We start from the raw sequence: 72,089 nt of genomic DNA on the forward strand, positions 1-72,089 counted from the left end.
GATAAGCTACAAGGATTGACCTACTTCAGTAGGATTGACCTAAAAAGTGGCTATCATCAGATAAGGATAGTTGATCAAGATATTGTAAAGACCGCATTTCGCACCACATTTGGTCTTTACGAATACATTGTCATGCCTTTTGGCTTGACCAATGCACCAGTCACATTCAACCGCTTGATGGAGAAGCTGTTCCGGCCTCATCGAACCTTCACTAGAGTGTTCTTTGATGATATTATCATATACTCTAATTCATTAGACGAACACAAGCAACACCTCCAGGTAATATTTCAAGTTTTGAGAGAGAATAAACTTTATGTTAATCGAAAGAAAAGTGAATTTTTCTTGCAAGGCATTCAGTATTTAGGTCACATTACTCTTGATAGAGTCAAACCAAGTATTTCCTCTACGTATTTATGTTTTTTGGGTCGTTGACATGAAATGAAGCCCTCATTGGTACATAACAATTTCCATAAAGAATAAATCTTTGTTTGAATTTGTTTCGGGTTGTGAGGGGAAGCTACTTCCATTTGAAATTTTGATTGTTGGGTTTCAGGCTCTATGGCCGGATATGGTCGGGTGCGCGCCTGCCCACTTATTTTTTGTTATGGTTATAATGACAATAAAGAGAGTGAGTCTATTCTCTCACAAGCTCTACCCAAAACATGCTCTCCATCCCCTTTCCTTCTCTACTTCCCTCTCTGTACCCCCCCCCCCCCCCCCCCCCCCCTCTACCCGCGTGTGTAATGACCCGAGGAAAGGAAAGCTTGCCAAGCTCTATAGAATCAGACAAGGAAATGAGAGCTTGGAATTGCATCTTGTAAAGGAGTTGAAGAGCAAGGAAGCCGAGCTGCTGTAGCAAGTCAAGGGGAAGCAAGGAGAATCGGGAATCGAAGGCAGGTGAGTCCGGAGCAAATCGAAGCGCGGGCTTGGGCATGGGAAGCAAAGCAAGTGTCAAGCAAAGAAAAGCTAATGCAAGCATTGCAACAGGCTGAAATTGGGGGAGCACCGAGCAGGTTGACAAAGTGAAGCCGAGAAATTCAAGGCATCCTGAGCAAGCAACGAGGGCACATGGCGAGCAAATGTAGGTCCGTGAGCAAGGGTCGACTGTGAACAATACACGAGCCCTGTCTATATCTCACGCGGGCAGCTGGAGATGGGATCGACGCAGCAGGTTGCTGGAGCGTGCTGGACCGTTCGATGCCATGGCCAGCTTGCCTGCCAAATCAAATGAAAAACACTGCGCTGCGCATTAAATTCAGCGCCATTTACAGCCGCTGTCTAGCGCGCAGAGGCGGAAAGCCTTTTCCAGAGTTTGCTCCCTCGTCTTTAGCTCACGCTGCCCATACGCCGAGTTTACTTTTTAGCAGAGGCTTGCATTGCATCTCTCAAACCTTCATGAAAGCTATGGCGGCCATTTCTGCCTGCTCTCAGCCCTTCTCGACCTTGCCTTCCTTCTTGTGAGCCCTCAATGCAAAAGCGGCTTGCCCTCCTGCTCTCATCCTTTCTCGGCCATGGCGACCTTGCCATCGCCCTCAATGCAAAATATTGGCCCATTTTCCTACTCTGAGCCTCAACAACGCTATTCACAATAGCCCAAGCCTCCATTCTATTGCAAGGCCCGATTCCTATGCATAAGCCCTCAATGCTGCTCGATGCTTGACTTTGTGGAGAAAAGCTTGAATATTAAGCTTCAACTACCTCGTTCCTTAGCTCTGATGATGGACATTGCTTATAGCACATTCAGGCATCCGGTTCTCCAAGTGAGCAATCAACGCAATTGGCAAATTGGGTGAAAGAATCAATTTTTGAGGCGGAGTTTGGGCAAAAAAAATCAATTTCGGAGGCGGAGATTGGGCAAAGCATCAAAATCAACACAAGAGGCTTGGGCAAAGTGTGGGTCTAAATAGAGGTTGGTACTTTATGGTGATTTTTTTCGCATCAGTGAAGATTTTGAATACGTTTTATTTTGTTTGTGATTAAGTGAAGTAATATTGTGGAGTGTAAGATGCATTAACACACTGTAAAATCAAGTATATAATCAATTACAGTTAGAATTTTGTGTCTTTAGAATGGGGCTTTTTACATTGAAAAGACTAGAGAACATGACAACATGACAGTGCGATATTGTCGCGCATCGGAAGATTGTCCCAATAAGAATAGAGCTTTTCAAAAAAGGATCGATATGATGCGCCATTTAGAGAGTTGTCATCAAATTTTCATCACCATTCCAAAGCTACCATGTGGTCGACCTAAGGAGAGAGAGAGATGATTCAAAAGCCCACATCATCTAGAGCAATTCGGCAAACCAAGAAGCGCTTCACTAACTTAGAGTTCAAGATTAAGAATGCTAGAAACAAGCATCTACTAGATATAAAAAAGAGGGCACCGATCGTATGGGAACGTCGACAACATCGACCACGTAAAAAGAAAACCGATGAAACATATGATGAATGGTTAGATTCATATGTGAAAGAAAAGATGGAGCAATGGGAGAATGGGATGCCACATCGTGTGCAACTGATTGAACGACATATCAAAATCGGCTATGATGACGTGGTATGTAGCTACTAAATTCATTTGTTTTTTTAATAGATAGTGTAAGCCAGTCATTGAGTGAAACATAACTCTTAAATATTTTGACTATACATCAACAATAGAGAAGGAAAAAAAAACGCAAGAAGGAGATGGAGGAGCAAGCTAATGAGAGTGATGAGAAGGCACAGGAGGATAATGTCCTCGAGCAAAACCATGGGGAGCCCACTTCTGTAAGCCACTCACCTCATCCAACTCCAAATATCCACATTGTATTGTTGTCCAATACCATGTTTTAAAACGTTTAGTGTTAATTTTATTGATATAGATGTCACTTGCAGTTGAGAATACACAATCGCCCATGGCTCCGCGAAAGTTTTGTAGAAGATCAATTTCAAACTCACTTTCTTTGATTGCTGGTACACGACAGGTAGGGCTTTATATCGAAGTAAGATGAAAATTTGATTTTCATTAGTGCTTTCACTTATGGTTCTAATTTTGTTATGTTCTCCATATTCTTCCTCGTAGCCAAATTTGTATGCTAAACCAAAAACTCCAACTACACCTATAGAGATAAACTCCCCTATCGGGAGTAGTGGGACTAGAGATATCTATGGCACCATTTCTCAAGGTGTTTTTGATTGGAAAATTCCACCTACATCATCTAAGGCTTCCAAGTTGGAAAGGTGACTCCTCTCTCCTTGACCTTTCGCTTTGTTTTCTGTTGCATGCACAATTAGTGATTGGATTGATGTATTTTGCTATGGGATTGTGGTCTTTATAGTGACATGGTCTTCCATTTGAGATCCTCACGTTATGGCATAGCAATGGATTGCGATATAAACCTTATCAGTGACATTGTATCTAGTGAAGCCAATACTCAGTCAATGAATATGTTTGCCTTGTAAGTCTATTACTTTCTTCATTAGTTATTGGTTTTTTGATTGATTGAGTGCTAATAAGTAATAAACCACGCGTGGATTGTAGATGGATAGAGCACATTTTTCCTAGTGACATTATTGAGCATGTTTGGTTCGTGGATAGTTTGTGGTTTTCATATATGCTCACAAATATAAGTCAACCTACTGTGGAGAATTTCTTTGGAAAGGTGGACTTAGCATCCCAAACATTTACATTCTTTCCAATTATCAGTAGGTATGAGGAAATTTGTCTGCCCTAAGATCGCTAGAGTTCGTCTTAAAGTTTAATTAATAATAGAATTTGTATCACTTTAGATCACATTGGACTCTCATGGTATTTTATAATGGCCATCTTCGCCGCTTGTCTGGGTTGCCATTTGGGCAAAGTTCGCTCTTGTTTTTCGACTCCTTATCCATGTGCTCAATAATTGACTACTTGCCACACATAGAGAGGTACTAGTCAAAATTTATTTGTTGTATGTATATATCCATAATTATTAACAAGTACTTACGTGAAACGAGTGTGGTTTTCTTAGGGCACTCGCACATTTCTCCAACTACTGCTCACATGAGGTTATTAAGGAGGATCTTTTGAAACCTCGACAATATTGTCACATTGACTCAATAGAGGTTTGATAAGTACTTTTGTAGGTTTACTATAACTGTCATTGATCCTTGGTTGAGATCTTTCTTAATTGATGCTTTTTGTAATAGACACCTATGCAGCCAAATGGGTTTGATTGTGGCTATTATGTCATGACAATTATGAGATTTCTCATAATGGGAGGTATACAACACAAAAGATCAAGGCAATGGGTATATTCTTGGGCTTTGTTTCAAACTAAAAATTATGTAGTTACTGTGTGTTTAAGATGAAGAACTTGTGTATGCTAAAATTTCTTGTTTTTTTTTGTAGCTATCAAAAAAAATGTTCAACCATGAGGATGTGGAGGAGACAAAGAAAAGCTTGCATAGTTGGACCCAAAAGCTCTTGGTTGATCATTAGGGACTTTATATTATGGGCCATGGCATGTCACCTTTTATGGAGTTCCATTTTACTCTCTTATGGCGATCATGACTTTTTGCATTCGCCAATTTTGTAATGGAAACTTATTGAGAACAAAAAAAGATTTTGTTTTGGCCAATGCCTTGCTATTTTCAAATGAATCCTTTTGTAATAGTTCTTTTCAATGAGAGACAATGAGCATGTGAAAGGGATTTTAGTTGGATTGATAAGGTATTGCAATAGAGTTTTTACGGCACATTTTTTGTAATGGTGTATCAAATTTATGCTTCATGGTGGTCTTGAGAATTTCCAACTTAGGGCAATAGAGTTTTTATGACACATTTTTTGCATTGATGGTTGATTATGTTCTTTGGAATAAGAGCCAATTTGCAGAAAGTTGAGATGTACTTACAAGGTAGTGAAATGGACAGGATATGCCACAATTATTTCTTTTTTGCTTTGGTCTTCTAATTTACTTACAAATGTACACAAAGTATCTTCCAAGGGTGCACGCTAAGCTTGGGTAAGACGCTGGAAAAAAGTAAACTCGGGTACCCGAGTTTACTTTTTTCCAGAGAGGTGAAAACCAAATATGATCCATAATAAGAGATGTGGCAACAAAGAAATGTCATGGCGAGGTGAAATAGTTTAAATCACTCTCCTAATCTTTGACAATTGAAAGAAATTGAGATCTACAACCACCAAGAAAAGGGAAAATAAAACTTCAGATAAAATCTATTTGAATTGGAATGTGTTCTCTATACACAAGGAGAATCCTCATAATGGAGGCAAGGACCCTAATCTTGTTACAACCATTATCAAGGCTCAATGTGTAGATTCTCTCTTCATTTTCAGAATCGGGATACTCACATGCCACTATTTGACAATAAAAACTATTAGAGTCATCACAAAACTGAGCACCTTGCCCCACGATGCTCGTCTCAGCACCATCAGAGCAATGTTTTTTTGCTAAAGGCAATAATGCATGACATGTATGACACGAAAATGTACTAGCAGGATCTACAATCAATGTCTTAGTACAACAATGAGGGCACCAAACTCGTGCCCTTCCTTCAAAACGCACTCGATGTCGACCTCGTTTATGCTTTCTCCTTAGTACACCTGTGTGATGAGGTGGCTTTGGGTGTTGGTTAGTAGATATGCTCACATGATTGGGTTTAGGGTTATCTTCTTTGGATCTTTCATGATGACCATGACCTAAACGAGTTTGGGTCACATGCTCCTGAATTTGACACACACTACCACCAGTTGGCATGTCTATAAGAGATGGGGACACCAATGATCTCAAGGCATCTCTTGCCATCATCAATTGGTGCATGATTATCTCTTTCTCTTTGACACTCTTTGATGGTAGTCCTTCTTGTATAGCTAAAAGGGTTGCCTGGACTTCTTTGAAGGTAGTGAGCACCTCTTCCTCTTGCAGGTTTTCACTAGCATCAATGTCGTTAGAGTCACCACACATCATCTCGTGTGCATTGTCCACTATGGGAAAAATGGTATTCAAGTGGGGAAGGAATTGCATGACTATAAGACGAATTCCATATAAGTGTTTACATTCTGAACCCCAATCTAGACAGTCACAGTAGTTGCTTTGTAAGCTCACATAGTACCATATATTTGGAGTAGTCATGCTCCGTATATGAAATTGCAACAACATCTCATCCACAACTTGCAAGCTTGTTGGGTCCTCTTTGTATCTTTGCAAGAGCTTCTCCCCTTCTTTTAGCCGATGTGTGTGCCTTTTAGATGATCCACTTTGCCCAAATCGCTTTGAATCGGCTATCACCAATACATATTTATTAGGATAGTTTCTAATTAACAAGCAAGAGAAAGTCACAAGACCATACCTATTTCTTGCTTTTGTTTTAAGAATCTCAACAAGGTTCCCCCCATGCGATTGCCAGTCTTAGAGTCTACCACAAGGGCATGTAATAACTCTACAATTGATCGATTCATACGTGCTTCCAAAAGGGTATACTTTATGTACTGCCACAATCGCTCTACTAAATTTGTAGTGTCCACATTGCCGGGGTTAAAAAGCCTTCCAAACTTTGGCCATCGTTTTCTCCACATGCAAGAACCCCCACACCAACCATTTGTGATGTATCGAACTATATTCTGGTAGGATGCATATCTTTGAAGCAATAGTTGGTATCTTCCCACAAAGTCTTCCTCTGTTGCACTATGCATGAGATTTGACATCTCCACGTATACATCTCCGCGCATCTCCATGGGAACCTTCCACAGGAGGAATGTACTATCACAAAAAATTCCCGCTATTCACAAAACATGCTATAAGAAAAAGAAATACCTGTGGAATAAGATTTTCAACCCAAGCCTTCTTGGTGTGGAACCAACAAAGCAATACATGGCAAGAAATTTGGGATCGATCACCATTTGCCTCATGCATCCAACAATGCGGATCTTCCTCCACTACATTGAGTAAGGCTTCAAGTTCTTGTTGTGATTTATCAATAACAAGAGCACTAGGACGGATGTGTCCCATTTTTGAGAACACTTTACGAAGTGTTAGCTCTAAAGCTATAACCTCATGGCGACCACCAACATCTGAGGTGCACAACATGAACCATATAGGAATACCCACACCAAGTTGATTGGGAAGCATAGCCGCAAACAATGGTAGACCAAATGCATTTGTTTTGAAGGTACCATCAATTGCCCACGAGTTATTTTGAGAAAAACGCATAGCTATCTCGAGCATCCATTCATCTTGCAATATTAGGATGAATGGTCTATCTTTTGGATCCATGGCATTGGGATTATATGGTTGGATGTACAATGCCTACATGTAACAACTTATCAAGACATAGTAGTTATGGTAAAAATAATCTCATTGGTTTGGATCTTACCTTATGTAGTTTTTGCAAGGCTAAAGCTTCCATATACATTGTTGTCCAATCATCATTACTTACTCTATTTGTAAAAACCATACACACATGCCATTAACTTTCACATTCTACTACACTCACTAAAGATTCTAATCATACGTAGTTGTTTAGAAGTACCTTGAATGCGCGCTCGATATGACAACATTTGGATCTCCCCTGGGATCATAAAGAATCTGTAGATTGTGCGCTCCAGTATGGAAGCCCTTTCCATTTGGATCTTTTCTTTGGACAAGGACAATTGTGCAACATGGCGAGAGCTTCCAACATCAAATAAGTCATCCAAGCAACATTTTATGACATGTGAGATGCTTGTCCACATCCTCTCTGTTTGTGTTGATGATGGACATTGCTGGCTTATTGAGATCAAAATCATTGCATCGAGTATTTGACATGTGAGGATTCTTTTTAACAATGCATCCACATGAGTTTACAAATGCCTTGATGTAAGCTATCGGTATTCCATGGCGATGAATATCAATAGACCATTTTACCTTGAGAACTTCGAGAGTTGAAGTGACTCCTCGGTGTTGTTCACCACCTTCATTGCAATGAGCATGCCTAACAATGCTTTCCCAATCTTCAATGCAAGCAATCCGTAGCTTGGGTTCCACTTTCAAGCAAAGTCCAAGCAAACCATCTTCATCCTGTAGCAAACAAAGGCTCTCTTGTATTCTTCGCCACTTCTTAAGATCTAGCATTCCCCTAGTGTCATGCTTTTTCAAAATATCCAAGGGTATGGACATTCCTTCATGTAGAACCATTATCATTAAGTTGTAAGTTCCTCTATCAAAAGAGAAAAATGTTGGTGACAAATATTGGAGAGGATCAACCACAACCACATCGAATGGTTCAATGTCTGAAGTATTGCATGACTCATCAGAGCTTGTGCTATCATCAAAGTGATTTTCAAGGTCATCACTTGTGAAAAGCCAATCCATGGTAATCAAGAGTACCAAATATGCTTAATATATAGGGAAAAGTGTGAATAGTAGAGTAGTGGAGGTTATGTAAACAACAATGCTTGAAAACTAAGAGGAGTGGTGTGTGTGTGCAAGGAGAGAAAGCAATGGCATGTGCTTGGAAATAGTACTTCACTTTCACAAGCCCCCTTCCCCGGATTCTGGAAAAAAGTAAACTTGGGTACCCGAGTTTACTAAAATACCCGAGTTTACAAACTGACATAAGTATCTTGGATTATAGCACTATCATCATAATATGCAGAGGGTACAATCATGAAAGCTAGAGGAAATCTTTATAATTCTCCACCATAAAAGCACCTTACATACTGTGCATCCAAATTTAAAAGTAATCCGAAATCCCCTCCGTGGTCCCCACCAAAAGTAAACTAGGGTACCCAAGTTTACTTTTGTACCCGAGTTTACTTTTTTGGCGCCGACAAAATCAACGGATCTCCTTTGTAGATGTGACTTTTGGCCCATTTCCACCCTTGATCCCATCTCCCATGCCCGTGTTAGATATAGCTAAGGGTACACGAGCTTGGAATTGGGGAGCTTGTATGGCGTTCGACATTCTGCAGCTCATCAGTCGGGATGCAGGTCTTCGTCAGCTGCAATGAATCAATTTTTTATTTTATTTTTTTAACCACACACACTCATGTGTGCAAAGGTCCACTCCCACGGAGCCCTTTGACACCAACCCCTTCTACCTAAACCCCCGATCACCTAACCTCGACTCCTCTCAACCATCCGATCGAGCTGCAAAAGAGAGAGAGAGAGAGAGAGAGAGAGAGAGAGAGAGAGAGAGAGAGAGAGAGAGAGAGAGAGAGAGAGAGAGAGAGAGAGAGAGAGAGAGAGAGAGAGAATGTGATTGAGAGCTTGAGAGAAAGCTAAGAGTGTGAGAGCGAGTGAGAGAGAGCAAATAGGTTTTTGGCCATCAACACTGGATTTCTCAACGTCAATTCTCCGACATTGACACGAGAGAGAGAGAGAGAGAGAGAGAGAGAGAGAGCTCCGGCTCCAACACCGACACCTCATCGGCGACGTCCAATGATCCTCGGCCTCAGCTAGAGGAAGAGAGAGCGGGAGAGAGAGATTTGAAATTTCTTCGGTTTGGGATCTTTGAGATTGGTTTTAGGCTTCCCGCTCTGGCACTTTCCTCTACGACTCAACATCGACACCGCTTTTGGTGACACTCTTTGCACGGAGGATTTTTGACATCCGACCCTGACGTCAGTGTTCTCGCGGACGACCATCTTCCCGCAGACGAGTGTGCTTGCCACTTGCATGGGTGAGGTGCTTCTACCACAGAGGAGTGACACTCGGCATCAACACCGATCGCACCGATCACGCTCTACGATACCGTTTTGACTCCGAGCACCTTTGCCTTTGAAAATCGGCACATACCAACACGGACACGTAGGTTACATGTTACAGGGGGCTTTTAAGCCCGTTTATAGACATATTCTCTAAGTTTCCAAATACTTATAGACACATCACTTTTTCATGCAATTTTAGCAGTCGTTTTGATATTAATTTCTCTACAGATAGATGCATTTTTTGTGTGAGCACACCTAGTGCTACTGAACTCTTTTGAGAGCAGGTATCTCCACAGGGATCACTAGTTTTACTGCATGCAGTAGTTCTTGGTGCCTATTTGAGCGCGGTTCACTCATGTACGTTGAGTCACGGACATTGCCTATTGTACGTGTAGAGCCATTTTTTGCTATTTTGGCAGTTTTTCTAGGCCGTTTTTGAGACTCGGACCAGAAGAGCCCTTTTTGAGATTGTGGCTAGTCCTTTTGTGTCTCCATTAGCCTTTGGAGGATCGATAGCATGAGGTTTTTTTTAATTGGGATATATTCTCGAATGTTGAGGTACCTTCAATGATACAGGTAGCTGGAGTTCCCCATTACGGTACCCTTGCCATAGGACATGTATTTGGATGGGTTTTTGTGCTTTTGACGCCAAGTTGGCAGTCACAGAAGAGTGGTTTTGTGTAGTGTATGCCCAATGGTTCTTTTGAGCAGTTAATGCACTTTTTGAGTTGAGTTTTGACTCTTCATACAAAGGAGACCTTGTCGAATTTATCTTGTGAGTCCGTTTTATGTGTTCTTGGCATTTCTAGTTGTTTTTACACCGTGATTTTACTACATTTTGGTTTGAGTTTTCGCTCTTGTTCTAGGGGAAACTCTGTCGAAATTATCCCAGGCAATTCGCCATAAAGATTTTGGCTACATTCTCTTAATCATGGTTGTGAGTAGTGCTTCCAAAAGAGAAGAGTACTACATCAAAAAGTTTGATAGCTCAAATTTTGCCATTTGGTGGCAGCGTATGCAAGATGTTTTGATCAATAAAGGTTTGATAGCACCCTTGCGTGCAAGAAGAGAGAATGTGTGCACTAATGATGAGTGGGATGACTTGAATGAGCGTGCTATGGCGACAATTTGCCTGCACCTTGGTGAATCTATTTACTTTACCATAACGGATCATGCCAATTCCAAAGATTTGTGAGATGCTCTATATCATGCTTGGGATGGCAACAACGCCTCAAACAAGGTTTTCTTGATGAAGAAATTGATGCCCACGAACATGAAAGAACGTCCCACTCGAACGAGTTCAACAACGTGTTTTCACAGCTTACTTCAAAAGGTCTCAATTTTGATGATGAAATGAAGGCCATTTTCTTGCTATGTTTGCTACCATCGTCATGGGATACTTTCAACACAATCATAAGCAATTCTGCACCCAATGGAAGGCTAGATTTTAGTAGTGTTGCTGGTGCATTGCTCACTGAGGAGATTTGACGTCAATCTCTTGATGCAAGTGGGCATGGTGATGCATATGTGGCTAGTGGCAATCATGACAAGCAAAAGCAGCATGGTCATAGCTCCGGTCATTCACAAGATCACAAACAAGGTCGTAGCAAGAGTCGCGGCAAAGACATGCGAAATGTAGAGTGTTACTATTGCCATAAAAAGGGACGCTTAAAGAAAGATTGCCGCACAATGCAGCGTGATAAGGGCAAAGAGAAAGCAAATTCTGACAAGCCTAAAAGTAGAGTGATAATTGAAGAGCTTAATGTGGTTGAGTCTCTAGAGATTAAAAATTTTCTCAAATGTCAAATGATGTGTTGATTCTCACATCGAATTTGAGTCATGATGCATTGTTAGCTCATGACGAGTGTTATGCACAGAATTGGATTGTGGACTCAGGTGCTAGCTTTCACAGAATTGGATTGTGGACTCAGGCACAATGCAGCTAGGAAATTCTTAAGAGCTTGATAAATGTGGTGTGGGTAGCATCAAGTTTTCTATGCGTAATGGCACTAAGTTTATGCTGCATAATGTTAGACATGTACCCAAATTGACAAAGAGTTTAATGTCAATTGGACAGTTGGATGATTTGGGTTACACTACCATATTTGCTCATGGTTCTTGGATCATCAAGAAGGGAAATCTGGTCATGCTTAAAGGCCAGAAATCTAGCTCATTGTACTCACTTTATGTCTCTTCTATGAAAGAGAATTCTATTTTTGTAGCCGAGCTGCCGTCTATAGAGTTGTGGCATAGCTGGCTAGGACATATGAGTCAAAAGGGAATGAAATTCTTGTAGCATTTTGGTTGTATCCTTGTGCTAGATTACTCTAACTTCTCTTTATGTGAGCATTGTATCTATGGCAAACAGACTAGGTTGACATCAGCACCTTTGGACAAGGAGTTAGGGAGTCCTCTAGATCTCATTCATAGAACTCGTGCGTACCTATGCCAATCAAGTCTCTAGGGGGAGCGTTATACTTCCTAACATTCATAGATGACTCTACTAGAAAGGTATGGGGTTATCCCTTGAAGCAAAAGAGAGATGTCTTTAGTGTCTTTTAGAAGTTCTTAGCATTGGTCGAGAACCAATTGGGTAGAAAGCTTAAAGATTTGCGCAGTGACAATGAAGACGAGTACATCTTTTCCGAGTTCAAGGACTTTTGTAGTAAAAGAGGCATTAGAAGACAATTTACCATGCCTTACATACCCACCCAAAACAGTGTGACTGAGAGAATGAATAGCACCATTCAAGAACGGGTCACTTCTATGTTGTCTACGACCAACTTACCTCAAGAATTTTAGGGAGAAGCTATTACGACGGTTGCTTACTTGATCAATCAGTCCCCTAGTACAACACTAAAGTACAAGGTTCCGCAGGATATGTAGATTGGCAAAGAGTCCAATTATGATAGATTACGTGTATTTGGGTGTGAGGCATTCTCACATATGCCAAAAGCACTTAGACAAAAGTTGGACCCCAAATCACACAAGTGCATCTTCATTGGATATGGTGTAGACGAAGAAATGGGATATCATCTCTAGCGCTCGAAATCAAAGAAGGCCATACGCAACTCATGTTGGGGTATAAAGCCCAATGTGGTCGCCCAGGTAAGTGGGCGGGCCGCCAGGTATGTACACATATTCTTTTGTAAAAACCTAATAAGAACTCACTATGCTCTACACATTACAGTAGAGCGAGTTCACCATATCGTCGTGCTCTTCTTCTCACACTCTCTCTCGTGTCGCACTTCCGCTCGTACTCCTTCAACTGGTATCAGAGCTCAGATCGAGGCTCGCGGCAGCACTGCAGGAGGCTAGAGTCACCAGCTCAGATTGGAGTGAAATTCGACAGGCGAAGACACGGCCCCAAATCCTGTGGGAGAGCCCGAAGGACTTGGTGTTCTCAGAATTTCATTCTGAGGTCATCTCGGTCACCGTTCGGCTTCGACAAAGTTCTGCGCAGGCCATTTTCGACTACGTGGTCTCGGTGGGTGCAGATCCGACTCTGCAAATTTGGGGTTTTCGGCCTACGACTGCAGGTGCTGAGGATATCGACACTCCCAGAGTGTTGATTTGTGGCTGTCTACACATCGAAGGACGGCTCACAGTTCTTGGAGGCGTGTCACATACGACACGGGCGCATCTACACACAGACTGTAGGCGACATCCACTAGTTCATCAGGTAGCTTGTGTTTGCTGCTTGATATTCTAGATTTCATCCTGACATTGCAGGTACTTCCACATGGGATGTATTGTCAGAGATGATGTATGTCTGTTGAGGGTTTGCTGGCTGTGAGTCACGCAGCAAACAACCGCTGCAACGGTTACAGCATACAGTGGGAAATTTGTGGATGTATGAATTTGTGGGAAGTCTATGTACTGTCAGATTTACTGCAGCCTTTGTTGAGGGTCGAGTGAGGTTTTATTGAGTTGGGGGATTCTCGAATGTTGAGATCCTTTCGGTGATACAGGTCTTGGAGCGATCCCTCGAGCACCCTTAGATAGGCAGCTAGGATGTATTGACTGTGAGTTAGACAATTGGGATTGCATCTTTGCTTTACTGCCGTTGAGGCATTGTCGCAGTCTATGCTTACAGGATAGTGACAGGACAGTCAGAGACAGTACAGGTGCAGGACAGGTTTACCCACAGCTTACAGTGTTAGAGAGACAGTGGTTTTTTGAGCTGTTTTTTGGTCTGTTTTTAGTACACCAGAGCCATTTTACAAAGGAGACTTTGCCAAAATTTATGCAGAATCTGAAGCTTTCTTGGTTCATTTGACAGGTTGATATTGGTTCAGAGGTCAGTTTACAGGGGAAACTCTGCCGACCTTTTCCCAGGAAAGTAAACCACTGTGAAGCATAGCTATGGCTGGATCACAGGACACTGCTCTTTACAATATCAAGAAGCTGGATGGAACCAATTTCCCATTGTGGAAGATGCAGATTTGGCACGTGTTGGTACAAAAGAAGCAGATAAAACCTATAAAGCTCAAGGGGATAAAACCAGAAGATATGGACGAAGATGAATGGAGCGAAATGGATGAATTGGCACTTTCTACCATTATGCTGACTTTGGCAGAAAGCGTTTACTTCAATGTAGCAGACGAGATGTCGGCTTATCAAGCATGGTTAAAGCTGAGTGATCTTTATGAGAAGCAGAGTGCAGCTTCACAGGTATACTGGCTTAAGAAGCTTGTTGACTTGAAGATGAAAGAAGGGACACCTATGTCCAATCATCTGAATGAATTCAACACAATCTATAGTCAGTTGTCAGCTCAAGGTGTCAAGTTTGATGAACCTGTTAGAGCTATGTTCCTGTTGATCACATTGCCGGAAAGTTGGGACACTTTTCGCACAGCTTTGAGTAATTCTGCACCTCCAGATGGTTTGAACATAGCAAGTGTAGAAGGAAGTCTGCTTACTGAAGAAACCAATAGAAAGACAATGGACAAAGGCAAAGGAACAGCCTTAGTTGTCAAGGGAAGGACCAAAGAAAAGTACAAAGGTGGAAAGAGGAATCAGTCTCGTAGCAAGTCCCGCAGTGCTAAAGGCAAGAGTGACATAGAATGCTACCATTGTGGCAAGAAGGGTCACATGAAAAGAGACTGCAGAGAATGGAAAGCAGAAAAAGGCAAAGAGAAAGCTGAAGACCATGGTGAGAAGAACAAGTCCTCAGTGAAGATTCAAGAAATAAATGTGACAAACACTATTGCAGAGGATGACAGTCTAGTGTCAAGAGACATCTACTTCTTGAAGAATACAATGGACTCAGCTCTTCTTACAGCATCTGATGGAAATGCACTGAGTGACTGGATTATAGACTCAGGGGCATCACTTCATGTGTCTCCAAACAAGGAGTGGTTTACCTCTTATGTGACCACTAAAGATCATGTTCGGCTAGGCAATGGGCAGACATGTGAGATCTTAGGTGTTGGAGATGTTCAATTGAAGTTTCAGAATGGCTCTTCTTTCACGCTGAAGAATGTGAGACATGTTCCCGCAATTACAAAGAGCTTGATCAACACAGGTTTACTTGATGATGCTGGCTATGTCACCACTTTTGGACAGAACATGTGGAAGATATCCAAGGGTTCTATGACAGTAGCACATGGAGTAAAGTCTGGAGGACTTTACATGATTTATGTATCAAATGTCTCTAAAAATGTAATCATTGTAACTGAGCAGCCGAACGTTTCTTTGTGGCATAGCCGGTTAGGACATATGTCCAAGAAGGGAATGGAAATCTTGTCTCGTTCTGGTTATTTGCCTGGCTTTTCATTTAATGATTTTTAATTATGTGAACATTGTCTGTATGGTAAGCAAACACGGAAGCCACATAAGCATAGAAGCAATAGAAGAGATACACAGTTGGCACTTGTTCATAGTGATTTGTGTGGACCTATGCCTAACATATCTCTAGGGGGAGCTTCTTACTTTATGACATTTATAGATGATTACTCGAGGAAAGTATGGGTTTACTTTCTCAAGCACAAGGATGAAGCGTTTAGTGTTTTCAAAACGTTTGTGACACTTGTGGAGAATCAGAGTGGCAAGAAGCTTAAATGCTTACGCACTGACAATGGTGGAGAGTATGTTTCAAAGGCCTGTCAGGACTTTTGTGAGTCAAAAGGTATAAAACGTGAACTTAGTGCTCCTTACAATCCTCCTCAAAATGGTGTTGCTGAGAGGATGAATAGGACCATACAAGAGTAGGTCAGAAGTATGTTGTCTAATGCACAGCTGCCAAATGGGTTTTGGGCTGAAGCTGTATCAACAGCTGTTCATCTTGTAAATAGATCTCCTAGCAAGGTTTTGCAGAAGGATTCAGTGGCAAAGATGGTATGGTCAGGCAAAATGCCCTCATACAAGCATCTCAGAGTCTTTAGTTGTGAGGCATATACTCAGGTTCCAAAGAAATTTAGGAACAAACTTGAGCCAAAGAGTAGAAAGTGCATCTTTTTAGGCTATGGTAATTCTGGTGAGATGGGGTACAGACTTTGGGATCCCGAATCCAGAAAGGTTATCCGCAACAATGATGTTCACTTTAATGAAGCCAAATATTATTCTAAACCAGAGAGGGTTGAGGAGATTAGAAGAGTTGTCTTCCAAGAAGATGGACCTGCACGTGCAAGACAAAATGTCAGGGCTCAAGAGGAGCAAGGACAGGATAGAGTGGAACCACGGGTTGTGGCTGAGCCTGAGCCACCTATTGTGCGTAGATCTGGACGTATCACGCGACCTCCTGATAGGTTTGTTCCATCTATGAACTATGTCATGTTGACTGATTGCAATGAGCCTTCATGTTACAAGGAAGCAGTGCAAATGAAGGACTCCGGGAATTGGAAATTGGCCATGCAGTCAGAGATGACAGCTCTGCATAAAAACCAGACATGGAAGCTAGTTAAATTACCACAGGGAAAAAAGGCTCTACCTTGTAAATGGGTTTACAGGTATAAGATCATCACTCATGATAGTCAGCCAAAGTACAAAGCAAGGCTTGTTGCCAAGGGCTTTAAGCAAGAACAAGGCATTGACTTTGATGAAGTCTTCTCTCCGGTGGTCAAGATGACTACATTGAGATGCTTTCTTGCATTGGTTGCCATATTAGATTTGGTGTTGCACCAAATGGATGTCAAGACAGCGTTCTTGCATGGTGATTTAGATGTGGAAATTTACATGCAGCAGCCAGAAGGGTTTGTTGAGAAAGGCAAGGAAGATTGGGTATGCCAGTTGTTAAAGAGTCTTTATGGCTTAAAACAATCACCGAGGGCATGGTACCATAAATTCCACAAGTTTATGCTTTCTCAAGGCTACAAACGTAGTGAGTTCGATCACTGTCTATATACAAAGAAGGCTAAGGATGGTAGTTGGCTGATCCTTATTTTGTATGTGGATGACATGTTGATTGTTGGCAAGCACTTGGAAGAAATTTCAGCTTTGAAGTCAAAGATGGCAAAATCGTTTGACATGAAAGACATGGGTGAGGCAAGTCATATACTTGGTATGCGCATTGAGAGACACAGATCAAAGAATTTGATTTGGTTATCTCAAACAGAGTATATTGACAAGGTTTTGCAACGTTTCAATATGGAGAAGGGAAAGGCATTGAGTGTTCCATTGCCACCATATGTGAAACTTAGCAAACAAGATTGTCCTGTGTCTGAGGAAGAACAGACTGAAATGGATAAGATTCCATATGCTTCTGCAGTGGGTAGTTTGATGTATGCAATGATTGCTACTCGCCCAGACATTGCATTTGCAGTGGGAGTAGTAAGTCGATACATGTCAAACCCAGGCAAGAAACATTGGGAGGCAGTGAAAGGAATATTGAGATACCTGAAAGCTACAAAGAGTATGCGCATATGCTATGGGAGTCAGGAGCTAAGTGTAAAGGGTTTTACAGAATCAGATTATGTAGGTGACTTAGACAACCGAAGGTCTACATCAGGGTATGTCTTTACATTGGCTGGTGGAGCAGTATCATGGCATTCTAGATTACAAGATTGTGTTACTCAGTCTACTACAGAGGCTGAATATGTTGCAGCATCAGAGGCATGCAAAGAATCAATTTGGCTTAATCGACTAGTAATAGATTTGGGAATCAAAGAAGATATGACTGTGTTGTATTGTGATAGTCAAAGTGCTATACAATTGGCTCGCAATCCAGTTTATCACTCAAAGACAAAGCATGTGGATGTGAAGTATCATTTCATCAGGGAAATGCTCAAGGATAAGCAACTTCAGCTTGTCAAAGTTCACACCACAGAAAATCCTGTCGATCTACTTACCAAAGGACTTCCCTCAGAGAGCTTTGCGCATTTTCGCAAGCAGTTAGGTGTAGGGTAGTACATCACTTCTCTACATCTCTTGTATATTAGCTTGTATAGTAGCTTCTCTCACACTTAAAGTACCACATTGGACTTTAAGTGGGAGGTTGTTGGGGTATAAAGCCCAATGTGGTCGCCCAGGTAAGTGGGCGGGCCGCCAGGTATGTACACATATTCTTTTGTTAAAACCTAATAAGAACTCACTATGCTCTACACATTACAGTAAAGCGAGTTCACCATATCGTCGTGCTCTTCTTCTCGCACGCTCTCTCGCATCACACTTCCGCTCGTACTCCTTCAGGTTAGATATTAGATTTTATGATATTATCTCTTTCTTGAAATCATAGTCATCCTCGACTATGAGGTAGAAGAGATAAAGTCTTAGTCATTAGTCTACATCTCTTAGCGGGTGAGGATTCCTTTTCACCCTGCGACATCATTCCGGAATGGATGATTAGTCCATTTGGTGCTTGGGAGACGTAGCTGCTGCAAGAATGTCTGCTCTTAGTCCATATCATACTCCCAAAGTAGAGTGACAAATTCTACTTGGTGTTTGAGTGACGTCGTCATCACAAACATGATTCTAAGCATGCATACTATTTAAAGTTGTGCACAAAAGAGGATTAGTCTTATAAGACAAAACCATTGTTCATTTAGAAAGCATTTACGTTTGCTTACTCTAGTGCTGCATTGTAAGCATTGACAAGGTTCATACTATCCTTAAGTTGTATTCCTTGTAGTGGATAATTTTTGAACTTAATAAGATACCGTCGGATAATCTATCCATGCCGTAGTACCTTGTCTTCATGCCGAAGGATAGCTTCGGGTTGTAGTACCTCTTGTTGGTCTTTGATTTCTGGAGGGTCTTCAATATTTGGTTCTATTGGTGGCTCTCCTTTGTAGGGCTTAACTAGGCTCACATGAAAAGCAATGTGTATGAGCTAATGGTTGGGCAATTTGAGTTGATAAGCCATGTCATCGATTGGCTTCAAGATTTGAAAAGGATCATAGTATCTTTTTGCTAATTTAGCTTAATACTTTTGATGGCCCGTAGGATTTTTGCCTGTAGTTTGCCTCAATCGAGCCTTGGGAAACTTAAGTAAGACCCAAATTATTTTCTTTGAACGTTAAGGCCCTTCTGTGCTTGTCAGCAACAACTTTTTGCCTTTGTTGAGAGATGGATATAGCCTCCTTAACCTTTTGAAAAGATTCTTGTAGGTCACGGCTATACTCATCAGCAACAAAGATCTCCCCATGTACTTTAAGTAGCAAGGGACTTTTAGGTCTCCCTCTATGATCTCAAAAGGCGCTTTTCCTGTAGTAGTATGAACAGTACTATTGTACACATACTCTACAAGGGGTAAGTACTTCTCCCATTGTGATCGTTGATCTGCTTCTGTAACATAAGTCTTTAGTAGATCGAGTATCGTAAGATTGGCTATCTCACTCTAGCCATCCGTTTGTGGGTGGTAGGTCGAAGAGAAAATCAATCTTCTACCTAGATTTTCAAAGAGACCTTTCCAGAAATTACTGGTCATTATAGAATCTCTATCTGACATGATGGATGTTGGTAATCCACGGTGTTTGAAAATCTGAGATATGAAGATGGTTGCCATTTGGTGTGCCTTAATAGTCTTTTTGACAGGAATAAAGGGTGCTTGCTTGCTAAACCTGTCGACTATTGTCCATATTTCCGTATTCCCATGGATAGACTTGGGTGATCCAAAGATAAAATCCATGGATATACTCTCCCATGATGAATTAGGGATTGGCAATGGTTGGAGTAATCCAGGTTTCTTCCCTCTATCATACTTAGTCTTTTGGCATACCACATTTTGAAACATGCTCTTGTATGTCCACTTTCATGGTGGGCCAATAGAAGTATGTCTCTACTCCTCAAAGAGTAGGTTGAATGCCTCTATGCCCTGCATAGGGAGGAGCATGGGATTCATACATGACTTTCTCACAAAGGGAGTGGGTAACACATAGCCTATTGCCATGGAGAAGATAACCATCCTACAAGGTGAATGGTTCCTTTTTCTTCCCCAAAGCAAGGGCTGACATTACATCTTTGAAGTCAGGGTCAATAGCATACTCATCTATCATGGAAGATAAATCATTGTGAGTTGCTATAGACACCGCATTGACTTTTGGTCGTCGTGAAAGTGCATTGGCCACTTGATTGTGCTTACCAACAATGTGAGCAATATGAAAATAAAATTACGAAAGAAAATTTGCCCACCTCATTTGTTTGTCGGAAAGCTTGGTTTGCATCATGAAGTACTTGAGACTTTGGTGGTTTGTTCGTAAAATGAATGGAGTCCCCAATAAATAGTGCTTCCATGTGTCTAGGGCATGTAGAACAGCTAAAAGCTCTATCTCATAAATGCCCAAGACCTGTTCATCCGTATTGAGCCTTCGGCTCTCATATGCTATGGCATGCCCTTCTTGAAGCAAGACTGCTCCAAGGCAATCACCACAAGCATCACATTGGACCTCAAATGGCTTTGAGAGATCCGAAAGCATGAGGACTGGTTGAGAGGTAAGCTTCTCTTTGAGCGTGTCAAGAGCTTTTTGCTCCTTAGCAGTCCATGAATACTTAACGTTCTTCTTCGTTAAGTCATGTAATGATCATGCTATTTTGAGAAAATTTTGCTATGAAGCGTCTATAGTATGCACACATACCAATGAAGCTTCTTAGCTCATGTAGATTCCTTGGATTAGGCTATGCTTTTATTACCTCTAACTTCGATGGATCCATACGGATACCATCTTGAGAGATAATATGACCTAAGTATTGAATCTCTTGAAGGAAAAATTCGCTTTTCTTTTGGTTGAGAAAAAGCTTGTTCTCCCTCAATGCTTGAAAAATCACTTGGATATGTTGCTTGTGTTCCTCCAAGGACTTGGAGTAGATGATGATATCATTAGCGAACACTCCAATGAACTTGCGGTAGGGTCTAAATATTTTCTCCATCAAACAATTGAATGTGGCTAGTGCATTGGTCAAGCCAAACGGCATGACTAGATATTCATAAAGACCAAACGTTGTACGAAACGTGGATATCTTCATCCACTATCTTTATTTGATGATAGCCACTTTTAAGGTCAATCCTACTGAAGTAGGTAGGGCCTTGTAGCTTATCAAATAGACCTTCTATCCGAAACATAGGAAATATGTTTTTGATAGTGATATGGTTTAGTGCTCGATAGTCCACACACATACGATATGTACCATCTTTCGTTTGCACTAAAAGGACTGGAGAACAAAGGGAGTGGAGCTAGGCCTCACCATCCATTGGTCTACCAATTCTTGTACTTGTCTCATGATCTCCTCTTGTTGAGCGTGGGAAACTCGATAAGGAGGCTTGTTAGGCGGTGAGCTTCCCGATAGGAGCTCAATTCAATGGTCATCATCCCCTCATTTTGGAGGTAAGTCCATAGGGATATCATCAATGAAAACATCTTGGAATCCATTTAGAAAAGTAGACAAGTTTAACTCTTCTTGATTCCTAACATTTTTATTTGATAAACCATTAGCGTCATTAGTGGATTCTTGGACGAAAGTCATGTACATAGAAATCGAGCTTTTCATTGACTTATCAAAAGTTGGTGAATTTACAAGTGGTATAGTACGAACAAACTCATTATCATCTATATACATGTTCTTTCCCCTATAGGTGAAGTAGATTCTCCTTTCAGGGAACTTCATGTTGGTAGCCATGCGATCAAACCATGGCACCCCTAGAATAACATCCTCATGTTGGAGAGGAGGGACGAAAAAGTCTTCGTTGTCGACATAGCTTTGGACATGAAGCCTCAACTTCCCAATCAAGGGAGTAACGGAGGCTTGCTATCCCTTGAAAGTTGTGTCAGTCGTTACAATATCTCCCATCTCAAAAGCTTGAATACCCAACTTGGTGGCCAACTCCGTTGATATGAAGTTGTGAGTAGAGCCAGGGTCAACAAACAAGATGAAGGCATCATGCTCCCTTACCTTTCCCCAAGCATAGGAGAGAGATGATCCTTTGCAATGAGCATCCTCTTTTGGAGCTTCGATGGTGGAAGCTCTAGGAGTCTCATTGCGAGCATTTTTCTTGGGGCAAGAACGATAGCCATGTCCTTGCTCCCCACACTTTAAACACTTATGGTCCTTGCGAAAATTTTCAAGCTCTTCATGAGAGAATTTGTTTTTACCTTTGTAAACTCCCTTTTCTTTGGACCTATTGTTGTTGTTGTAGGAAGTACCTTGGGAAGAATTTTGGGCATTGGTTTTCCCCTTTGCATCCTTTTTGTCTTTGTTTTCCATGGGTTTGACATTCCGTCTAGCCTCTTGTTGGAAATTGATGCGAGAAGTAACCATGGTGTGGTGGATTACTTCGGTGATAGAACCAGGCCGTCGGGAGTCGACATACTCGGCCATTTCTTTAGGTAATCCCGCACAAAATTGTTGCTTTTTCTCGGCAAAGTCTATCTTTTGGAAGAAGTAGCCTTGAGATGTAAATCCCAAAACTTGTCCACATATTAATGAATAGACTCATGTGAGAGAAGCTTCAAACTTTGCCATTCAGTAAGTACTTTGTCGTTTGCATCGCTTGCAAGGAATTGCTTCATGATGGAAACTTGTAGAGTTTTTCATGTCTTTGGGGCTTCACCATTGCCACGAAGGCTAGCCCACCATTGATGAGCTGATTTTTGGAAGTGCATAGCTACATGGCGTAGCTTGAAGGACTCCGTGAAGCCCTCATCTCCAAAGGCCGTATCAAGTTGTTGGATGAAGGCCAATACTTTGTTGGTGGCACCAAGCCATCATAGGTGAGAAAAGAGATACTCTTTCCTCCCTCTTTGAACTTCTTGAGCTTTTGTGATCTTCGCCATGCAGGGTATGATTTGTGATGTCCTCCCCTCTTGTATTCTCTATGAGAATAGCCATAGCTTTCGTCGAAAGAGGAGGAAGGTGAAGAAGAAGGAGAAGAGGGTGATCTCTTTCTTGACCTTTTCTTCCTTTGTTTCCTCTCTTCCCTTTCGAAGCGACGAGGAGAAGGACTGTGTGTTAAAAATTTCCTCATAGGGAGAGTTGGCGATCGTCTAGACCGTCGTCTTCGTGGAGCCACATCTTCAGAGGAACTTAGGGATTCATTATTTTCTTGTTCTTTGGACTCCTCCTCTCGTATGGGAGAGAGTCTTATTTGGGGGTTCTCATTAAGAGGCATCCTAAGCTCTCTCTCCTCTTGGAGAGGAAGGGAAATCCCATAAGCACGAAGTTGTTGAGTAACTTCGGCTTGCAAGGTAGGGTTGCCCATAGCTTGATGCAACCTAGTAACAAGATAATTGATAAACATGGGGGCATCATCATTAGCACCTTCATGTGTAAAATCAAAGTTATCAATGTTCTCTACTCTCTTGGTTATTGCCAGCCATGCTAATTATACTTATGTGTTTACTTAGTGTATTCTTTGGCAACTCAAAACCTTAGTCGCTACTCCTCTTAGCCTTTGAATATAAGCACTTAAGTATCTACACCCACGGCTCGAATTGGTTAATTATAGAGAGTAGTGGAGTGGGTCTAACATAGCAGAATTGCCGCTCAATAATGGTAAAGCCGTAGGCAAGTCTAAAAAGACCCCATTATTAAAACCAAAGCTCTCGAGGTGTGCACCATATCCCACATAGTGGGATCAACAAAATCGATAATAGATCCCAGTCCCACTTACCCTAACGTAATTAACAAAATCAAGCATTAATAGGCTACTTAAGGACCTCTCTTCTTAAGCTAGAAAAGACAAACCAAATGCTCTGATACCAATGTAATGGAAATGGCCTATGAACTTTGAGAATAGTGGAATTAAGAGAATTAGAGTAAGCATTTTTTTGAGATTACTTTGAGAACATAGAGGGCGAACATAATTGATGGAAGCAACATGAACATAGTACTTAATTAACTTGACAAGAACAATAATTTTGCAAGAGAGAGTATTAGAGAACATGACAATAGTTGAGGACCGGATTTACTTGGAGCCGGTCCCCCCTCCAAAAGGCGTTTGTATTATAGATTCTCCCATCAAGAGAGACTTGTTACAATACAATCATCTTTGTGTTCCTTGTGACCTTGGTGATGCTATGAAGATGGAAAGCTTCATGCATCACGAGCTTAACTAAACTTTGCAAAAAGCGTTAACTATCCCAAGCCTCATTCCCAAGGCCTCAAACACTTTCGAAGGTGGAGAGAGCTAGCTGGGAATGAGGGTAGGGAAGAGGAAGAAGAATCATCCATAGGAGAAAGAAATAGTTCCTCACTTATTATCACTGTTCTTGCTTAGCATAGCATAATAGCATAGTAATGAAGGTGAAGGAGATGTCAAGATTAAGCATTGAAGCATGGCTCTTGGTTGGATTTGCATTCCATAGCCAAGAGTGTTGGTGTAGGCTCTCCACTTCTCAACAAGCTTGGAGAAGGAGATGGAGCTCTTGCACTTTGCACTCCACACAATGAGAGAATGTGTGTGTGTGTGGGGGGAGAGAGTATACCCCCCCTCTCATGGTTGGTCCACACCTCTCTCTCTCGTATTATTTCATTATTTCATTATTTCATTTGGACATGTGTCCTCTTTTTCCTCTTTGAGAGAAATAACTTAATATTTATTTTTATGTATCTAAATTCTCATTGGACCCCTTTAAAACATATCCAATAGCATTCAAACACATCACGAGGGCCACATGTGGAGGATCATTTGAACATGTGGTTTTTATGCTTATTAAATCATTTGGTTGAATTGAATACTTGAAGGACTTAGTCAATCAAGCATGGAAACGTTGATGCCTCTTGAGAGTTATCTTTGAATTGAATACTTCAAGAACTTTAATCATTTAAGCATGTGAGAAATACCTCAAGCTTTTGGGTAAGGTTCCCACTAGCATTTAGCAAGCCAACAAGCATCTCATGCTTGGATAGGATTCCGACCTCAGGGTCAGCCCTAGCTTGCCTAAGGTCAAAGGACTTTTGAACACTAACTTTTGGAGGTCTTTAATGAAGCTAACCCTACAGTCTTTAAGCTCCATTAGGTAACATTGCTCTTTAACATACCATCTCTCATTTGGACCCCTTTTTGACCTTGGCCGCGTATTGAGACAGATCCATAAACACATGTCTATATTCTAACTTTTGTTCCCGTTTATTCTTCCACATTAAATGATCAGTTTAATATGAGAAAATCATTTGGGTTGGTTAGATATTAGATTTTATGACAACCTTAATATTATGAAGGGTTTTTAGGAATGGACATGGCTGCAAGTAAAGCTTGTGCTACTAGAGCATTTGTCAAAAAGTTATCCGTGCATTTAGCATCTTGATCTCAATGTTTGCGTTGGGCTTTCTAACCACCATCTTTGCCTCATGTTAAGGTCAAGTCAATTTGCCAATGTAAGAACCTTGCTATTATACCATATATATGCATCATATATACTTTCCGTCTAGCTAGGGCAAACTCATTCAAGTGGTGTTACATTTAAGGATACAGGTTAGAAAGGAGCACATTCTTGCAAGTTAGAATGTGAACATTTACCACATTTTCTTAATTCATGATAAAGAGTTGGAAAGATGCACACGGATGGATTTGTTATTGTGGAATTCAAGGTGGTTCGATTGTGATAGCTTAAGGATGTGGTCATGCAAGCACTAGTAAAATAAGCTGGATGCAATTGGGGCAACTATACCAAAATCAACATAGTTGCAAGAAGACTTGCATAGTTGCGTATGAGACAAATGAAAGGTGCACATGTGCTCGTGCATGAGGCACAATTGTCTTGAAAAGTAACTGATAATTGTGAGGCATAGTAGTAGTTGCAAATGAAAAGTGACTGATAAGTGTGCTTCGCATGACCCCTGCCTAAGTCCTCACTCTCTGGAAATTCTAGCAAGTAAAAAATGTGATGCAATGGCCCTCACAAGATAGAATTAAGTTAGTAAAAAACATCCTCTCTGGCATCAGAGCAAGATTGCTCGCGGTGAGATTGTCGAGGGGAAGGCTCGGCAGCCATGGCTTCGTTGTAAGTACTCGTCGTTTACAGGCATTGGCAGTGAGCTCAAACGAGAGAGAGAGAGAGATTGTTTGTTGTACTGACCGACTATTTGGTCTGTGCAAACCTCAAAATTTATTGTTCCTTGCAGCTCCCAGCAGAGCTTGGAGCCAACTTCCCAGGAACATCCTTGCATGGGCCATTACTCCATGAAGCTCCATCACAAGCTCTCTTGTTCTGCGTCACCACTTGTACCTGCACATGGGGGAAAGGGCATGGTGTCACTGGGCGGCAGCTTCAAGCAGAATGCAAAGAGCTTGGAAAACTGCAGATGGTTGTCAAGGACGATGGGGTACGCTGCTGTAGGATCTGCGACAGGCATTGCTTCGGGTTGCCTCTTTCAACTTGTTGGACCAGGCGGCGCAGGAGGAGGTGGCAATTATGGCTCTTGGGGTGGAGGAGGTGGAAATGGGGGTGGGTCTCCTTGGAGTAATTGGGCTGAGCATTTCATGGCATTTGCCAACACAGACGATCCCGACAATGACTTCGATTCACATGGAATGAAAGTGGGTTCAAAAGTTAATGTGTCTAAGCTCAGTTCAGGAAAAAAGTACAAGATCTCTGGTGTGGAATTGATTGATAACAGTACTGGAAAACCCGTTGGCTCTGATGATCCTTTCCATGAGCTTATAACAATCAAGCCTGGTGGAGTTCTCTTGAAACCTCAGTTGCAGACAGAACTTGAAAATCTAGCAGGATGTGGGATGTTTGAAAAAGTAGACATGGATGCTTGTGCACAATCAGATGGAACCCTCAAATTGCAGGTCAGTTTCTCAGAGAGTGAGTGGCAACCTACAGAAGGACTTAAGTGTGTTAACGTCGGTCTCATCCCTCAAACAAAGCCTCCGGATGTGGATATCACAAAGCTGTCAGATAAGGAGCGTGAATCTTTCATGAAGTCCCAAGAGGAGGAATACAAAGTTCGAATGAAGAAGGCACGGCCTTGCATTCTTTCAAAGGATGTGGAAAAAGATATCTGTGCTTGGCTGAGGTCAGAAAGAAGGGTGACTGCAAGAGTATTGCAGAGAATAAGGGACCAAGTTCAGAAATGGTATCATGACAATGGTTTTGCCTGTGCCCAGGTGGTGAACTTTGGTAATCTGAACACCAAGGAAATAGTCTGTGAAGTTGTAGAGGGCGACATAACCAAAGTCATTGTGCAGTTCCAAGATAAGATGGGGCTTCCTTGCGAAGGAAACACACATAAGCAGATTGTAGAAAGAGAGCTGCCTGAGCAGGTGCGTTATGTGAGAGAGAGAGAGAGAGAGAGAGAGAGAGAGAGAGAGAGAGAGAGAGAGAGATGGGCAACAAAAGTTTGAACTGACAAACCTTAACCCTCCTGGGCAGCTTCCAATGCTCGTGTACATCCTGCGCGCCATTGGGCTGTATAACCCTACGCATTCCATACTTGCTCGCTGTCTCCTACAAGTGACCTGTGTGCAGAGCCATTTGCCGCTAACAGCACCTGCAGCTGTTGCTGTCGCCCTTAAACACTGCCCCGGCCTCTGCCCACTTGCCTATCATCCTTTATGCTGCCACCCTATCATCCTGCCGCTGGCCTTTTTTTCCTCCCGCTTTTTTTGCTGCAACCTGTATCACCCTCCTACACACACATAAACAGCAACCACATCACTGACATTCAGACCCGCTTTCTTTCACGCGCGTGCGCACGCACACACACACACACACACACACACATTCGGGCACATTCAGCTTTCCTGCCATCACTCACACTCATTTTTTTGCATTTACTCACAATTACACACACACACACACACACACACACACACACACACACACACACACACACACACACACACACACACACACACACACACACGCGCGCGCGCGCGGGTGCACACTCGCACACATTCACATACACACACTCACATACTCGCATACACTTTTCTTCCTTGGGGTAGCAGCAGTCCACTCATGGGGTTTGAGGGGTAAGGTGGGGATAAAATCTGTTTATCGAGATAGGATCTCTCTCTCTCATATCATGGCTCCATCTTTTGTCATCTCAAAGGATCTAGGGCCAGAGTTACCCGGAACGTGGAATGGGAACGGCAACGGGGCCTCCCTATGGAACGGGGGAACGGCAAGGGGTTGGGAACGGGAACGGCGTGGAATGGGAGGCATAAAAAACTCCGAAATAATGCAGCGTTATGCGTTTGAATACAAGTAGTAACAGAGTCGTTTGACTTGTAACACTCACAAAAAACACGATTTGAAGACCATTAAACACTATTATGACTTGATTGTGTCGTGTGATGATGTGCGGCACTGCGGTCATAGTACAGAACAGAGTCACACACATCATCATTGTGAACAATTCACCAACTTGTGACATTCCCCCCTCTTGAAAGAATTGTAATCCCCCCTTGATTCCGCCTGCAAAACAACCAAAGGATAGAAACTTTCTTCATTAGATACTGACTCAAATCACATCTGTGTTGAGAATCTCAGATACAAATGATGATCATTGTAACCTATTTAGCAATCACATCCAGACTGCGCTAGTCTTTCATGGATGTCTTGATCTACTAAATCTTGTTACTATCACTTTTCACATTTCAAGGAAACCATGCCCATCCTCGTCACTATATGGCACTGCTCTGGGTCAGAGGGGATCTAGGGCCCAAATTTGGGGGCGCGAGGCGGCTTTAATCTCCGCCGTCGGATCACGCAGTTGAACTAGGGGTGGGTGAACTGGGGGTGAACTAACGGTGAACTAGGGGCGGGTAAGCTTGAGGTGGGTGAACTGGGGGGGGGGTGAACTAAGGGTGAACTAGGGGCGCCTAAACTAGAGTATGATCATGTGCCATGCCAACATGGACAGCGACGCGCGCTAGCGTGGTGGTAGGGCATTACCGAGACGTCCCAGGTTCGACGGGTGAACTAGGAGATAACTAGGGGCGCCATTTTTGCCCCGAGTTCACCCCTAGTTCACCCCGAGTTCACCCCCAGTTCACTGCGTGATCCGACGGCCGAGATCAAAGCCGCCTCACGCCCTCAAATTTGGGCCCTAGATCCCCCGTGGCCAGAGCCGTGCCATATAGTGACGAGGCATGCCAATGCCATCCTCACAAGACAATATATTCACATAGCAATTCACAAAATCACACACTTAGTTCACTCTGAATACTATGTTTCAGTCATTCAATCTAGCCATCTCATCCGGTCTAGAACTCGTGATGCACCTAGATCACCATCTCATCCTTCCAGAACTCTTGATGCACTCATAACAGTGTGGAGTCATCTCATCCAGATAGAAATTTTGATGCACTAGAATCTCATTCATTTCACATTCACTCAGCCATCATATTTAGCTCTCATTGATCTTTAACAGATGTCTAGACTCTAGATACATTAGTTGAAATCGTTTATCAAACAAAATGTTGCAGACATTTCATCTTTCTCTACTTGTCTCTGACAATACACACATGAAAGAGTACATGTCATAGTTCAATCAAGGAAATTTCCAAATCAATGTACATATTGTCATAAAGCCATTTCGCAAAATACTGTCAGCGTGTCAGAATCTCTAAAATCTCAAGGAGAAATTAGTGACTTTTTTCAATCTAGGCAATCTGTGACAAGGGAGTCGAATGGCTCCCCTCATGAGCGAGCATGCATACCAAAACCTTGCTTGGCATGTCCCATAATGATTTGTATGGGAACACTCCCCCAATGCCTACACCTAGCGGACAGCGGCGGTGCTTGTGCAATCAAAGGGTATGCAAGTACACTAAAGTGTCTGTGCATGCAGGTCTTGCGTACAAGGCTCAAGCTCACATAGTTGCCATAACACTGTGTAGGCTGTCGTAAACCTTAGAAGTAGGAGCTGGCTTGTCCACATGCACATTGGGTTAGCACGTGACAGCCCGTCGGGAGCAATTGGTTTTTGATGTCACATCATTATCAATTGGTATACTGAGATGGGGTACAGTGACGCCCTGGATCAGACCCCCTGTTTCGATGGCACACTACCGGACCACATCATTAATTGGTACTCCGAGATGGGGTGTAGTGACGACCTGGATCAGACTGCAGCCTGTTCCTATGGCACGAGGGTGACATGCTCTGGTGTCACTATCTTCAGCTCTCCACCACAGATGGCTCTTCCTTAGATACTGGGGTCACTATCTTCTTTGTCTTGGAACTCCGAAGATGCTGTAAAGCCATCCCATGGGAGAGGAGACCTCTTGAGCTAGGTTTATCCAGGCATAGCACAAATATTGACTTTCTTCATTGTCACAAGCCTGAGTATGGGTACAGCTGCTGACACCATGCGAGCTTCACCAACATCAGCAGGGATAATCAGCGAGGGGCCTCATCTTCTTACAGTGAATAGTGCACGGCTCGCCACCGAGTGCAATGCTCATGCCCACCTGGAAGGATACCAGACACCTGTTTCTAGACATCGGAGCTATTATTGAGTGCCATAGGAGTAAGATGCCAAGGCATCTCACTCGTGCCGAGATGCACCCTTCCATGAGAAGAGTACCCCATTGAGGCAGCTTATCATGCTTGTTTCCCATTTCTACTTCATGAGAGATAGGTTTCTTCCATTACTTGTACTGTCTTTACGCAGTTTTTCTACTTGTTTGTAATTGCAGCTTGCCTTTGCTCATGACTTTCTTTCTCTATTAGCTTTTTCTCATTCAACAAAGGACAAAAGAAAACTCAAGATGAAGGGATATATTGGGAATTATAATTCCATGATGTTTAAAGCAGGGAAAGAATTAAGAAATAACATGAGTTGAAATTTGGTATTTGTTTGACATGACTGAATATCTGCTTAGATAGCATTTTGATTTGCTGTTTTGCACTATTTATAGGCAGTGGTTCTTTTTGCCTTTAGCTAGATTTAACAAAAATAAAGAAGTAGACTTCTTTTATGGACATTGGTGGTTGCTGATGCAGCTACAAGAAGGATTTCTTTTTAACATTGAGGCAGGCAAAAGGGCGCTTCGGAATGTAAACAGTCTTGGTCTGTTTGCAAACATCGAAGTGAATCCCCGTCCAGATGAAGAAAACGATGGTGGTATTGTTGTTGAAGTCAAGCTTAAAGAACTTGATCAAAAGACGGCTGAGCTCTCAACAGAGTGGAGTATTGCTCCTGGAGGCAATGGCTGGCCTACGTTGGTATCCACAAAACATTTTGCGTAACGGCTTTCTGCTATGGTCTACTAATGAATGAAGGAGCTCAAATAATCACTGGAATGCTGTTTTGCAGGCAACGATACAACCAGGTGGAAGTGTGACATTTGAGCATCGTAATCTGCAGGGGCTAAACCGCTCACTGTTTGGCTCGGTGACATCGAATAGCCTTCTAAATCCTCAGGTATAGGATCGCACATTCCATATATGCATCTCTGTTTATTAGTGGATTTTTTAGTTGATGAAGCCAATATGCATCAGGCTTATGCAGGCTTCTTAAATATAATTTATAGCCACATAAAAACTCCAATGCTGAAGTTCCTAATTGTCTTGTGTAGGATGATCTTGGGTTTAAGATGGATTATGTGCATCCTTATTTGGATGGGCTGGATGATCCTCGCAATCGGACTTTCAAAGCTAGCTGTTTTAACAGCAGAAAGCTAAGTCCAGTGTTCACAGGTGGTCCGGGACTTGAAGAGGTGCCTTCAATTTGGGTAGATCGAGCTGGTTTGAAAGCTAATGTTACAGAGGTCATTGTTCACAGCTTGCAGATAGTGCTTTTCACCCTGTAATTTCTTGGTCTTTGGATTTTGGAGCTCATGGTTCGATTCCTTCTGCAGAGCTTTAGCAGGCAAAGCAAGTTCACTTATGGATTGGTTCTGGAAGAGATTACTACAAGAGATGAGACAAGTGCTGTTTGTACAAATGGAGCTCGTACACTTCCAAATGGCGCCCTTAGCATGGATGGCCCACCCACAACTTTAAGTGATACAGGCATTGATCGTGTTGGTTTCTTCCAAACTAACATTACCCGAGATAACACTGTTTTTATCAATGGGACTCCCATAGGCGCTAGATACATTTTCCAGGTCAATTTCTATTCCACGCGCGCACACACAGAGAGAGAGAGAGAGAGAGAGAGAGAGAGAGAGAGAGAGAGAGAGAGAGAGAGAGAGAGATAATATGAAGTGTTCCATTAAGGTCTTCAAAGGTCAAAATGACTTATGAGACCAACAAGTTACAACCATCAGATAAGTGATACAATTCAGGGGGAGAATCTACGCGCTCGTTGCTACCTCTCACGGTAGGTTGTTTGGTTGACATGATCGGCATATGTGTGTGTATTTTTCTAGATGACATTCTCATTTTTTCTACATCATGGGGCCAATATGAATGGGATGTAGAGAAGGTTTTAGCCCGTTTATATGAGTGCCAACTGTATATTGCAGCTAAGAAGTTGGAACTTTTTCTGACTGATGTTACTTGTCTGGGCTATATCAGCTCCGTAGATAGGGTCAAGCTGGACCCCGCAAAGTATAACAAGTTGTAATTGGGATTTTCCCAAAACAACATATGATGTGCGTTCATTTTTAGGTTTGTGCTAGGCATATAGTTTGCATATAGAGAATTTTGCACGCATTGCCGCACCAATGGTTGATGTTTTGAAAGGGGTTAAGACTCGTCGTCAGCATGTTGTCCTGTCCGACGCACCCGTTGAGGCTTTCAAAGCTCTTAGGGTTGCCATGACTAAGGCTCCATGTCTCATCCTTGCCTCATGAGATGACCCCTTTGAGATATAGACAAATGCAAGCAACGGCGCCATAGGAGCTATGCGTCAGCAACATGGTTGTCTAGTTGCATTTCTGATTAGGAAGTTAAACAGTGCAGAAAAGAACTACTTAGTGTACGATAAGGAACTTTTTAGTTATCATTCTGTAAGGTGCACGTGAAGTGAATGTTGAACTTTGCTCAAGATGAGTGCTCCGAACTGTGCTCAAGGGTTCCTTTTACTTACGGAAGGGAGAGCCTTCCGTTCCTCAAGTGAGAGAGTGCAATGGACACAAACAAGTGGATGAACACTGTGAATGAAGGTGTTGAAACTGAGAGATGAAGAGAGAAGAATACGACACCAAACAAGTTGTCAAACCCTCCTCCAAGGGTCCCACTCTCTATGGCGAGAGCGGTCTACTATTGATTGTACAATCTGATACAAGGTGCTGATGCTGTGAATACTAAATGATGCTATGTCGATGTCGACGGTGAGGACGACGATGACGATGCTAAGGCTGAAACTGAATGCTGTGAATCTGCAATTGTCGCACCAAGACGGGGCTGATTTGCGGTCAAATCTGAAAATGAATGGGCTGTCGTGATGGCTGAAATCTGTTCCGTAGCAGACCACGCCTTTGCAAGCTCTCGCGGCGAGGATCTGCTATGGGATTGTTGCAGGTCGTAGAGGCTAATGGCGGAAAACTAGAAACTCTAGCACAACTGCAAAGAAATGCAAAATGCTAGGGCTTACCGGGTTCTTCTTCGTGATGGTTCCGTCGAGGCAAAGAAACTGCAACAAGGACGATCGCTTGGGGCTGAATTTTGCTAAGCCAGCGAGACGGGCTGAAATTCCCAAACGCTGGCTGGATTTGTGTCTTGCTGAATTGCTGGCGATGGCTGATTTCCAATGCTGGCTGAATCTGAATCGCTGGCTGCTGCAACAATCTGCAAACGCCAGCTAATGAGAAACGTTAGAAGACTGATTTCTCTCTTCTGCGATCTACTCTTCAATTCAAGCACTGTCTTCCTTTTACGCTGCCTTAAGTTCAGGTCGAACAGCTTTACGTAAGGTGATTTCCACGATCCCATTAGTTTATAAGTTATTTAAACTTAAAGTCACTAAAGGGTTTTAGAGGTGGTTCCCACGCTCCAAAGTCAATTAGCTCTGCAAGGCTAGTGTTGGTCATTATCTGCTACTAAATGCTATGCATGAGGACTAAACGGGACATGTCATGTTGTGGGTGTGCAATCAGAGGATATGCATCTACTCTAAGTGTCTGGACATGCACGGTCTGCGAACAGACTCACAAAAGTGCCCGATCACTTCCTAATCTAACTGAACCGAACCCTGATCATGCTGTAGCTTGTCCACGGACACATAGGGTTGGATGTGTCACGTGATATCCCCTCCTTTTCAAAGTGAGGTATTGGTAGCGAACTGTATGGCGTCGAGGGAGATTGCCAATAGCATCCGGAATCTTAGAAGGGACTCTTCGCCGGCCCACTCTGATGTGTGGGTCGTGCGGTACTTGAACTTCATAAAGGTTTGCAACGCTTGCTTCTTTGGGCCGCGCCGAAAGCACACAAAGTCTTCTGTGGCTCCTTCAATGCTTCAACTTTGTCTAGAGTCACGCGTCTACCTTCTTCAAGAATCTCCGAGGATGAAAATTCCTGAGACCACTTCCAACATAAAAACATGAACATACCCATTCCATGTAAAGTGACTGGAAAAATACTACTCTTCTGTAGAGCCTGTGCATGCAATGTAGATGAACATAGAGACGGAGTGCCAAACCGTTCATCAAACACAAGCAAACAATGGGGTTGAATCTTGACTTTCTGATCTAAATCAATCACTTGTGGCAAATCACATCAACAACTTGCTCCCCATGAATGACAATGGGAGAGTCACTTTTAGCATTGAAAGTGAACGTACTAGCTGCCCAATTAATGAGAGGGTTATGCTCACGAAACCATCGAATGCCTAAAAGCTTATCACATCTTGAGAGAGGAGAGACTACAAATTTTCTGCGGAAGGACACTTGTTGAACAGTGAACGAAACGTCCAAGGCACTCTTGTGTGATGAGAGAGTCCATACCGGGAGCGAAGCCCGACACCTCGAAAGGAGATGTCTTGCTAACCTCAAAGCGGGCTCTTTCGACAAGAGTCACTAATCACATCATGCATACTACCAGGGTCATACAATATGACAAAACGCTGACCATTCACATGACCATAACACTTAATGAGAGACTCAATGGGAGGATCATGAGAGACTTGGGTCACACTCGTGTTCTCATTTATTGCATTGACAGAGGAAGTGGGTTCTGTGGGTTCTTTAGTGTCTTTAGATTCAAGCTTAGGACATGTTCTTTTTATGTGACTCTTAATGTGACAATGAAAACAACAACCTTCCTTAGAATAAGTGCTTTGCTCTTTCGACGTGATGTATCCTCCTAAAATTCCTTGTTCTACCTTTTCATATGGAGTGAGCTTAGGTTTAGCAATTGTGTTCTTACTACAATTCTAGGAAAATGCAAACCAAAGGACTGGGAGGAGTTCAAAAAGGAGTTCTATGCTCAACTCCTTCCCTCCGACTTTGACGCAGATGTGAAGAAAGAATGGGATTGGCTCTCCTAAAAAGAGAATTGTAACAAACTTGGAAACCCCAAGTCAAGATTCTACCGCGACGGAGCAAAGATTCACTTCAAAACAGTTCACGCTTCACAATTAAGTCGACACGGCCCGACAGAGTTTCGTGCCTAGAGATATTGGCCCCAAAGATTGGCGCCCCTTTCGGTATTTCTTTTTGTATTAGTCTGTGTTCAAAGTAGAAGAGAGTGGGTAGGTGCTCACTCTCAGACTCTGCATCCAGATGGTCCGAGAAGTGAGGCCCTGCCCACTTATTTACTGTTACAAGGGATGCCCAAAAGTAGAGCCCCAAAATCAAAAGCTTCTTACTCAAAAGCATTGGAGCCAAAAGATTTTAGAGATTAAAGCATTCGAGCCCCAAAAGCATCTTTGCGCAATTTTTGAAAATCCATACATCTGCCCGTACGGCGTGCCACGTCAGCATGTCAGCGTGTTTTGCGGGGGTTTCCGTATGGTGCCACGTGTCAGCCCCGTCCATGTCTATGTGTGTGTTTGGGACAGTGCCACGTCACCAGTTTGTGACATACCCCCCTCTTGAAAGCATTGTAATCGCCCTCAATTACGCCTGCAAAACAGACAAAGGCCAGAAACTATCTTAGCAGACACTGACTGTTAGTACCGACGCACTAGGCACAACACATCTGGCGCATGTACCAATCGACAGTCACATCACATGACATCACTTGACATCATAGGACATCTGTAGCCTGCTACAGTGTCACTTCACAGGATAGGCAGTTGGACAGTTAGCTACAGTTGGTCTGGTTCACACTGGACGGACCCTTTGGCTGGGAGTGACACGTGGCAGGGTACCTACGGTGGTCTAGTGGACGTCGTGGCCAGGTCACCACCACCACTCAGTTTGGAGATAGACTTAGCTGGCTGGACATTTATGGGCCGTTGGTGGCTCCTATGGTTGTACATATCAGTAGTCGTTTTGGGATAGTTCCATCTTATCTTGCACGTAGTCGTCTAGAGAGTCTTACACAGAGCACTGCTTCACCATCCCTGCACATCTGAGCCTCGACACCCCATTTGTACCTGTGAGTCCTGGGCTGGAGCGGAGTGTGCTGCCACGCCAGCGTCTGTACATGGTTCTTGGAGCTAGTCGAGTCCACATGTTCTGGTCCACTGTTGTGTCTCTGTTGTTATCCATTGTTTCTGTGTTGTTATCCGTTGCTTCTGTGTTTCATTCTGTTTGAGAGAGTTTTCATTTGTTTGAGTGAGATTGTCACGCTCATTGCACTGAGGGGCACCCACACTGTAGAGAGCACGACGCATTATCCGCGCTACAGGTGCTCTCATTTTGGCGATCACGGTGGGACCTCAACTGAAGTCTCACTCTTGTTGAGTAGCTGGGTTCTTCGCTTCGCCTGTGCAGTCTAAGTCTCTCGCCTTGCTGGTCTGGTCTCCTCTCGCCCTGGTCCAGCTTGCCCTCGTCTCTGGTCTAGACCCCCTCGACCCTGGTCTAGCTGGTCTAGTCACTTCTCTGGTCTAGACCCTGGTCTAGTCCTCCTCGTCCCTGGTCCAGCTGGTCTAGACACTCGTCTGGTCTAGTATGGTCTAGTAGAGTCTAGACCAGTCTTCAGCCAGGTCAAGGTTCTTGCCCAAAGCTTGGGTGGTTTGGAGGTCACTGTATGACACATACAAGGAAGTCAGTTGAGCGTCAAAGCCCACTACTGAGCCCTCTGAAGTACTATCACAGAAGACGACCTTTGACACCTTGTAGAAATCCTTCAACCTCATCACCTATACCTCCACATCTCACATCACCCATTCCTTCATCAGGTTCCCCATCTTCGCGATCACCTTCTCCGGAAAAGCTCTCTCCTATTCTTCTACAACAAGCTACTGTGCAACAGACTCAGCAAGGAATCATGGAGCCACTAGCTAGTGTTTTGGCCAAGGTGAACATCAAGTTCCCTACATTCAAAGGGCTGTCTTCAGAAGATGCTGACGACCATACAAGAAGATTTGTATCTCTCTGTAGGGGACGTGGGCTGAACAGAGAAGATGCTTACTTGGTACTATTTCCATCCACCCTGGATGGCCTAGCAGATAAATGGTACAGCCAATTTGCAGAGAACCATTTTGCAACTTGGGCAGCCTTAAGACAGCAGTTCTGTGCAGCTTTCAGGCCAGGTGACTACCAGGAGAAGGTGTTGGATGAGTTGGCCAACATGGTGCTCAAACCTGAGGAGACTTTTGCGGAGCTTATGACGAAAACTAAGTCGCTGGTGGCCAAGCTTCCCCAACAACCCGGTGAATTCATGATTAAAAAGTGGGTGGAGAAGGCGCTTCCCAAAACTTCTCAGCAAAAACTCCGAGAGAGTCTCCGACCCGACGCCACTCTCGACGAGTTCATCGCAGCTGCTACTAGAATAGAGGGAGCAAGGAAGCTCTTCAACAACTCTCTTCAAATAGATACTTCCTCTGTGTTCTCGGAAGGTAGTCCTACTGATCCTTTAACTTCTTTACGTAGGGAACTGGAAGCCCTAAAGCTACAACGAGCTCTTCAAGAGGAGAGGTCCTTCTCTCTTAGACAAGAGAAGCCTACACATAATGAGGCATTGGAACAGATTAAGCGCGAGTTAGAAGAGCTCAAGTGTCAGCAAGAGACTAAGGCTATGGTTTGGTGTAGCTCATGCCGCTCTCCAGGGCACCCACCACAGGAATGCCCCCTTCGGTTTTACTGCCACTTCTGTGAAAAAGCTGGACATGAGGATAAAGATTGTTACTACCTCAAGGGATTGCGTCAAATACAACAAAATCTTGGTCCTTCTCTCCAACAAGGGTTAGCACCTGCATCCAACATGGTCTCACCCTACGGCCGCCTCCTCTGCTGACAACACCCCCTATGCAGCAAGGTATGCACAACAACTTTGCACCCTACAGTTTTTACCATGCCAGTACTCCCTCAGTTCCCCAAAGTTTCTACACCTCAGCCTCAAATTCCATGCAGCAACCACCTCGTCCCCCGTTTCGTCCTTCCAATCGGCCCATACTCTGCTACAGATGCGGAGAATATGGGCATTATCAGAGCAAGTGTCCTTTACCCGAGGGGTCCCCTCCTTGTCGTCATTGCTCTGATTCGAAGGATCACTACAGTAAAGATTGTCCCAAGCAAAGGGCATCCACGTCTTCAGGCTCGACTCAGAACCAGCCCGAATTCACCTTTCCGAAGATAAATTTGATTACTGTGAACACCGTGCCTCAACCTTCACCTGCTACTCATGTGGTTAAGCCTCTGCAAGTGGAGGAGCCTGCTGGTGTCCTTACTCGGGCACAAAGAGCAGCTCTTGGTCTCAGTCTACCCACAGGTCCACCTCGCCAGTCTCCACTTCCTCACTCTGGTCTACCTGACCCAAAGGACAAGTCCTTCCCAATTGCTCAGAGCAAACCAACTTCCTTGTTATCTGACATTGATGGAGCCTTCTTAGAAGCAGTGGCTGATTTGGAAGAGATTAAGGTCACAAAAGGAGCCCAGTTCGAAGGCGCCAAGCCCACAGCAGAAGCCATCTTGAAAAATACTTTTCAGCAGGTGTCACTATACGACATGCTAAGGCTTGATGCAACACTTAGAAGTGACACCTTGTTAGTCATTCAGTCTTTGTACCCGGGGGCTGGGCCTAGTGGCGGGCACCTCCCTGTACAGCCCTCAGAGTCCTATTTGATTTCCTATCCATCTGCTCCCCTCACCGATTATAAAAGTCCTCGCCTCACTGTATCTATTCTTGGGCACCAGCTATCCGGCGTCATCGTTGATGGAGGATCTGGAATCAATTTGATGCCCGAATTCACTATGATGGCCTTAGGTCTAAAGCCTACCCGACCTGCTCCTTTCACTGTTACATTGGCTGATCAGAGAACAGTCTACCCAGTGGGCATAGTCGACAAGGTGCCTCTGAAGGTACAAGATTTCACTTTTAACTTGGATTTTGTGGTAGTTAATCTTCCCCTGGTAGAGGGAGGTTATCCCTTGCTGATTGGTAGGCCATGGCTGCGACATACGAAAGCACTTCACGACTGGGGAACCGACGCCATGTGGATACACACTCCTGGCTCTCCTATGCAACAAATTCGTCTCGAAGGAGGTATGGATCCGGTTGTTCAGCATAGCTCTTTGTCAGTAGAGTCCAACCCTGACTTGGACCAGCCGGTCCCTCCCGATGGGTCCGATGAAGACTTACTGCAGTGGTTAGAAGCCACCTCTTCGATGCAATGCTATGTAGTCTCTCTTCAACCTTTGCCAACAGATTCACCCTATCCCCCTGATCCTACATCTGAAGCTACACCTGAGACCAAGAATCCCAGTCAGCCAAGTGAGCCAGAACCACGTGGACCAAGTGGACCAGTCTCAAGTGAGTCAGAACCAAGTGAACCGGTCTCTGGTGCCCATCCTTCAAAGGGTCCCTTCATGGAAACCGTCGGCCTGGGTGAGCCTATAACCCACCATAGAAGGGGAAAAAAGTCTCCCTTGCAAGAGTTGGCCAACACCCCAGCTCCCTCCTTAGCCTCTACTCCATCTGACTCTCCACCCATGCCGGAGCACTTTGAGGTATCTGAGGATTTACCATTTGCAGAGCTTCCATCAGGTTGGTTGCAGGAAGAGTATGCTGATTTCAACATTGATCAGACGCCAGCTCATAATGTCCAAAGGCTAACAGAGGCGGCACAATCTTCTCCACCTGACGCAGCCTCGACCACTGCATCGCCGGACCCAGTCAGAGAGGTCAACCTAGGAGGCCCTGACAGCCATCAGCCCATCTTATTAGCCACTTGGTTAGGGGATCACCCTGCTCTACTCGACCTGGTAATCTCCTTCGTGCGCTCTTTCAAAGATGTGTTTGCCTGGTCTTACCACGATTTAGAAGGAATCCCAGCAGAGCCGGTCAGAGGACGTGCTTACAAACTGAATCCCAAGTATGCAGAAGCAGTCAAAATCGAGTTGGAAAAGATGCAAGAAGCAGGTATTATTGTACCAGTAGAGCACTCAGAATGGTTGTCTCCTATGGTTATTGCCCCAAAGAAGCAGTCCAACAAAATTCGAGTTTGTGTCGACTATCGGGCTCTGAATAAGGTCACAATCCCGGATGGATTTCCGACACCTTTTACTGAGAGAGTCCTCGAAGATGTCGCTGGCCATGTACTGTATAGTTTTATGGACGGGTTCAGCGGCTACAATCAGTTAGGAATACATCCTGACGACCAAATCAAAACAGCTTTTGTGACTCCCTGGGGTATTTTCATCTACACTAGGATGTCTTTTGGGCTTAAAAATGCACCGCCTTCTTTCAATCGCATAGTATATCTCATCTTTTGTCCTCTGCTTACTGATCACCTTCGCATATTCATGGATGACTTTTCCACCTTCTCGGGTGCTCAATGTTCGACCCCAGTAGAAAATCTAAAGGAGCATCTTGCTCAGCTCTCTGCAGTCTTCCTCAGGTGCAGAGAGGCACGTTTGAAGCTCAATCCGAACAAATGTCATTTTTTGGTCACAGAGGGCACACTGCTGGGCCATGTGGTGTCTGCTCAAGGTTTGGCACCGGACCCAGAGAAGATAGTGGCCATCTTGAAGTTACCTCCTCCCATAAATCCCAAAGGTGTTCAGAGCTTTGTGGGCCACACCGGCTATCATTGAGGTTCATACGTATGTATGCACAGGTGGCTCAACCATTGACCCGGCTCACCAGTGCTGCTGTTCCCTTCCGGTGGTCAACACCTGAGGCCGAAGCATTTGTATACCTCAAAAAACGTCTCACTGAAGCGCCTATTCTAGTTGCCCCGGATTGGGCCCTACCTTTTCATGTGCATACAGATGCCAGTCTGCTGGCTGTGGGTGCTGTGCTGACTCAGCCTAGCAAAGAGTTCAACTTGGATCGCCCTGTACATTATGCAAGTCGCCTGCTCACCAAGGCAGAGCGAAACTATAGCACCACAGAGAGGGAAGGATTGGCTATAGTGTATGCTCTACACAAATTTCGTCACTATTTGCTAGGGGTCCACTTCACAGTTATCACTGATCACCATGCCTTGCGCTATCTGCTTAATAAGCCACAGGTTGCAGGTCGAGTATGGCGATGGCTCCTCCTATTCCAGGAGTTTGATTTTGAAGTGGTACTCCGTCCTGGTAAGCATCATGTAATGGCTGACCACCTCTCTCGCATTTACACAGGCGAAGAAGCTACCGGGATTGCGGATGACTTTCCAGATAGCAGTCTTTTTAAAATAGATACAACACCGGAATGGTACGGCGAGGTCCTACATTTTCTATCTACTGGGCTGTACCCAGAAAGGGCATCCCCACTGCAAAAGAGGAGATTGCTGTTGAAGTCCAGGCCTTTCACTCTGATCGGGGGCCAGCTCTACAAAGCGGGACCAGATGGTGTTCTGAAGCGTTGTGTCTCGCCTCATGAGGTGGAGCATATTCTGGAGGATGCCCACAATGGTCCCACTGGTGGCCATTATCCTGGTCACATCACTGCTCAGAAGATACTACAGAGTGGTCTATGGTGGCCCTACATTTTTAAGGATGCAATAGCATATTCTAAGGTTTGTGATGTGTGCCAGAGATGTGGGCCGAAGCCGAGTAAGCAATCCAACCGTCCTTTGCAGGTCTCGATGGCATGGCTACCTTTTGAGAGATGGGGTTTGGACTTTGTGGGACCAATATATCCCCCGGCTCAACCAGGTAATTGCAAATATCTGCTAGTGGCTACAGACTATGCAACAAAGTGGGCAGAGGTACTAGCGACAGTGGATTGCACCAGCAATACAGTGGCCAAATTTTTATATGAAAATATTTTATGCAGATTTGGATGTCCCTTAGAGATCACCAGTGATAGAGGCACTCATTTTGTCAATAACATGATCTCAAATTTGCTGGCCAATTACAAGATTTTTCATCGCAAGTCGTGCTCTTATTATCCTAGAGCCAATGGACAGGCCGAGAGCACCAACAAGGTTCTGATCGCTCTACTGAGGAAAGCATGTCATCTCCATCCAGCATCGTGGGCTCAAGCTGTGCACGGCACTCTTTGGACATACCGCACATCTTTCAAAGCAACAACGAATCAAACGCCTTTTCAACTCGCTTTCGGTTTGGAAGCCATAGCTCCATTTGAGTTCAACTCCGGTTCCCCTAGGGTGGGCAGTCTGCGTGCAAGTGGGGGCATGGAATCTGCCTCTATCTCCCGTCTCACCTTATTGGATGAAAGCCGCCTTTCAGCTTCTCGTGCTCTGCAAGCGGAACAACTTCGTCGCAAAGCGTGGCATGATCGCCACCTCAGAAAGCCAAAAATAACGCAAGGCACATTGGTGCTACTCTATCAGACAAAATATTTGAAAAAAGCAAAGAAGCTGGTTCCAGCTTGGCAAGGGCCCTTTAGAGTACAGGAGGTTTTTCCACAGGGGGCTGTCCAGTTAGTCACTTTGGAAGGCGTCCCTTTGCCACTGGTAAATGGCTCCAGAATCAAGTGCTATTACTCCTCTGAGTAAAGGGTATGCAACTTTCCGCCATCTGTATGTTCGATGGCCCATTTCTCTCCTCCCCTCTAGCTTTCCACCAGAATAGATGTTCTGTTACTGTCTCAGTTTTTGCTATGTTTGTAAGTTTCCACCTCTCCTCTAAGATATCTTTTCTCCACTCAGTCCTCCTCCTGGTAATTGAATATTATCGGAACTTCAACAGTTCAGTCGCTCCTCTAATTGTTTCTATCCTAAGTGTTATTTGGAGTCAAATATTAAGGTCCTTCCAAACTGCTGCTATCAGTCAAGCTTCTAGTCACAAGCTTCTAGTCAGAGTAAGCTTCTAGTCAGAGTGTTTTTTTTGTTCAATTGAAAAAAGTGGAATCTACTTGGGCATTCTGCTTAGACGACTGCTTAGACGACGATTGAGGTTGTCTATATAGAGAATATGGCAGAGTTTTGGCAAAGAACTTTTGATTCCAATTGCCGCAAAAAAAAAAAAAAAAAAAAAAACCTTTAGTGCAAATAAACTTTCAGCTTTGCTGCAGAAAGAAAGAAAGGGGGAAAGTACTCTTTGGTGCTCCAAAGCTGGCTACTAATGATCAGTGCAAGCCTTAATACCCTTCTTTATCTGAGTCCTCTCTTCGTACCTGCTCAAAATTATCCTATCTTTGTATCTGCTAGCACTTTGCTATTGTTGTGCTAACTCCCATTACCTTAATAAACCCTAGTCTCCCAACCCCTCGCCCCTACCTACTCCTCCTACCCTTACTTAAACCCCTCTAGCCCCTACCCTCTCCCAGCTTCCCCTCTCGCCCATACCCTATAACCTCGCTCCCTACCCTCTCCTCTCGCCCCCTACCCTCTCATACACCCCCTCTCGCCCCTATCCCCCCTCTCTCGCCCCTACCCTCACCTCTCGTCCCCTACCCTCTCCTATCCTCCCCTCTCGCCCCTATCCTAAAATTTGCCCCCTACCCTCTCTTACACCCCCTCTCGCCCCTATCCTAAAACTCGACCCCTACCCTCTCCCACACCCCTCTCGTCCCTATCCTCACCCCTCGCTCCCTACCCTCTCCTATCCTCCCCTCTCGCCCCTATCCAAACATCTCGCCCCTACCCTCTCCCGCACTTCTCTCGCCCCTATCCCCCTCTCGTCCTTATCCTCACCCCTCGCCCCTACCCTCTCCTCTCCTCCCCTTCCGCCCCTATCCAAACATCTCGCCCCTACCCTCTCCCGCACTTCTCTCGCCCCTATCCCCCCTCTCGTCCTTATCCTCACCCCTCGCCCCCTACCCTCTCTCTCCTCCCCTCTCGCCCCCTACCCTCTCCCAGCACCCTCTCGCCCTAACCGCCCTCTTTCGCCTGGTTCGAATACCTTAAATTACTCGCCCAGCCTAACGAGTTAGCCGGAGAAATCTAAATTGTCTGCATCCTACTACTTTTCCATTAGCCGGAGAAATCTAAATTGTCTGCATCCTACTACTTTTCCATTGGCTACTCAGCGGCTTTGTTTGTCATCCTCTGTTTGTCATCAGACCTCACCTTGGCGGGGTAGCAAGAAAAAGGTAGAGATGACGAGGAGAAAAGCTCGGGTTGAACAATCAGAGAGCGAAGCAGATGAAGTATCTGCAAGCGGCAGCAGCCATGACATAGATGACTTTACCTCCAGTGACCCAAGTGATGAAAGCTACAAAGCAGACTCAGCAGCATCTGAGGATTCAGATGTAAATTCAGAGTCAGGTGCTTCCAGTGATCCAGAGGAACAATCAAAGGTGGCTCAGAAAAAAGAAAAGCCGCAAATTATCACTCATGAGATCAAGAGGCCTGCTTCTTCAAAAAATCGCACAGCATTTTCATTACATTTTCATATGCAGCAACCTCGACCATCTCTCAGTGAGGTGCTTTCGACTGCTCAGCTAAGGACTCTGGGTCTCACAGAATTGGCTGATGCAAATCTACCTGATACTATTCCAGCAGAACTGATACATCAATTGCTGAAAAACTTTCCAAAGGTCCGGGGCCACAAGCTAACAGCTACAAGGCTTGGCCATGCCATGGGTATGACCAACTTTCCAGCTGTGAAGTCTACTACTCGCACTTTCTCTTTGATGCCCAAGGACGCGACAATTCAAGCATGTAAAGAGCTATTGAGCTCGGATCACCCAAATTATGAGCGAAACAGACGGCTTCTCGCAATCTTCAGGTATTACTTTCTGGCTCGGGATGCCAAAGAAGACAAGGTACAAACAGATATTCTCACTACATTCTCCCACTGCGACGGGCTATACTGTTTAATCCACACTATCCCATGTGGATTCCACCAAATTCTCTTCAGCTCTCTGCAGTCTAGGGCTAAAAGATTTCGGGCCCAAGTGCAGTCTGTGCAGTTAACTTTTAGATGTTTTGCGGCGCCTCTCTTGGCATGGATCATAAACATACCTATCAACATAAATGAAGTGGATGAGGAACAGGGAACCTCGAAAGGGAAAAGGAAACCCTTGAGCATGCAAGTAGACCCCACAGTCACCAAGAAAAAGAAGATCAAGGCGAAAGTGATGAAGGATACAGTGAAGTCTCTACTCTCCTTGCCAGTTTCTGAGAGACAGCAGACTAGGGTACATCTTCAGCGTCATACGTCCACTGCTACACCTGGTTCTGCTGTGCCGACACCAGTGTCTACTGCCGCTCCTCAAGTGAGGATGGTCACTTCACCCATACAAGATCCTCTTCCTTCTTCTCCCATCTTCACTCATACACCGGTCAACATATCACTCGCTCCACCTACAACAACAATCTCTGAAGCACCTTCTACACCGAGTGTCCCTACTTCTAGCTCGCCGGTTGTGCCACCATCTGCACCTACTTTTAGCTCGCCCGCAATGCCTCATGTGCGCCCTCCAGCATCACATCCATCTGAGGGATCTTCAGGTAGGACCGACTCCACTTCTCTGTTTCAGCTTTCAGAGAAGTTGCTTCAGGACTCCAGAGCTGCTATTGCCACCATCGAGCTAGGCGTGGAGCAGCTAGCTGCAACCCACCAGCATCACTCCGCCACATACGCAGCTATGGAGGGATCCCTGCGAGTTGCCGAGAGTGCCATCGCAGATCGAGATGCAACGATTTTTGCACTACAACAAGCATTGAAGATAAAGTCGAGAATCATTGATGACCTCAAAGCACAGGTGCAAGGATTTCAAGAAATGCTTATGTATGATAACAGGCCTACCCAGGCTACTGTGGGATATGGATGGACTAGGCCAGGGATACAGGTCCAGAGTCCAGCCACCTTTGCAGCGCCAGCAGGTCCCTCTCAGCCCTCTCAGCAGTTCATGGGACACTACCCAGCAGGTCCCTCTCAGCAATCTCAGCAGTTCATGGTACACTACCCAGCAGGTCCCTCTCAGCCCTCTCAGCAGTTCATGGGACACTACCCACAGCCCCAGGTCCAGTACTTCACTCAACAAGAGTCTCAGATCCCGATGCCACACATGCAGAGCCAGAGTGTTCCTTGCTGTGATGGTGCTACTGGTGCACACCGCCATGATTGCGTTACTAGGCGTCCGGAGTTCACTTCAGGGCAGGTACTCCCATCCGCTGTGCAGCAGATGGCTGGTACAACCACAAGAAATCAAGGTATGCAAAGCACAGGACAGCAACCGCAGGGTTACACTATTGATCTGATGGCTCCTCCCGAGCCGGAAGCTTCTGGAGCAGCAGTGGGGACGACCCTTTCCCTTGGGTGACAGGACTGTGCTCTTACCTCATCTTTCATAGTACATATAGTTACTTTTGCAGTTTCATTCAGTTTTGGCTCACCGAGACGGTGACCAGTCTTGTGGCGGGCAACCTGTAGCCTGCTACAGTGTCACTTCACAGGATAGGCAGTTGGACAGTTAGCTACAGTTGGTCTGGTTCACACTGGACGGACCCTACGGTGGTCTAGTGGACGTCGTGGCCAGGTCACCACCACCACTCAGTTTGGAGATAGACTTAGCTGGCTGGACATTTATGGGCCGTTGGTGGCTCCTATGGTTGTACATATCAGTAGTCGTTTTGGGATAGTTCCATCTTATCTTGCACGTAGTCGTCTAGAGAGTCTTACACAGAGCACTGCTTCACCATCCCTGCACATCTGAGCCTCGACACCCCATTTGTACCTGTGAGTCCTGGGCTGGAGCGGAGTGTGCTGCCACGCCAGCGTCTGTACATGGTTCTTGGAGCTAGTCGAGTCCACATGTTCTGGTCCACTGTTGTGTCTCTGTTGTTATCCATTGTTTCTGTGTTGTTATCCGTTGCTTCTGTGTTTCATTCTGTTTGAGAGAGTTTTCATTTGTTTGAGTGAGATTGTCACGCTCATTGCACTGAGGGGCACCCACACTGTAGAGAGCACGACGCATTATCCGCGCTACAACATCACATGACAAATCACATTCAAATCCATTCCAAATCTCCGACCATGATTAATCGGCAACGTATTTAGCAATCGCATCTAGATCCAGTCGGGACCTCACAGATGCCCGATTAACTAATCCATATTGCAATCATGTCTATAGAGATTTATGAGACTGAAATGCTGCAGTCATTTCGCCTATCAGTTCCTGCACTCAAACAAGTCAAGTACAAATCAATCAGTATCATATTCATTTTCTGGAATTCCAGTTCGTAAAGTCATACAGCAGAATACTGTTAGCTCAGCAATATCGCTGAAACCCAAAGGGACATCAGTGACTCTATATCAAAAATCGGGGTAATTTGTTGACAAAGGAGCGGAGTGACTCCCCTCTTATGCATGCCCTGTAAGGTGCAGCGGAATGAATGTTGTATTTTCTCAAGATTAGTGATCTATATTTGCTCAAGGTTCCTTTTAGTTCTTAGGGAAGGAGAGAACCTTCCGTCTTTATGGAGAGTGCTATGATCACGAACAAAGTGAGTGGATATTGTGCGTGCAAGTGTATGAGACTGAGAGAAAAAGATACGACACCCGAGAGGTTGTAAAACCTTCCTCCGAAGGCCCCACTCTCGTCGGCGAGAGTGGTCTACTTCTGATTGCACAAAGGTGTACAATGATGATGCATGAGCTGATGCCAACGGGGACTATGCCGATGACGACGATGATGACTTTAAGGCTGAATTCGATGCTCTTCTATCTGCTGTCCACAAAGGGGTAATGGCTGAGAATCTGGACCACTTTGGGGGGCTGAAAATGACTGGTTTGCTGCTGTTTTTATGGCTGAAAATCCCTGATGTGTCGAGGCTCATACGGTGATAAAAACGTTGAGGTTCTAGCTTGATCAGGCTGCGTTTTTGGGGCTGATTTTACTTGCTGCTGTACCTGCTGTAAAACGCTGTCATGGCCTTTCCAATGCTGAAAACGCTGATCTAAAACGCTGAAATCTGCAGTGGGCTGGCGATCAAAAACGCAAAGTGTTGTGGCTGTTGGTCGCAAGGAAAAACGCCAAGGGGGGAGCACTTGATGGCGATGGTTGTTGGAGGATAAACGCCAAGAGGGAGAAGGTATGGCGCTAGGTCTTGGATGGGGATGGCTCACCAAAGATGGCTTGGGGAGGATCTTGTTGAGAGAGGGAGGGAGTACCTGTTGCTTAAAAAGCCTGCTGTGCTCCTTGCTCATCTGCCCAATTGTGCTAACTTGGTTTTGCTTATATATTAACTTACCCAATTTGCCCTACTTAAACACTTAATAAATAAGTGAAAAATGTCAAAAATAGGGAAAAATAGGATAAAGTCACTTGAAAAATTCCCAAACTGACTCTGATGGAATCTGGTGGAAATGCTTATGCTTATGTAGTGTGCAACCAGAGGATATGCATCTACACTGAGTGACTGGGCATGGACGGTCTACGAATAGACTCACAAAAGTGCCAGATCACTTCTAATCTAGACCGATTGGACTGACGGGAACCCTGCTATGGTGTAGCTTGTCCATGGACACATAGGGTTGGATGTGTCACGTGACATCCCCTCCTTTTTAAAGTGAGGTACTGGTACCGAGCTGCATGGCTTCCTTGTAGTCTGCCAATAACTCTGGATAATCCTTGAAGAACTCTTCGTCTACCCACACCGCTTCATGGGTTCCTCGATCTTTGAACTTCAAAAAATATTGTCGTACTTGTTTCTTCGAACCATGGCGAAACCGATGCAACAAAATTTGCCCCGGCTCCATGACTTCAGCTTCATCGATGATCTCCGGTTCTTCTTCTTCCGAGACGTCCTTTGGAGGTGTTTCTTGAAACACTTTCAACTACGAAACATGGAAAACGTTGTGCATTGACCATGAGTTAGGCAACTGCAATTTCATTGAAACCTCATTAATCTTTTTGATGACTGGAAATGGACCATACATACGAAAAGACAACTTAGGACATTTCTTTCCAACTTGCTTAAGACGCTGTTTCATGATTCGTAGATACACCCAATCTCCTTCCTTGATTGAGATCTCCTGACGATGCTTGTTAGCCTGTCGAGAATAAGATTCCTGAGCCTTGCTTAGCCGAAGCTTCACACTCTCAGAAATCTCATCCAATGACTGACTCTCCGCATTGGCATCAGGCATTTGACTGACCAATCTAGTCAAAAGTGACTGGAACGGATGGCCAAAAGCTGCCTCATATGGAGTTCGACCAATAGCAGAAGAAAAGGAATCATTTAGAATAGCCTGAACCAATGGAAGATAGAGCTCCCATTGAAACTGCTGATCATGAACATAAGATTTTAACACATCAAAAGCAAACTGATTATAAATTTCTGTTTGACCATCTGACTGTGGATGAAAAGCCGATGGAAAATTCAACTTTGTGCCAAAATTTTCAAAGAGTGCACGCCAAAAGTTGGACGTGAACTTAACATCCCTATCTGAAACAATGGACTTTGGCAAACCACAGAGGGGGTACCGATGCTTAATGAACAATCGTGCAACATCCTGTGCAGTAACTGTGGCTTTACAAGGAATCAACATGCAAAATTTGTTGAAACGATCAACAATTGTTAAACATTGAGTGTTCCTTGAATGCAGACTTGGTGGTAAGTTAGTCACAAAATCCATAGAGATATCCTGAAAAGGTCCTTCGGGAATAGGCAGTAGAAGCAAGAGGCCTTGCTGCTTACCCCGAGGAGCTTTTATCTTTTGACATATAGTGCACTGTGTGACATAACGAAACACATCTTTCCGCATTTTAGGCCAATAAAAAAATCGTTCAATCTTTTCTAATGTGGTGTTCATTCCCCTGTGCCCACCCGTGAGAGAATCATGTGCATCATGCAATATGGTTGGCCTGAGAGAGGGCAACACACATAAATGCTGACGAAAAAATAATAATCCATCACGAATGAGATAGTTGCTGGGCCCTTGGGAAGCAAGAGCTTGCAACCAATACTTACCAAACTCCGAATCTGCATACTGATTCTTCATGCTGTCAAAAGACTCACCCTGTATAGAAAATGCGGTTCTTGACTCGAGCAAAAATCTGTCCTTTGCGACTCAACGCATCTGCAACAGGGTTAGCTTTTCTAGGCACATACTCAATCAAACCGCCAAATTGCTCAAAAAATTGTGACCACCGCGCTTGGCGATCACTCTAATGTGCACTAGGCATAGACTGGAGCCACTTGAGGGCTTGATGATCTGTGCGCACTGTAAACTCTCTACCATACAAAAAATGCTTGCAATGCTTAAGAGAGTGAATGACAGACAAAAGTTCTTTATCATAAACTGAATAATTCTTTTCCGCACTATTGAGCTTCCGGCTAAGGAAAGCTATAGGACGACCATGCTGCTGGAGCACAGCGCCTATGGCGACATTGCTCGCATCCGTCCATACCTCAAAGGGATCATCCCAAGAAGCAAGGATAAGACATGGAGCTTCTGTCACCGCCACCTTGAGAGCTGCGAAAGCCTCAATGGCTGCCTCGGGCAAGTCTACGCGCTGACGGCGAGTCTTTACCCCTTTCAAAACATCAGTCATAGGTGCAACAATGCGTACAAAATTCTCTACGTGCGAACTATATGCTTGACATAGACCAAGAAAAGAACGCACATCATATGCAGTTTTGGGCAAATCCCAATTACGAACCTGTTCCACCTTCGCGGGACCTAGCTTGACGCCTTCTGCAGATCTGATATAACCCAGATAAGTGACTTCAGTAAGAAAAAATTCAGACTTCTTAGCTGCAATGTACAATCGACACTCATCCAAACGAGTTAGTACCCTTTCAACATCTCTTTCATGTTGCTCCCATGAGGCAAAAAAAATGAGAATATCATCTAAAAAGATGAACACACATACACCTACCATATCGCCGAAACGACCTACCATGAGACGATTGAACGAACCCACGACTCCTGTCAATCCAAAAGGCATAATAAGATACTCCCATTGCCCTCGCTCAGTACGAAAGGCGGTCTTGAAAATGTCGCCTTTGAATACCTGTACCTGATGGTATCCACTTTTGAGATCGACCTTGCTGAAAACCTTTGCCCATTGAGCTTATCAAGGATATACTCAATGCGAGGCATCGGAAACTTGTTTTACGGTCATCTTGTTTAATGCCCTGTAATCAACACACAAACGAGATGAACCATCCTTCTTGCGAACAAACAAAATAGGGGTAGCAAAAGGACTTACACTAGGACGTATGAATCCTCTAGCCACCAACTCCGTGATTTGTCGCTCTAACTCTTCCTCCTGTGACTTGTTCAAACGGTAGGGAGTCTTACTGACAGGCTGCGTTCCCTCCATAAGCTCGATGCGATGGTCCTCCGACCGCTCGAGTGGGAGACGAGGTGGAAGGTTATCCTGCAAAAAGAGATGTTTAAACTTCGTAAACAACTCTGAATACTTACCTGGAGCCTGAATGCTCTGGGAAACTGGAGCAGCATAGATGAATGCCGCTTGTGCTCCTCGTCGTAATTCACGCTTTACCTGCACATGAGAGATGAGAGGCAAAGAATGCAAGCCCTCCTCAGCACGAATGATGAGGGGGAATCAGATTTGGCATGTAAAATGAGAGTGTTAGCTTCAAAATCAATGAGAGCGTTGAGTTTACGAAACCATTTAATGCCCAAAATCATATCACATCCTGAGAGAGAACCCACGACTTCAGAATGATCATCACTCGAAGCGGAATGGATACTTCGCTTGGAGGTGATGAGTATGAGAGAGGCGAAGAAGAACTTTCCCCACCAGGAGGTTTTTCCGACTCTTCCCCATCTACGTCAAGAATTGCACTAATTCCTATGGAGGCTTTGGCCTAGATGTTTATGAAAAGGAAGTTAGAACGCGAAGCAAGATATGCAGAAAGAATGGCAGAAATGGAATGCAGACACGCAGAAAGAAGAACAGAAAGAGGAGCATCAAGAAAGGAATCAATAGCAAGACAAGAACAGAGCGACCGACAAAACAAAGAGTTCTGGCGACTCTTTTCTCACGTTCAGGCACAAATGCAAGAGATTTGGGGAAAGGAGACTCTCTCAGTCTCTTCTTCTTCCAAGCATGACACACAGGATTTGCATGATTGTGAGAAGTATGATGCTTTGGGTGACACTGACAAGCATGATGATTTGCATGATCAAGATGTGATTTCTCACAAGCATGATGATTTGCATGAAGATGATGTGATTGTTCACAAGGATGAGGTGTTAGTTGATACTTTTTCTAGCGAAGCTAACCTCGTAGCAGATTCGATCAATCACGAAGGATCGATCTTGGCTCTCGAGCCTAGGTCCACAGCACCCCCTCACAAAGAACTGATCTTGGCTCTCGAGTCGAGGTCCACAAAACCCCCACAGGAAGATTCGATAGATTCCGACGAACCTGTCTTGGCTCTCGAGCCTAGGTCCAAAGAATCCTCACAGGAAGTATTATGTGTTCGCATGATTGATACGCACGCATTGTACGAGTGTTTCATTCGTGATCGTTTCCTGTATTTTAGTCAGCGTCGTTATGTGATCCCTTTTACTAGGCATGACATATTGTACGTTGAGCACGTTTCACTCATGAATGAGCACGAATGTATGCGGATTGTTCATGAAAAGCTGAAAAGTATGCATTCAAGGAAGTCACATTCCATGTCTCTTCCTTGGCATGACACAGTTGTAGAACGAGCACATCAAAGTTTGAGCATCAAGCATGGGCATTTCCGTTGTGAATTGCCACAGTTGATTGATTTAGATCAGAAAGACACTATTCGATCTCATTGTTTGCATGTGTTTGATGAACGGGTTGTTACTCCGTCTATTTGTTCATCAACATTGCATGCACAGTCTTTAGAGAAGACGAGATTTTTCCCAGTCACTTTACATGGAATGGGTATCTTCATGTTTTTGTGTTGGAAGTGGTTTCAGGAATTTTCAGCCATGGAGATTCTTGAAGAAGAAAGAAGCATGACTCTCGACGAAGTTGAAGCATTGAAGGAGCCACAGAAGACTTTGTGTCGCTTTCGGCGCGGCCCAAAGAAGCAAGCGTTGCAGACTTTATGAAGTTCAAGTACCGCACGACCCACACATCAGAGTGGGCCGGCGAAGAGTCCCTTCTAGGATTCCGGATGCTATTGGCGATCTCCCTCGACGCCATACAATTCGCTACCAGTACCTCACTTTGAAAAGGAGGGGTTGTCACGTGACACATCCAACCCTATGTGTCCGTGGACAAGCTACAGCATGATCAGGGTTCAGTCAGTCCAGTTAGTCTAGATTAGAAGTGATCTGGCACTTTTTGTGAGTCTATTCGTAGACCGTGCATGCCCAGTCACTTAGTGTAGATGCATATTCTTCGATTGCACACAACATGATCATAAGAATTCCCATCAGAATCCATCAGAATCCTTCAGGGGAATTTTCCAGTGCATTTAGTCTATTTTACCTATTTTTGACATTTTTCACTTATTATTTTCTAAGTGACTTTTGTGACATTTTTCACTTAGTATTTTCTAAGTGACTTTTGTTGGAAAGTAGGTAGGGCAAATTGAGTAAGTTTGTATATAAGCAAACCAAAACTAGCACTAAATGGCAGAAGAGGCAACAGGAGCCAAGCTGAGCAGGCAACTTCTCAACAAGACCCCTTGGCGGTTTCCCCCTCCAAGCAAGAAGAACCATTAGCATCCCTTGGCGTTTTCTCAGAAGGCATCATCGCCTAGCCCAGCCCAAGCCTAGCGTTTTGCATCAGCATCCATCGCCAGAAGAAGCTCAGACACAGCTAGCGTTTTTGCAGAGACACATCAGCCTAGCATTTTCTGAAGTCTTCAGCCCTAGCGTTTTGGACATTCCTAGCGTTTGCAGATTTCAACCTTTGACAGATTTAGGCAGCGTTTTCAGCAATGAAGCATCCACCTATTCAGCCCCTCAAAGAGTAGCAGATTCAGCCCGGAAAGACCATCAGTTTTCAGCCCAAAGAAACCTCAGTTTTCAGCCCTAAACCTGCAGATTTTCAGCGACAAAGACCCATAGAAATAGCCCCCCCAAATCAGCGTTTTTTGGATTGTAGCAGATTTCAGCCCATAGCGTTTTTGGACAGCAGATACAAGATTGCAGATTTCAGCCCTTAGGTTGGTCGCGTCGTCACCGTCGACATAGTCTAGACTTGCATCAATCCCATGCATACCGTTTGTACCAGTTTGTGCAATCATAAGTAGACCACTCTCGCCGACGAGAGTGGGGCCTTCGGAGAAAGGTTTTACAACGTCTCTGGTGTCGTATCTCTCTTCTCTCTCTATCTCTCAGTCTCATACACTTGCTCGCAGAATGTCCATTTACTTTGTTTGTGATCATAGCATTCTCTCATGAAGAACGGAAGGCTCTCCCTTCTATGAGAACAAAAGGAACCTTGAGCACAGTTCGGAGCACTCATCTTGAGCAAAGCGCAAACATTCCTTCCGCTGCACCTAACAGTGTGGCACGACCACTTAGAACAAAGGTGATGGATAAAGCACATGCTTCTCCTTACGTAGGACACAAAGGCAACAACACAAGCCTTAGAAAGGTATTTTTATTGGCCAACACTACGAGCTGACATAGATAAATATGTCAGAGAATGTGTACCATGCCAAAAAGCTAAGTTTGATCGCCATAAAACTCTTGGTTTATTTCACTCCCTACCGGTAGCTCAGGTACCTTGGGAATGAGAGAAGTATCTACATCTCGTAGAAGTATCTACTGGTAGCTCAGGTGCTTAGAATGGGAGAAGTATCTACCTCTCACAGAATTTGCCTATAATAACATTGTACATTCCTTATAAGAAAAGCTCCTTTTGAGGTTATTTATGGCAAACCACATCTTCCTCTAATGCTTCTCACCAAGGTTAAGATATTCATAGTTGATGAATTTGTTTAAGACCTGCACTTACACACAAGTGAAACACGCTATCTTTAGATCTCAAGAAAAGCATAAGAAAGCAGTTGATAGACATCGCCGTGATCTCAAGCTAGCTGAAGGACAATTTGTTCTTCTCAAGTTTGATAAAGCGAGACTTAAGAAACAGGCCAATCAAAAGGGGAAAGTTGTAAACCTTTCCAATAGATATTATGGCCCGTTTAAGATTACAGAACAGGTAAACGAATTTTCATTTAGACTGGATCTTCCACCGACATGGAAATTCCATAATTCTTTTCACGTGAGCCTTCTACGACCCTTCATTGGTGAACCTCCTGCAGAACTAGTTACGTCAGATTCCGTTGAGGTAGATGAAACCGAAGAAATACTTCTTCGAGGACAGATTGTATACCATCAGGAGCGCCACCTAAACTCTGGAAGAACTCATTGTAAGTACTTAGTAAACTTTAAGAATTACTACCCTCTAGATGCTCAGTGGATGATAGAATCAGAATTACAAGATTTCCAAGACATCTTGCATCAGTATCATGAAGTCCTACAATTCAGGATAAGTGTTTAGAAGCCAGAGGGATGTAATAGTTTTAGCTAAGGCTACAGATAAATGAAAATGATTTTTGTGCACACAAATGATTCATGAGTTTATTGATACCAATTAATAATTTAATGAACGGGTAAATTTCCCGGTGCAACGTGCCATTTGGAAATTTATCCGTGCTCGGGATAGTATGATAAGAAGAACAGTAGCCGGGCGCAGCATAGAACAGTTCAGAACAAGCACATGAATAAGATGGTGTCCCTAGTTCGCTCAGAAAAGCTATAATTTATTTTTTTTGCGGTGGCCACCCAAAAAAGTGGCCGGCCGGACATAGTGGAAATACGTCTTGGCGGGAGTTGGCAGACTGAGTCGGGAGAGACACGAAGTCGGCCGAGTTATTAATGCTCCATAATGGCTAGAAAACTGGGTTTTAAGGCTCGTTTTCAAGGCCAAGGTTTGAAATCTTCATAAATAGTGGCCGGGTGTGTGTGAAAGCGGTCAAATGATTTAACAATAAATTAAGGCTTAAAAAAAAAATACATTTTAGAAATGCCAGTTTTGCGAGCCCTCTCTCTCTCTCTCTCTCTCTGTGGCCCCATCTAGCAGGGAAAAATCCAACGTTGGTTTGTAGAAGAGAAAGTGCTACCAATTCAGCCCTCTCTACAACAGTTTACTCACACACACAGTGCCTCGTCTCCCAGCTCTTAGTTTAGGCCCTCTTTCTCTCTCCTCAACGATTTCCTGCTTTGATGTCCGTGAAGGGCGCGTAGAGCCCACGAAGTGCATGGCGAAGGTGTAGGGCAGTCCATAGAGCTTGTGTGCGTCCCTGCGGGGAATAGACACACGTAGACAAGCGCAATGCTTGCTGCCCACACAAATTTCAGCATTCCAACGAAGTCCAAAAGAAGATTCCAGGCGATTTCTTGCTTTGGTGTCCGTGAAGGGTGCGTAGAGGCCACGAAGCGTGCGGCGAAGGTGTAGGGCAGTCCATAGAGCTTGTGTGCGTTCCTGTGGGGAATAGACACACATAGATAAGCTCAATGCTTGCTGCCCACACAAATTTCAGCATTCCTACGAAGTTTAGAAGAAGATTTCGACCAAGAAGTACTCGTGTGGGTACCCCCTACGCAAGCAGATAACAATAGAAGCTTCTCCCGCATAGGAAATTCTAGTACAAAGCAGTTATAGCCGTTCTCAGCTACACGCATGATGAATTACAGCCAATATGCTCACGAATCCCTGCATTTTTATGCATCAGAAAAGTGTTTGGGACATGAACAATGAATACTGTTTCAAGGTTCTTGTGCTTATAACAGTTCAGAAAATAATAACAGTCTATTATGACTCATAAGAGATTAAAAGTAGGTCATAAATCATAAGTGCCAAAGTGACTTATCTTATGGTACGCTCTTCTTAAACTAGTGCTCATAAGTGAGACCAAGCACTCAGGGGCTATCTCCAAAAATGATACAAGAGAATGAGGACGTGGGTGTTAATCATATATGCTTTACAAAACTTTGCCTTTTTATAGCTTGCCATCATTCATTTGTGGTCGTGGTAGTCTGCTTGGGCTTCCGTTCTTGTACTCTACTCTTGCCACATTGACTCCATCTTCTCATTGACTTCTTGGTTGATCTTGACTTTTGTTGATGACGATCTTGATCTTCTTTGGGTGATGAGCTCATGCAAAGACAATATTTGTCGTTGATGATGCCTTTGGGTTCTCTTTAATTTTTTAATGATTTGTGCTTGGTTTCCATAGCCATAAAAAGGAGGCATTTTAAAGCAAAGTGCATCCATTGATTTGTGCACAAGTGAATTTTTCCCCTCTTGCTGCCAAAGACTATGTTGTGTGCACTTGTGTGGAAGGCCTCTTAGTAAGCACTTTACAAAAGTTTTGAAATTGAAATTTTTCAAAAGGTTATGTAGTCTGCTTGTCAACTTTGGAAAGTGCTCCATTTCCTTTGCTTCAATGAGCACATCGAGTATGGCTCTGAAACTGTAGCCGTGCGCTGGTGTGCCGCTGCTGATGTGTATGAGCACCAGACAGAGCAGGAGCTGCCTTGACTTTTGCTTGCTAAAAATAGCAGTTGCGGCTGAGTTTGATGTGCAGGGTGCTATGCCACTTGTGTTGAATTTTCTGCTACTAGTGTGTTGGTTGCTGAATTTGCCGAGCGTAGAGATGACTCGGCTTATTGAAGATGATCAAAATCGTTGCAGTCTAGCTTGCAGCCTCAGCCTTCGAGCGAGAGACTACTGATTTGGTGAGGAGCCAACTTTAGCGTGCCCAATAATATCAAGCACCAGTATGCTTGGCTGAGTGGGCAGCTACCCAAGCTGACGCTTGCGGGTTTGATTGGTGCCAGCGCTGTGGTGCTCATGCATTACACATGCGATGTGTAGGCTTTGCAGGTCCGCCCTGTTGTGTGTAGCTGCTAATACTGCTCATTTGCTATTTGAGCTATGACAATCTAAGTGACAGTCAATCAGTTCCAATTAATGAACTGGCCCCTGGGGCAGGAAACAATGGAAGAGTTCAAGGGAAGGCTGTCAGCAACACTCCTGTCAGGCCTTTGATGTGAGCTTGACTTGTACAATCAAGGGCTCGCACAAAAGCAACCAAAGAGCTTTGCACAAACAAAATCAATAAGCAATACAAGCAAGATTAAGATACTGCACACACAAAACATTTAATTGCTCAAAAGAAGGAAAGTCATTCTCGATGTAAGACTAATACAAAGGCAAAATTAGATGCTCTTGTACATACGATGCCTATGTTGGATCCCCTTGTTGATAGGGGCTGAGCTGTAGTGCTAGATTCAATATTATGTCTAGTCCAGAATGGGACTATGAGTGCCTCCTAGTAATATTCTAGTAGTGTGATGAAGCTGTTTGTGAGTGGTTTCTATTACGGTGCTTTACTTTTGAGGATGGTTCTTACAGGTCGATCAGGGGCTTGGAGTTGGAACCAAGCATCCCATATTTAACAGGCATCAGATAACCCTCACCCATTTTCTCCAGCTGAAGAAAGTAGAAGAGGGGGAGAGGAGGGCCCCACCTCCAGTGCTGGTTTTGCATGGTCGTTATGGAGGCTGCATTGGGGACCTAGCGGCTTATGATGCATTTACCTTGGGAGGTCCTTATTCCGTACGAGGTTACAACATGGGCGAGTTGGGAGCTTGCAGAAAGTTTTTGGAGGTGAGCCAAGTTTTCAATTTTTCTGTTTATATCGTCCTGAGTTTGCTTGTGGTTGGTTTCTAAAGATTCTGTAAAATTTTGCAGCTGGCTAGTGAGTTGCGCGTGCCAATTATGAACACACACACGTATGGGTTTGTGGAGTATGGAACAGATCTAGGGAGCTCTAAGGATGTTAGGGGAAACCCAACAGAGTTTTTCCGGCGAGCTGGTAATGGTATGTCCTATGGGTTAGGTATAAAGCTAGGTTTAATCAGGGCAGAGTATATAAAAGATTGCAATATGGGATCAGGATCGTTGTTTGTCCGCTTTGGAGAAAGGTTCTGAGGTCTAACAAGGGTTTCGATCAAGTGCAGCATTCAATGTGACATTGCCCAGTGATCTCCCAATTTTCTTGTGAGGGTGGTCCTCGGTAAAAAATTCTGCTCTACATTCTTCATTTGCATTCTTTGTCAATGATTATCTGTGCGCCGGTCATGAGAGCTTGCTGTATAAAAGCAGGCTACAGTTCTGGACAACAGTAAGTGCTCTCCACTGTTTGTGTCTTGAAGTTTGCCAATTTGCTGCATTTGCAGAAATTTCATATGGTTGCTTCGTTGCCTCCTTTGAGGCACCATTGAGACATGTATGTGACGGTTGTATTTAGGGCAAAATGCAGCGTTCCAAGTCTCCTAAGGATGGTGTGCAGCCCTCTCGCAAATTGCGGCCTTGTCGGCCATGTTTCAGTGCCAAGATGTACATCGGGAAGGAGCATTCATTGGATGGCACTGGGCTTTGATTTTCTTTCTGTGTAGAAATAATGGGCTCTCAATTACACCTCCCCTTTTACTGATTCTTGGGTTATCAAGCAGTGTTTTTTCACTCAGGATAAGCTCTTGTTGTAACCTCCATTAGTGCTCTCATGTTGAGTCCATTGTGTGCATGATAAGAGTGGGTATTATAATTAGCTGAGAATGAGTGGTAGTATTCTTCCTCGGGAGACACTATCATTTCTAATATCTTCTTGGGATTGTTAAACTCTATTTGCAAGGTAAGTCCCCACAATTTCGGAAAAATGGATGTCCTTTTCAATACTCTAGACACGGCAAGATCCTATGTGAATGTGAAGGTTAGTGCTTGTGAAGGTTATGAAAGGCCAAGAGTTGCGTGGTACTTGGAAAGTCAAGGGACCCATGCCGAATATAGCTCTCATGTTGATAGCATTGGGTGCATGCTAAGAGTGGGTATAATAGTCAAGTGAGAACGATTCGTAGGTCTCATAATCTTCCTTGGGAGATCTCCTATCATTTCCTAATACCTTCTTGGGGATTTTAATCTTAAAACCAATTTGCAAGGTGGGTCCCCACAATTTTGGAAAAATTGAAATCCTTTTTTCATTAGTCTAAACAAGGCAAACCAAATGTGAAAATGAAGGTTATGAAAGGTCAAGAGTTGTGTGGTACTCATAAAGTCAAGGGACTCGTGCTTTATAATAGGATGCTTCATAATAGGATGCTTCGCACACATATGGTGGGATGATTTGCATGCACACACTCCCTTCTCTTCTTTTCGACTTTTAGGCCCGCTTCCATGCGTTCGTAGCATTTTAACGGGGTTTTAATGGTATCAAAGTGTAGAGACAACTCCAAGGATAACTAGAGAGTAATGGGTAGATTTTTTGTTTTGAGAGCCATTAGGAGAATTACAAGATAACTAGAGAGTGTGCTGATATAAGAATATTAGTCAATCCTTGTTGGATGTTAGTGTAGCAATTGGGGGGACCAACTTCAAAGAGCCATTTGAGCTAAGGCCAATGGAAGAGGCACCTTGTTAACATGAAGTGTCGATCATTTTAGGACTTGTAATTTCTTTGATTTTAAAGCACTCCTACCCCTGTGCAGCCTATTTGAATAGGTGAGGATTTTTGTTTCCCTCCCTAAGCCTTGCATTGCTTGTGTTTTTCTCATAAAAAAGTGAGTGAGGGTTGTGTGATGTCTTTGCTAATGAGTAACTCTGTCAACATGGATAATATTGAGCAACCTCTTGCTTCTTAGATCTTATTTCATTTTCTCCTTGGATTAAGTTAAACATGTTCTCATGATTTAATAACTTACACAGTTGCGGATGTTGGAATTTGTTGCGCATAAATTGGTATTTTCTATAAGTAAAATTTGAAGGTTAATCAAGAGTTAATTACTTTGAACCATGTTGGTATACATTTTAAAAAGCAAAAAGCTTTTTATGGTGAATTATTGGGCCGTAATGGTTTGCATTAGTGAGGATACCCAACCTACATTAATTGTAACATGTACCTGTCGTGATGGTATACCTCGTTTGAGCATGAGGGGAAATCATGGTTGTTTGAAATTTGTTTTAGTTTCTTAGGCATAAATCTTGGAGTATTAACTAAATTTTGAATGGCCTATTGTTGCTATTGTTATGTGATACTTTTTGCATTACTTTGGTTCAAAAGAATTAGATTGTAGTACATATTGGTATGAGGATCGTACTTCTTCTCTGGTTTTGCTAGAGACATGTGGCACTTATAGTATTTTTGCTAGAGATGTTGTTGATATATTCAAACATGAGAATATCGACCTTTGTTTGAATATTATTGTGGAAATCACTACTATGCCATAACTATTTTGAAGGATGGCACCTTTTCGTGTGATAGGATGCAGAATTTAGAACTACTGTTGGAAATACCATATGGATCTCGGATAATTGAGTGGATATTGTTTGATTTGTTGATACAATTTAGACGTTTCTTGACATTCTATTGTTTCATGAAAAAATTCATTTTTTTTGGTTCTTACCTTTTCCCTAGCCTTGGCTGATATATATTGTTTTGGTATAATCTTATGATGGGATTCTTAACTATTTAAAACCGTGGTATTGGAAAAAACTGTGAGCTTGCTTAAATTTTGGATGCTTTACTTGAGATCTGGTTTTTAAAGCTTTAAACCACTGATTCACTTTATTTCTCAATATTTTGGATTGGAATGTTCGTGAGCTCAGCTCTTGGCCTAAAAAAATTTTAAAAAAAGTTTTTATTTGGAATTTTTAAGTATACAATCACAACTAAAAAAACATTTTTAGCATAATGCCGCGAGATGGGATTCCTAACCTTTTGAGACGATGGACTGGTAGGAAAAATATATGGGCTTCATTACTCACATGTTGGTTCTCATATACTTAGGCATAGCAAGTTGATGGGCCTAGTTTTTGGCTTGAAAATCGAATACATCAATAGGTGCATAAATAATGTTCACCTAATCACTTAAAAAAATACATAATGGAAAGATGCATAGAAGAATATGGATTAAATATGGTTATGCAAAACTTGAAAAATGGTGAAGAATGGATTACAATTTTCCACTTGTATCAGGAGAGGAAATGGCCTTCTTATGATTTACTACATTACTAGGTGAAAGTTATTGGTTAACTTGGATTATGTAAACTTGAAAAATTATTAATAATGAATTACAGTTTATAAAAAACTTACTGTTAAACATGTACAAAGCCACTTCCATAAGTATCGGTGATGGCCTTCTGATGATTACAAAATCCATGAATAAATAAAACTTTTTTGGATAGTAATTTAAGTCAAAATAACTTTAAGTAGGATAAGGATAATAATTGATAGGTTCGTTGACACGTAATAAGTATTCAAGGCTAACGAATCTGTTTTGTTTATATGGATGAATGTGAGAATGTCATCTTTACTTAAAAGTATGTTGGCTTAGCTAATGTTCGACTTTGATGATCCCTACTGATTCAACTTGGATGACCTTCATAGCTCTATTAAATTTGTATAGGATCATTGGCATGATGCCTCATTCTTATTACATTGTACAAAAATGAATATAAGACAGTCATTTTTGTACAAATCTTTGTCTAGTTCTCTAAAGCCGATTGTCTTTTAAACGTAATGTTCTTTTGTGTATATATATTAAGTTTAATATATCGACACACACTTCCTAAACACAAGGTTGTTCCAGGTGACCGGCAAATTGGGATTCTAGCTTTTGTTTTTTTTTTGTCTATAGGCTTTGATTGACCCACTGTCTATAATTCCTTGTTAGGTTGACAGGTGTTAGGTAGTCTTTCCTTGACTATAGACTAGGTTCCTGCTCACGTCTATTGTAGTCTTTTAACATTATCGGTTTTAGATCGCAGGTTAATCCAAATTTTATCACCCATGTGTAATTAAGTTAATACTTTTGTTTTCAGGAACATACTACCTTTAAACAGACTGCTCATATGAGGATTATCCATGACCCTGAGAAATATGCAAAAATCATAGAAAACATCCATGAAAGACTATGTACGACATCTACACTATTTTCTACTAGGGTTGACAAAGCTTTAAAACTCTTGGGGTATGTAGAAGGAACTTTGTTATTTCTTATGATTTTTGATGTGATGCAAATAAGTTGTATCTCCACACACACACACACACACACACACACACACACACACACACACACACACACACACACACACACATTGTTGCCTTGTTGTATATGTTTCGGATTACTCCTCATGTGAGATTTTTGGTTTGGAAATATCTATATAAACGCACTGTATATGTCTGTCTAAGCCCACATACTCTAGAACTTTTTGGACCTGGGGTAACTTTAATGTAACTTTGTTACCATTGGACCAATGTTCTCTGTTTTCGTTGAGATAGTTGGATCCTTGTCCTAAAATCCCTTGGGGGTTGCTTCTTGTAAAAGCACCTACTAGTTGACCCTCAAGCTTGTTATACCCGTCGGATCCTTCCCCTTTTGGGTTGCTAGATGCTTATTTTATTATATTTAAATTATTTTCTCTCACAGCAAGTGCCTTCCTGTAGACCTCGTGACTAGCTATGCACTCTTTCTTCCCCCCTTTTACCTTTTGGGTCGACATTGCGCTTCTAACAAACGTCCCCCTACACACATCACTGTCTATCAAAGGGCCTTGATTCTGGGTCGACATTGCGCTTCTAACAAACGTCCCCCTACACACATCACTATCTATCAAAGGGCCTTGATTGGCAATTCCACAACTATGCTACCTCAATCACCTCTTACTTTTGCTTTGGAAGTGGAGGCCAACTTGCATCGACTCTTGCTACTATTTAGGTGAGAATTCTATCGTTGCTTAAAAGAGTTTAGTGTTGTTGCAATCCGGCCTTTAGAGATGAAGGCATATTTCATTCTCATTTTATGATTTAGTCTTGATATATAAGATTATTGGAATGCTACATCATTCTGATTATATTGTACAAAAATGAATCAAATGCAGAATTGTCTTTGTGCAAATCACCTTCTTAATATCTAAATCCAGTAGGCTTTTGAACAAAATGTACTTTTGTGTACAAATAATATCTTAATACAACAACACACACACATGTCATCAGCTTACTCTAAACATATGAAAAAAATTCCCCGTTAGAAAGCCTAGATGGTATCTAAGACCTTTGCCAAATAACACTACACTTACTCTTTCAGTGGAAAAACTCCTTGGATCACTTAAACACATAAACTCCCTTGATGGTTGCATTAGGAGATTTCAGAGGTCTTTTAGAGGGCCATATTGAAGAGAGAGAAAAGGAAGCGCATCCAATCAACAACAAGGCAACATAATGTAGAAAATAGCTCAAATAGATCAAGAAATATAAAAAAGCTGCTCAAACATGAGGTAAAATCCTATTTTTACTGTTTCTATGTGTGGACCCCCTGTAGACGGACTCTGATAGCAGTAAAGGTATTCAAAGTCAGCTATAAAAAGCTATCATGCTCTTGCCAAAAAAAGCTATTCATCCATTAAGGAAGCATTCAAAACTGATCCTCCCTCCATTAGAAGCAAGTTCAGGCTTTCTTCTTCCACTCAGAAAGAACCATGGCTTCTTCATCTTCTTCTTCCTACTCTAAAAGCTCTAGGGATTGTTGTACTCTCTCCCCACCTAGCCTCACCATTAGTCCACCAAGGAGGCCAAGCAGTAGCATCTGCTCTATTTCCCTATCAAACTCCATCACTACAGATATTCAATGGCAAGAGCAAACAATATGCAAAGGTTCTTGGGTTCTCATGCATCCAAGAAGGAGGAAAAGAGTCTCTACAACAAATTTATTTCGTTATGCATGGAAGCACGAGTGCTAGATTTCAAAGTGGAGGTCGGCAAGAAGAGTGTGAAGGAGGTTTTAGTTCAATATGTCTACACTCACTCTTATGTGGGAATGTCTCAATGGTGCATCACCCACGATGCAGCTGTAAGTGCTTACTTAGCATTCCTTTTGTAGTCTTTTGGTCTTGTACTTTTTTTTTCTTTTTGAAGAGGTAGAACTGTATTGAAAGAAATAAAAAACAAAAACAAATAACCCTCAGGAGTGTTATCCCCTAAACTATGTAAATGTATTCCTACTAATTCTCAGTCAGTCAACCAATGCTCTCCAAAGATCTATTCAATGGAAACAATGGATGTCATGTAGTCCTAATTTTTATTCAGATGATAGACTGAGTGGTCTCTTACTTTTGGTTATTGCACTTGCAGATGTCTATCCTTCTTCGTACGTGGAATGGGAGCCAGTGGAGTGTATTGTAGGGCTCATATATAGAATCCACGCTCACATTGGTGTTTTACAATATGCTGGAAGATGTATCAAGAGCATTTTCTTCTATGAGCACTTCTACTAGCTAAACCAGAGAAATAAAAAAGGTACGTTGGTTAAGCTCCCTCTCCCTACCAACACGACAATCAATGAAGCTCTCTGAAACAAACTGTTTAGGGATGTGCAAAGGTCCCTCCGAAAATTGTACCCACCAAATTGGTGAAGATTGCTAATTTATATCCTATAAGTTTATTTTGTGGAGCCTTTTCATACCAGCCACATACATGTGGCGAAGGCTATGCTAGTATGTAAATCTCTAGATTCTTGCATCTGTGAAAAGTTTCTTGATAGAGGGCGATATGATAAATAGGTGGATGGGATTCACTGAGTGATTGCACTGGACACTTTGGTGGCCAAGTACATGATCGGCACACAGTCACTTCTCATCTCTTTCTAGTACAAGCGATCTCAATTTGTTGCAGACTACTCTTAGCTTGGGCCTATTGATCAAGAGTCGGCAAGCTTTGAATACAACACTGTCATAGATGTGGAGGTGGTGGACAAAGAGATCAACATTGTGACAATGATCACAATAAGGAGCAATGAAACCTTCTTCAACTCCGGCGTGACATAGTGGAGGAGACTGCGGACAACGAGCCCTCACATTTTTTTTTTCTTACTAGGTGGATGTTAGAAGCAGCTAACGGCTACACCAATTATGCACCAAGTTGTGGATATGTTATGGATGTACACAATATTTACTTTTCATTGTATAGGGCTTGGGCTCATTTAGGAGTTCCAAAGTTGTATGAGTCTAGGCTAGAGAGCTCACTTTATCCCATAGTTGAAGGGTTTGAGGCCCAAAACTATAAAAGAGCCCTATGCTTAATGAGAGGTCATTCTTGAGTGGTCCTTTTGAGAACTCTCTCCCTAGAGGAGGTCTTGATGGCCTAGCCTTTGAGCTTAATGCCCATGCTTAGAAGGCTAGTGCTAATCACATGTAATTAGTATAATCTTCTCTTAGTTAATTTAGTTTTCATTATGTTGTCAATCATGTTTATCTACTTTCCTTCATTGTTTTGAAGTATTGATCTTCTCTAATCTAACTCTTACTTATGCTAAGCTTCTCCGATTAGTGAAGTCCTTATCTAACTCTTTCGATTAAGCGGAGTGGGTGTACTCGTGATTGAGGGATTAGAGTTGTCCTCTAATGGTGTGCTTGCGTGTGTGTAGGTTTAAGAATCCTTGAGCTTAATTTGATTATGTGTGACTTGATTTGGACACCATGATGGGCATGGTTGGGGTGGCCGACTTGAATGCGATCTTGTGTGCTTAATCGTCAATGCATGTAATTAGAGTTGTGCTTGAGAGATTCCAAGATTAGTGTGTTTCACTTCGTTGCATGATGTGTGTAGATGATTGCTTGAAATTGATGCTTGATGTGCGATTAGCATTAGTTGTTTGGGATGATTTCTATTTGCATTGGAGGATGCACGCTCTTGAATCCTCTCAATCTTTGCATCCGATGACGCTCTCGCACATTATTTGTGTGATGCCTCCAAGCCCTAGCCGGGTCATGCTCTCTCTCTCCGGATTGATAGATTTGTGGGAGATTGCCTATGCTATGGCGAGCCTCCAACATTGGCGCCGTTGCTGGGGACGGGTTGCTTACGCTAGTGGAGTTGAGGTTGCAAAAGATAAGAGTAATTTGATTACCGATTTTTTGTGATTAGGTAGGATTTGATTTGTGTGTAGTGTAATTAGGTTTAATTGGATGTGTATAGAGTCATTTCACCCCAAAAACCCCTAAATTCTCTTTTGATTTTGCTAATTTTTCACTAACCTTCACTAATTTTGCATCCCATTCATGCTAATTTCATGCTAATTGTACTAATTCCATGCTAAATTCATGGTAATTGTGCCAACCTAACCACTAATTTTGATTTGGAATGTATGCTGAATCCCCTTAACTGAGGAGGATCATCACTCTTAATTGCTCTAATCTATGCCTAATCATGTGATTGAGTGTTGATTTTGATCAATTTTTTGATCAATTTTGGACCGAATCGGAGTTGCACACATGTGTGTGCATGATGGAATCGTCGTGTGGAGCAAGGATTAGCTTGGATGCAATCAATTGTAAGTGGATTGACCTACTCCGCTGAATTTTTTATTGGTTAAGTTGATCCCATTGAGTTGCTAAATCATTGCTAAAATTAGGTGTGTGTGTCTAATTGATAGAATTTATGCCTAATTTGATGAAATTGGAATGAAATTGGATGCCTAGATGCTTGAGGAATGGTAGTTTTGCATAAATTGTGTGTATAAATCACTAAATTGATGCGTATGTGAGGCTATTCCGGTCATGGAGTAGGCCTAAGTGCCAAAATTTGGGCAAGATTTGAATGTGTGTGTCCATTTTAAATAACTTTGATGAGAAGATTTATGGTCAAATTGAACACCTAAATGCTTGTAGATTGATGATTTTGCAAGAACTGTGTGTGCAAACATTAGGAATTGGCCTAATTTCGTTGTTAATTGAGCAAAAAATTGGATTTGTGTACCTAATTTTTGTGTGTGTGCAATGCTAAATTGAGTTAAAATTTGATCAATTTTTGATTAAAATTGAGTTAATTTAGCATGTATATACTCATGACAAGTGTGCAATTAATGAAATGCAATGAGTGTTTAATGAAATTTTTGCACAAATCGACGGTCTAAATTTAGGTGTGTGTGCATAATTAATGGCCAATTATGCCTAAATTGTGGATGATTAATTGGTATTTTACCAATTATGATGATTAATTTGGCCCAAAAGACCGGTGTGTATTTAATTGATTGACTTTGGATGATTCCATTGGTACTCAATTGAAGATGATTTATGTGATTATCATTATGATCGGTGTGCCAATTTGATTGAAAATATCCAAAAATTCAATGATTTGTGCATGTGCAAATGCCGTAATCAATTGTGTGTAACCGTACGAACCAAATGACAAATCGGATTTGATTTGGATGATTAGGGCTTTGGGATAGGTACGAACCAAATGACAAATCGGATTTGATTTGGATGATTAGGGCTTTGGGATATGAGCAATTCAAAATTGCAATGATTGAAATCGGGTACAAATTCACATTTGAGAAGTAATGCACTACATTCATGTGTGTATGCAATGCTTGATGTAAACCGCCTTGATAACAAATTTTTGAGATTGCATGATGAATCAATTGAGGAATGTATGTCCTAATTGAATGTATGCGTACTATGCTTTGGACTGAATTAGCTTTCGGATTGGTCATCAAAATTCATGCTTAAATCGTTTGAACACGAAGAAATCAGGAACATTTGCGTACACAATTGTGATGAATCAATCAATTGACCAATTTTTGGTCCATATGTCCCATGCGCAAAAAGACATTATTGAAATTACATTATAAAGATGGAATCGAACACCAACTTTGAGCATGCGTTCGTTTTGAGTGAGGACCAACGAAGAATTAAGTATTCATGAAGCTGTTTTTAGTAGGGAAGCCATGTCGCATGATGTGTTTGTGGGAACGGACCCATAATGGATTTTTTCAAAAAAAAAAAACAAAAACAAAAACATTACTGCTTGCTGGTTGCGCTTTGGCTTGTAGCTCTCAAACACCACAAAAAATCACACACACGTGCCATGTCTGGCTTGCCCCCGTGATTGGCGCTCCTGGCGTGCGACACTTGCTCGAGATTCTCTCTCTATACTCTCTCGCTAAGCAAGCGGACACATTACCCATACGTTCTTTGTCTCTCACACACCACCTGTTTACACTTGCAACTTTAGCTGGCTGATGCTTTCGCCGACCCTGCCCTTGTTGCACACATCTGCTTAACGCCTTGACTACAGTCAATAACCCCACGACGCCTTTACGGTGACCACGCTTTTCCTGGACTCTTCAGCTGCAGCCTTTGTTTCTCTCATGCCCACTTGCCTGGGGCGTAATAGGTCTTAGCCAGCTGCTATCATGCTATGATGACAAAGAAAGGGCCCACCTGGGATGCGTTAATAACTCCAGTTGCTTGTAAACGTCGAGACCATTAACATGGTGATATCATTAGCAATTGGCTTGGTAGAGTGCAAGTACACAATTGAAAATCTAATTTAGGGCTCAACTACGAGTTTGTGACATTTTCCAAGCCCTCGACTTGCCTCAACTCTCTCTGTTTGTGCATGCTGTTAGGGCTTCTTTTGGTGTTCAACTGCTTGTGATTGGAGGACTGATTTCGCCAAGGGGCTGCAGAGCAGAAGCACTCAAAACCGAATCCCATTGAATGCCTTGCAAGTTGCACACCAAGCATCCTAGCCCAGATCCAAGCAAGAAGATGCCCGCCATGTCCCAGTGTCACCTACTTGGCTCGGCACATCATAGACATTCACAGCATAATATAGCACATATACACAAACACCCAACTCATTACCTTAGCTCACCCCAACTCCCTCTTGTTCAAACATTGTCGTCATCATGCCGGCCTGCATTGGTTTCAAGTACAAATTCCACATCTCTACTGCATTGCGGGCCATCAGACTCCATACTGATACCCCACAAACACACACACATTGCCCTTCCCACCGCTCGACTGCCTCTGCAGCGCTGGCCGGCTCTGTCCAAACACACACACACACACACAGCCATGCTCGACACAATCGCCTGCTACAGGTTGCAAACACATACACACACCAATTTCTTGCATATAGGGCAACTAGGAGATGGGCTCCTGCTTCTTTGTGGGGGGCAAGATGCAGCCAGCATGCAGCCTATTGCAAATACCTACTGTCTTGCTAAGCAATACGATGGAATTAGATTGGACTAGGCTTTGGCCACCATCTGCTTGATATCAACATGCTACAGGTTTAGTGAATGCAAGGCTTCGTGCCTCAAAGCCTACCACCTCTACTCACGCGCGCTGGCCTCGCTTGCATAACTCAGGCCATTTTACTTGCTGAGTAGCTTGGTTGCAGAATCCCTCCCTCTCTGGCCTCGACCACGCTTGCCCAAGCCAGTGAACCCCGCATCTTCCCACCATGCTAGGCCCGCGCCTCTACAGACTGCTACCTTCATCTCGCAAGCCCCACACACTCCCTCTCTCTCACTCGGCAGGTCATCAGACGACTGCAATATAAAACAAAAATTAAAAAAAAATCAGGACATAAAGTGGGGGTTGGTTCCCACCTTCACCCACCACACACATAACTCACTCATTTTCCCTCCGTGTCATCTTATTCTTTGTGCTTCCCACTTAGACATGAAGAGATTAAGAATAAAAATAAAAAGGGGAGTCCCATCCTTTTCATCACCTCGAGCTCAGAATGCTTCTCTCAACCCTACTTGAGCCCATGAAATCCAAAACATTAAATGCACAATTTCTTCTTATCGCAAATGAAAAGCATGGGCTGGAAGGGATTCATTTCATTAAAAAATATGAATGAGCTATTCATTTTCATCTGTGGTCATTGTGTTGGACTAGGTCTTTCGATGCAAGGCGTATGACTTGTGTTTGACTCTTGCATTTATTAGTGCTTTTCCTAATTTAGAAAATGCTTACGCACTAAAAAATAATTGAGCTTTGAATGGGAAGCTGACAGTGTAGAATAATTCACTTTTCAAATTTTGGCTATCAAGAGCCATGCACCATCAGTTGGGATTTAGTTTTCTATGTATGCCATATTTGCTATGTAAGAGCAACATGTGGGCATCAAGTAAAGCTATGACTGTGTGATGATTGCATGCCCTACACTAATAATTTGGCTCGTGCGTGGTTTAGTGCTCGGCTTGATTGAAGTTCTCATTGCCGTATATGACAAGCTCTATTTGAAATGTATGTGAGCTTCATGTGAGGGTTACACTCGATGATGAGTTGTGCTTGCTTGGTCGGGACTTTATGCTTGAAAATGACATTGCTTGATAAAATTTAATGCTTGATTTGAATGAACAATCATTGGGAAGCATTAGAATCGAGCTTATTTGGATGAAAATGGGAGATCAATATCTTTTGAGTTTGTGAATGAAGAATGCATTAGAATTTGAACTTGGCATTGCTTCTATATTTTAGTGCTTGATTTTAATGTAAAATCCTTGCATAGCACTAAAATCAAACTTCTTTGAATGACCATGGGATAGTAAAATTTGGGCTTGGCATTAATTGTGCATGCTTTTAGTGCTTGTATTGGATGCTCAAATGCTTAAAAGCACTAATGTTTTTAGTTGTTTTGAAGGGATGTGGCAGGAGTGTGATTTCATTGATCCAAGAAGGGGTTATCATTGCAAACTTTGCAAAATTTGGCTAATTAGAGCCATTCCATGTTTGGATTAAAGTTGTAATGTTAGCTCATAGCTTGGTCTAAAAATTCAAATTTTTTCATTTGAGCTAGTGTTTAGCCAACTTTTGAGCTTTCAAGTACATACTTTGGCTAGTAAGAGCCATTTATTTTCATTTCATCAAGTTGCAGTCATTTCTAGCTCATAGATTGCACTAAAAAGTTTCATGTGAGCTAGT

General features: G+C 43.2%; 2 protein-coding genes across 2 annotated transcripts; both read left to right on the forward strand.

Annotated features, from left to right (window-relative positions):
• The first annotated feature begins 2,265 nt into the window (after positions 1-2,265).
• Positions 2,266-4,458, forward strand: LOC147437410 (uncharacterized). Its single transcript, XM_086485941.1, has 10 exons — positions 2,266-2,556; positions 2,658-2,765; positions 2,861-2,962; positions 3,061-3,218; positions 3,338-3,436; positions 3,520-3,687; positions 3,768-3,905; positions 3,989-4,082; positions 4,179-4,268; positions 4,369-4,458. Exons 1-10 carry the CDS (start codon positions 2,266-2,268, stop codon positions 4,456-4,458), a joined length of 1,338 nt encoding a protein of 445 aa, XP_086342067.1.
• A 21,463-nt stretch (positions 4,459-25,921) lies between these two features.
• LOC147437411 (protein TOC75-3, chloroplastic-like) lies at positions 25,922-59,861 on the forward strand. Its single transcript, XM_086486944.1, has 8 exons — positions 25,922-26,036; positions 26,158-27,304; positions 30,996-31,217; positions 31,309-31,416; positions 31,571-31,762; positions 31,853-32,101; positions 58,728-58,982; positions 59,067-59,861. The coding sequence occupies exons 1-8, from the start codon at positions 26,026-26,028 to the stop codon at positions 59,304-59,306; spliced, it is 2,424 nt and encodes an 807-aa protein (XP_086343070.1). The 5' UTR covers positions 25,922-26,025; the 3' UTR covers positions 59,307-59,861.
• Positions 59,862-72,089: the final 12,228 nt, after the last annotated feature.

The sequence above is a fragment of the Adiantum capillus-veneris genome, chromosome 17, assembly GCF_014529385.1.
Source record: "Adiantum capillus-veneris isolate H3 chromosome 17, ASM1452938v2, whole genome shotgun sequence".
Classification (NCBI taxonomy): Eukaryota; Viridiplantae; Streptophyta; class Polypodiopsida; order Polypodiales; family Pteridaceae; genus Adiantum; species Adiantum capillus-veneris.

What these genes read in the sequence shown, in the direction of transcription:
- LOC147437410 (XM_086485941.1), top strand. Translation starts at nt 2,266, where the DNA reads ATGATTCAAAAGCCCACATCATCTAGAGCAATTCGGCAAACCAAGAAG. An exon ending in TCAATGAATATGTTTGCCTT is followed by an intron (nt 3,437 to 3,519) that starts GTAAGTCTATTA and finishes CGTGGATTGTAG; the next exon opens with ATGGATAGAGCACATTTTTC. An exon ending in TACTTGCCACACATAGAGAG is followed by an intron (nt 3,906 to 3,988) that starts GTACTAGTCAAA and finishes TGGTTTTCTTAG; the next exon opens with GGCACTCGCACATTTCTCCA.
- LOC147437411 (XM_086486944.1), top strand. An exon ending in AAAGAGAGCTGCCTGAGCAG is followed by an intron (nt 27,305 to 30,995) that starts GTGCGTTATGTG and finishes TTGCTGATGCAG; the next exon opens with CTACAAGAAGGATTTCTTTT. An exon ending in GCGCTAGATACATTTTCCAG is followed by an intron (nt 32,102 to 58,727) that starts GTCAATTTCTAT and finishes TGGTTCTTACAG; the next exon opens with GTCGATCAGGGGCTTGGAGT.